Genomic DNA, 71,938 nt, shown 5'->3' with positions numbered 1-71,938 from the left:
AATTTAAGCTGTAAGAACAGTTAGCAAGAAGCCTGCCACGGCCATACAGTTTGTAACCAATATAAGTCTCTGTGTTTACTTGGTTGGGTTTGAGTGCTGTGGGACTGGCAGGTGAGAGAGATTTGCCCTGACCGTGGGCCAGTCAGGAAAACTCGAGCTACAAAGGACCTTTTGAAATCGCAGTGGTGGAGCAAAACAGTAAAAGATTACAAATGCCCATTGACCTCTTACTGAAAATACAGACAAAAGCCAAGACTGCTTTATGTGAATGCCATTGCCTTTTATAAACAAGGGAGGAGGAGGCCTAGGTGATCATGTTGGAGATTGTCCTCTCTGCTGTAGTTTGTATAAATGAGCTTCCTTCAAGATCTGGTTAATGTGGGAGTAAGGACCATGGTCTTGGCCCAATGCATCGTCCTCGTGGGAGAACTCGGGGACATTGGAGTTAAGTTCAGCGGTGTCCTGGTTTAAGCTGCTCTTTGGAACACTTTCTCTCTTGGTGTCATCGATGCTGCTGTGGATCTTTTCATTATCATTGCTTGATGACTGGAAGGAGAAAGACAGAAGGAGGATGGCTATTATGATACTGTCATCATTTCCTGTTCAGCTTGAAGAATACTGGCATCACACTCTACAAAAGGCTTCACAGTCTATAAAGTGCAATCACTTGGGTAGCTCATTCCTTTCTCACAGCAGCACCATCGCTCAAGCTGGGGTTAATGGTACCCATTTGACAGACCAGGAAAGAGATGTCCCACAGGCCCAAAGGCCAGTCTCTGGGAATGTCAGGGAGAGGGTTCAAACACAGGCTTTCTCACTCCAAATGCCTCCACATATCCTCTGGCCCTGTTTGTACCGTGCATCCCAATTACCTGCACCAGGGAAATGTGCTCCCACCCTCCAGGAGAAAGCAGCAATCAATGCTGCAGACTGTGATAGGGATTTGATGAAACAAGTAAGATGGAATGCAGGTCCACGTTCCAATGTGGCAAAGAAATGATGGGGAAAGCTCCATTTACATATATATACATGCACAGGTACACACACAAATAACAGGTTCTTTCCACACCTGTCCCCAAGAGTGGACATAAGTGTTCTTCCTATAGCAATTCAAGGATCCACTCATATCTCCAAATGCCTTTGATAGTTTTAAATGACAGCTGTATGCCAACACTCAGCATTCCTAATATCTGACACCCCTTGGTCTCCTGTTTGTGGTTCAGTGTGCTTTCTGTACTGCGTGTTTGCTCCTAATACTGTCTTTCCTGGATAGAACTTCACTCTTTCTTACTGGTGATACTATGTGGGGTTCCCTTCCCACACAAAAAGTGTGTTATTTTGGAATTCTGTAGACTAGGGATGCAACTCAGTGGTAGAATATTTTCCTCACATGCACAGAACCTTGAATTAGAGCTCCTTGGGTACAGGAACACACACTTGTGCACACACTCATGGACTTGTTGTCTTTAATCTTAATACTTTCAAAGGGGGAGGAGGTGATCACAGTGACCCTTTTCTGAATTGAAATGGTGAACAATATTGCTATTGTATGTCTTTTTTGTTGTTGTTTTTTTTTGACAGGGTTTCTTTGTCTAGCTTTGGAGCCTATCCTGGAACTCTCTTTGTAGGCCAGGCTGTCCTCACAGAGATCTGCCTGCCTCTGCCTCCTGGGTGCTGAGATTAAAGTCGTGATCCACTACCGCCCAGCAGTATTCTATGTCTTATAAGGACATTTTTCATGTTCGTAGCTATAAGAATGACAGAAACCAAGATGTGTCGTCATTCTCAGGTCATGTGGATCGCCTTATCTCACTACATCACCCACAGGTATCATATAGCAGTATATATGCAATGAGATTCATGCATTCAAAGACTGTCCGTGAGAGACACAGAAGGCAAATGAATCTATGTGTAACTGTCAAATAGCTTTCCATGGATCTAAGGGCTATGCTTGTGAAAGAGGTCTCAGAGGAACCCAGACAAACTATACCTCTTCAAGGCCTCCAGTGGAAAAATCTAGATGTAGCAATTTTACTGTATGTTTTGCTTATAAACACTCAAAAGCCAGGTAACCTATCACATTGAATAAAATCACCCAGTACACAATCTGGTTTCCCTTAGGTAGATATACTTTCTTGGTTGGTTTGGTGTGGGTTCTTTCTTTCTTTTCTTTTCTTCTTTCTTTCTTTCTTATTTTTTTCTATCTTTTTTTTCTGCTGGACTATATTCTGAACAATATGGCAAGTAGGGGAACCATCAGAAATGGGAGAATATTAGGTTTACACTCTTGTGTCATGAAGATTATAGTATCATATGAAGAGGGGATATAGTACATTAAGGGGCTGAGGATATGGTGACATGGATAGAGAGCTCACCTAACACACAGAAAATACTGGGTTGAAGCCCAGTTTAACACACCAGGTGCTGAGAAGCACTGGTGTAGAACCAGGTAGAGTTTTGGAGGATCACAATGTGAAGGTTATGATCATCTTGAGCAAAATAGTCATGTTGAGGTGAACATGAGCCACCTGAGATCCTGCCTATGAGAACTTACAGAAAAACTCACAGCCCTGAATGGAATTCTTCAGAGCCATTGTGAAGAAAACAATAGATGACCAGCCTCTCATTTCTAGTTGACATAAAATTTTTACTCACTTATGTAGAGGCATCATTATTACAATAATGTTCATTGATGGTTTTTACAACTTCAGCATCTCAAATATTAACAACCAGAAATCACTAAACAGTTTTTATAAGGGAAGTAACTGCCAGGGCATATTAGCACATACCTGATATACCACCACTTGGGAGGCAGAGGTAGGAGGATCTGGAGGTCAGTCTGGATTACACAGTGAGTTCCAGGCCAGTCCTAGCTGTGTACCAAGTACCTGACAAAACTGAGACCCAGACAGGTAGACAGGCAGGCAGACAAAAAAAAAGATTAAACGACAGAAAGAATGCCAAAGTAAATTCAACTAATCTAAATGAAACTGCTTTTATTAATTAATTAGAGTCTTCAGGCCCATTTCTGGTAACAAGGATGATACAGTCCAGAAGACATGCATAAAAATAAGATTATAGAGACTGAATAGGTTGTGTTTTTAAGTGATTCTCTCTCTCTCTCTCTCTCTCTCTCTCTCTCTCTCTCTCTCTCTCTCTCTTCTCTTTGTGTGTGTGTGTGTGTGTGTGTGTGTGTAAGTGTAATCACATTAAAGAAAAAGAGGCCAAAAATTTGACAGTGAGCAAGAAGGAGGGGCATATGAAAGGGTCTCAAGGGACAAAGGGAAGGGGGAGACGATATAATAATATTATGATCTTGAAGAATAAAATAAATGACTAAAAGAAAGAATGAAAGGCACCTGCACCAGCCAGTGTAGGACAGGCAGAATATTAACAGGCAGAACAAGAGATCAAAAGTGTGAGGAAGATTTTGAGAGGCAGACACATGATCATAAGATGAGGGTTTGTGGCCCCTAGGGAATTTCTCCAGCCATAGAAAGCATAAGAACCGTCATGGCAAGAACATGTGGATGCCTGGGGTTTCATGCTGAGAACTCCATTGAGCTGAGCAGACAGATATTCTAATCGACGGATGGGAAAGGAGGAAAAGAACACAGAGGTCACCCTCACAGTTTTGCAAAGTATCCCCAAACAGGCTGTGCTCATCTTGATGATGTTGGCAGAAACACAAAGGAACATGCAGTGATACCCAGAGAGTGGAGGAGGAAAGAGTCGCTGAGAGCTCTGTACATACACAGGAGAACATCCCAGCCACTGCAGAGGACTCCTGGCAGGGTAAACATACATTCCCGGGATTGAGGTTAGCAGGCTCCCCAGGTTGAGTCCTCCAGTGTAAGCTATGGCCAAGGAAGGGGCAGCTGCAGAAAGTGGGGTGCAGTGAGCAGCTGTAGAAAAGGAACTGCCAGACAGATGGTGGCAGGGATGCAGACAGCAGCTTAGAATCACAGGAGAGAAGGAAGACAGCACCTGGAAGAAGGATGGCTGGTCTCCAGGCTTCACAGGAGGTGGAAAGAGACCTTCAATTGGCTAATGATAGTAATGATGGGAATATGGAAACGGAAGCCATAGGAAACATGTTATCATGGAATAACATCACAAACACTGAATGGAAATTCATGTATATTCATGATATAGAACTGGATAATGCTTCCTAAAGTGAAAAGCGAGTGGATCCACAATTTTTCTACCTTCAACCCCAGCTTTCTGTGCAATTCTATTCCTATATACCTGAGAGACATTTGTTTCTGAACCCCAATAGTGTAACAAAATTCACCCTTAAACCCGCTGTACCCCTGGAATTACATGCTGTTTTTTACTAACTGAAACTGACAAGCCCAAGCATGCCCACTGCAGTCTCTAGACTAAGAACTCCCAAAGGCTCCCCACATTTGCACTGGCGGCCCACCTTCTATGATCTGTCCAGAACGATGCACACTCTCTTGAGTCAGAAGACTGTTGAATCACTACTACTTTGTTAATGAGCAAGGGAATGAAGGACATTCATATCTGAAGTTCTGTGGGCAGGTAGGGGGTCTGATCCAGGCTCTCTGAAGACCAGAAGGTAAAATTGGGCCAGACCTTGAGTTCTAAGCTGTATTTCAACTGAAAAATTCAACCTGTGATACAAGCTATGTCGCCTCATCTGTGTGAAAGAAGGGAATGGATTTCAACAAAGCAAACCAAAGATGACTAGGAAAGCCTCACCTGCAGAATACACGTGGACATGATTATCTTCAATCCACAACTCAGCTTCTAACGTGAACTTGCACATGAGAGTGCTTGCCATACTTGGGCATGCTCCATGGACAAGGGTCCTTAAAGTGTCTACAAGCTATTAGGCCATCAATGGCCAAGCTCCCCCACCCCATGCACACCCATCCAATGAATGTATCTCCCAAGAAGGTCATTTCAGGGATACCCGCTTTGCTTAGGCTTTGACAACACAACTAATGACATCTCTTTGGCTCAATAAGAGACTCAGAGCCCTCTAGTGTTGTCTTCCAGATCATACAAAGAAATCAAGAGTGATGGAAATGGCCCCCTACTCAGTTCATTTCTGTTGCGGTGATAAAACACCCTGACCCAAAGCAACTCAGGGTTGAAAGTTTTTCTTTGGCTTACAGATCCAGGTTTTCATCCCTTACTTCAGGGAAGTCAAAACAGGAATTTAAGAGCAGCATCTCACCTCCAGTCATGAGCAGAGAGAGAAAGCACAGGGATCCTTGCTTGATTGATGGTTTGCTTATAGCTGGCTTTCCTTTTCTCCTATACATTCTGGATGCCTTCCCCAGGAAGTGCCACCACCTACAATGGGCTGGCTCTTTCTACATTCACCAACAATCAACACATACTCCACACACGTACCCAAAACTGATAGAAACAATTCCTCAGAAAGACTATTTGAAAGTCAATGAACTTAACAGGAAAATTACACTGAGTAAGGTCACGAAATCCCCAAAAGGACAAACACCACATCTTTTCACTCCTATGTGGGTCCTACCTTTGATTATTTTGTGTTGTGTGTGATAAATATTTGGACCATGAAGGCCTCTCTGATGTCGCAGCAAACTAAATCAGACCGATTGGAAAAGCCCAGGATTAATGGGTAAAACTTTCCCAGGTGATTCCCGGCCCCTCAGAGAGGGGATGGGGCTGAGAGACTGGAAGAACCACCTGTCTGTTTTCCTGGATGCAGCTTACATACCCTGTGAGAATGGTCTTGAGCCTCTCTGGTGGAGAAGCTTTGTTTGGCTGACTTTGAAGGGGCTGGTTTGGGGAAAGAGATGGGGGAGGGGAGTTGAGGTGGATCTTCCACCAGAACATTCCAGACTCTATGGGTAAAGGGATGCCAGCGTGCCAGGGTTTGAGGTACAGCTCCCACCCAAACAGTGTGCTTATCCTGGAGTCCATTTGGAACCCAAGAAAGTAGAAACAGGCCATTGGGTTGGGGGACGTCAGCTTGAAAAGATGGGAAATAGCAGAATACTGGTAAAATGAATGTAGAGAGCAGAAATCCTGGAGTTTGAAGGGTTCTAGCAGTTTCTGGAGTGATGTGAATGGAAAAAGGAGGGGTTAGGTAAGGGCTAACCAAAATGAAATGTGCAGAAAAAAGCTACATGAGAACCCATGGCCTTAGACCCCAGGTAAAACATATTTAACAAGAGGATGTAGTGGAAGGCATATGATATAAAAAAATGTGAGGGTGTAGAGAGCTGTGCACGGCCGTGCCTCAAAGATGGCGCAGCATCTGGCTTCTGCCTTCCCGATGGCAGATGCTCCTTATTTGGCTAAGGCTAGGATCTGGCTTGCTTCTGCACACCTGGACCTAATCTGGCTTGCTTGCATATGTCTGACCCTAGTGGCATTGTCCACGTGGCACCACGGGGTTGATTGCCCAGTGGCTATAAAGGGCGTGGGCTGACTTTCCCAGGAGAGTGACTGTGAGAGTGAGTGAGAGGGTGACTGTGAGTGAGAATGAGAGAGAGAATGGGAGAGTGAGTATGAGTGAGAGAGTGAGAGTGAGAGCGAGAGAGAAGAAAATGACTTTCCCCGGGGTCAGAAGATTGTTCAAGGTTCCTGAATAAACTGCTTGGAGAAGAGCCTGGGGTCGCGTCGTCCTTGCTGGTCGAGGCGGACGTGACAGGTGGTGGCCCGTATGGGGATCCTTTTAAGGCTCAGAACTTCTCGCAGTCAGGGCAGTGCACTGCTAAGTCCCCAGGTAAGGTGGGGATCCGCGACAAAAGCGGGAAACATAGAGCCGCGACCAAAGCAGACAGGAAAAGGAAACGTAGAGCCGCGACCAAAGCGGACAGGAAAATTAAGTAGAGCTGCGACAAAAGCAGACGGGAAAAATAAGTAGAGCTGCGACCAAAGTGGACGGGAAAATTAAGTAGAGCTGCGACAAAAGCAGACGGGAAAATTAAGTAGAGCTGCGACAAAAGCAGACGGGAAAAATAAGTAGAGCTGCGACCAAAGTGGACGGAAAAATTAAGTAGAGCTGCGACAAAAGCAGACGGGAGAATTAAGTGGAGCTGCGACAAAAGCAGACGGGAGAATTAAGAATAAGGCATAGGGTAGTAATATAGTGTAGGAAAAACTTAGAAGTGTAAGATTGTGTAGGAAAAAAGTAAGGCAACTAGACAGAAAATCTCTTCAATTTTCTAACTTTGGGGGCTCTGAATGCAAACTGGGGAAAAAAATCTTTCTTTGGGCTTTACGGGTAGTAAAAAAGCTCTTTGAGCTTATGGGGAAGAAAAAGTTTCCTATGGAAGCTTTTGGCCTGGGGACAGCTGAAATGCTAAGTCCAAGCGGCAGGAGAAAGTAACTTCTCCCTGAGGCAAAAATGGGGGTGTAAGAAGTCAAAGTTTAAAGTTGCGAAGTTTTGGGAAAAGTTGGTCTTTCTCTCTTGGGGAAAAAAAAATCTTTCTCTTAAACCATAAAGCTTTTCTTGGAAAATTTTTGGGGAAAAAATCTCTCTAAAAAGCCTTCATCTTTCTCAAAAGCTCTCTTAAACTTAAAAACTAAAGCCTTTCAGAACTCATTCTCAGAAGGACAAAAATTAGAATCACCTGAAGATTAGTATGGGGACCACCTGTGATTAGCTCTAAGGGAAAACAACAAACCTCTTAAGATGGCAAAACCTCTCTAAGTTCTCTTTCAAGCTTTAAAAATCCTCCCTGCAATGCAGGAGGCAGGGACAAGTTCCTAAAAACCTCTTGTAAGCTGTGTCTCTTCAAGCTAGTAAAAGACAGTGGGTCAGAATACCCTGAGGGAAACGCTTGGGGAGTGTGGGTAAAGAGCTACAGAGAGCTCAAAAGGGCGGGAAACTTTACCTGAGAAAAGCAAAAAAGCCAAGCTTTTCAGTTACAGCCGAGCTGAGGCATCAAGGGTTTTGTTTCTGAGTGAGCGTTTCAGAATGAAAAGGTGCTCCTAATTGTCCTAATGAAAAGATCTCCTGAAGCAATGCAAACTGTTAGCATTGTATCCTCGCTTCTGACCAAAAATCCAGAGCGTCTCTGAATTTGAGTGTATTTCGGGGATACTAGGGTTCCTGCAGTGGTAAACTTCCTGGAGCACAGAGCTGAGGCAGGAAGGTGCAGGACCCAGGGGAAGATTGCCAATGAACAAAGCTAAAGCAGTGGGAACGGCACGGTTGTCTGTGTTCCTACAAGTCCCGGGTTGATAGGTCCACAGCTGCAAAAAGAAATCTGAGAAAAGCTTTCCTATCAGAGTAAGGACCTTTCTGGGAAAACAGTAAAGCCGAACTGTGTCTGAAGCAGTTGTGCTGCTGAGTCAGAACGCTGTCTGGGGAAAGAGCCCAGCCAGGGCAGAACAGAACTATCCAGGAGTAAAGCTTTCTTTTCTGTCAGAAAGCACCTCTTAGAGAAAAGCTTTGTTTCAACTGACTCCCATGAGATGAGGGAGTGTAGCCCTGAGGGGTGATTGCCTCTGGCATAAGCTCTGTCCTTGAGCACCCAGACAAGCAAATGCAACCCACTGGGGGACTGGGCCAGGTGAAGGTCTGATAAGGCAAAACACCTGTCCTAACGGGAGTTTAGAAATGGCAAAAAAACCTCCCTTGTTAGATTTTCAGTCTGTACGCAAACCACACAGACCCAGAAAACAAATGGACAAAAAGCCCCTACCTTCAGTAGCAGGGAAAGCCACCACTGTAGTGTCGGAAACTGTTTCTGGGGTAGAGGGGATAAACTGAGACCAAACTGGGAAATGTCTGGGAGAAAGACTCTGAAGAAAGAGATGGGACATATTCCTCCCCAGAAAAATATGACCTGAAAAAGCTGCTAGAATTTGAGGCAGATTCGGGGGGAGAAAAAAAAAAAGCTCCTACTTCCAAAGGCAGCTAGCAGAGGTACAGAGCCACAGATACCTGAAGCTCTGCATCTGGGGGAGAAAGAAACAAGCAAAATGAGATAGATCAGTGGGAGAAAATCTCTCCGGAAGAGCTATGGAAAAGCTGTAGTACATGATCTTGTTTTTCACTGACTGGCTAAGACAAACACAAGCCCCGAGGAAAGTTGCTATCAGAAATTGCCCACCTCAATGCGGGCTAACGAGGCAGGTGCAGTTCTGATTTGGGGGCCAGTGTCAAATAAAGGAGAGACACCTGCTAGAGCCAGTTGAGGAGAGAATAGGAATCTCCCAATGTCCCATAATTGAAAATGTAAAATGCTTGTTCAAATCTCCCGTTGCAAAAGCAAAAATCTTTGTTCAAACCTCCCGGGCAAGAATTTGTAAGCAAGTCTGGTAAAAGAGAACCAGTTGACGCTCAGACCCGAAAAGAACTATGGGAAATGACTGATATAAGGGACTGATATTATTATAGACTGATATAAGGGAGATGCATTCTGGGAAAGGTAGTTTTTCCACTAAAGATGGCAACATTGCCCTGAAACACGTTTGTCAGCTCGAAAATACGTTCATGGTAAATTTAAAATACAGCTTTTAAAAGAATAAGGAGGGAAATCATCTAAGAGTTTAAGTGTCAGTTCCAATAAAACATTGAAAGGATACGGAACTAGGCACTTCGCGGTTTGGGGGTTGGTAAAATGCCTTATTTACCCTAATAGCTGTGCAAAGTTTTTACGGTAGTTGGATGACAAAAGCTACCTTTAAGAGCAAACAAGCCACTTTAAAATCCTTAAAGCAAGAGAGCAGTTTATACACTGAACGTTGTCTTAGATATGAAGAAACTTACGTGAAATTAAAAATTATTTACCTCTTGAACAAACAGCCTGCAATGAGTGATTCCTTTGCAAATCACTTAAGGGGATAAGAAACAAGCATTCAAAAAGAAATGACTGCTTTATAGATGGGAAACAAACTTCAGAAAAATTTGTCTTAAAAAAGTTTCACCTGAAAGTTCCTTATAAGAAATCAATGCTAAATATTACAGCCGCTAATAACATCAGGAGTTAAAGCTAATGAAGTGAAAATACTAAATACAGTTCGGAGCTGTGCCACTTGTGGCTTTACTAGCTCCTTTAGAAAAATACTTTATATCACCTTATAGCTGTGCAGTATTTGGCAAAGAGCTTTACAGCAGCTAAATATGGTAATTTCACCCTTAGGGTGAAGTGAAGTTTTTCAGTGATAGAAACGTTTGTCTGAATTGAAGCACTTAGGGGAACTACTATGAATTTGGGTGAAGGGACAGCCTCTAGTTAAAAAACGTCTACCGCTGACAGTGCATCTCTGCCGCTTTCAGAATGGCTGAGAGAACTGGCAACTTTGGAGTGTGGTGTCATCCCAAGAATGTTACAGTCCCCTAGCAACAACTATCACAATTCTATAACAACACTCACTAAATCCCAGTGCTTTATAACAAAGCTGACTATAAACTCCAAACTTTAGAAATGATGTACGTACTTCCTGTCTAGTTAAGAGAATCTAATAGAGATAGTGATAATAATTGAGAAGTAAAAATTCTGTCTTGTTAAATCTGTGTTAAGAAATCTTTAAGTGTTTGCAAAGTTAGATACATGCTAATGGTAGCCCTGTAGAGTTTGCTTAATAGTTATTATGAATATAAGTGTGAAAATAGAGCTGTAAGTAAATAAGTATAAGTAATATAAATGTAATAGATATATAAAAGAACAAGCTTGTAAGAAGTAAAGATGCTAGTTGTAAATGCAAGTTTAAGTAAGAAGATAGAATGAATATAAGATGAATATAAGTGAATAAGAAATATATGCTAATGTAGTTCTACAGTTTAAGCATAGATAAGTAGATGTTAATGTTATATGTGATAGAGTTCCTTTAAGAATATAAGCTTGCAAGAAGTATCTAAGGTAGTCTTAAGACATGTAGTAATAAGCTTGTAAGAAGTAAAGATGTTAGTTGTAAATGTAAGTTTAAATAAGAAATAAGATGGAATGAATAGAAGTATATAAGAAGTAATAAGAAATATATTTGCTAAAGTAGTTCTATAGTTTCAAAAGGTGTAAATGTTGATTGTGAATCTAAGCTTAATGTATGTGGTGAAAGAACCTGAGATATAGAGTTAGTGTCCTAGGAGACTGCAAAGCAGGCAGTCTGAGCGGTTTTCAAAAGCTCCAAAAGCCACTAAGAAACGAAGAATGGTGGATGCCAGAACCAGCACAACAAGGCATCCGCAGCTGAGATCTGTGGAAAATCAATGCAACACAGAAAAACCTGAGCTAACAGCGAAAATGGTGCGGTTTAAAATTACTGACTCCGCAGATGGGAGTACAATTAGTGGAGTCTGATTTTAAAGGCCCTTTGAAGCCAGGCACGGTGGGTTTATTGATAGGAAGATCCTCCACCGCCATAAGAGGTCTTAATCCATACAGCCCTATGAAGGGCATGGTGAAGTGGAAAGATATCCTCACGGGTAGCTGGCATGGGCCCGATCCCGTGCTGACATGGGTGGGAGGTTCTGTTTGTGTTTTCCCACAGGATCGGCTAGACCCTATCTGGGTACCTGAACGATTGGTGCGACAGGCCCATCAGACGGAGAGACGTGATGACACCCCGGAAGCTGATGTGCCTGATCCTGATAGCCCTGATTCTGACAAGCGTGCCAGCGGGAGCAGCTGACTACTCTGGGCTCTTATAAAAGCCTGGCCATACCCTTTACCTATAACATCAATTCTATCACCTTTTTAAAGAAGTGGGCGGGATTAGGTGCCCTGGCAGGCCTACTGGTACTTGTCTCCCTGATGTGCCTGTGGTGCATTGTTCGTTTAAGGGTTTCTCAGCAATGCAATGCAGCCATGATTATCCAAGCCTTTACAGCCATAGAGGCTGGACAGTCTCCCCAGGCCTGGCTGGCTGCATTAAAAACTTGATCGCGCAGGATGCGAGGCTAGTGCACTGCACTTGGGTCTAGCTGTATTGCAAAACCCAAGAAGAGCAAGTCTAATTGCATGTGGGTTGATGCCCTAATTCCCACCTCTGCAAAAAAGGGTATCGGATGGGTCAAGTGTTCTCTGGGTGGATGACACCTGGACTAACACCAGTACAATGTCCAAGTTTATTTTGGCAGAGATTAGACCTCTGCTCTTGCCTGCTGCTTAAAACAATAAAGGGGGAGCTATAGAGAGCCGTGCACGGCCGTGCCTCAAAGATGGCGCAGCATCTGGCTTCTGCCTTCCCGATGGCAGATGCTCCTTATTTGTCTAAGGCTAGGATCTGGCTTGCTTCTGCACACCTGGACCTAATCTGGCTTGCTTGCATATGTCTGGCCCTAGCGGCATTGTCCACGTGGCACCACGGGGTTGATTGCCCAGTGGCTATAAAGGGCGTGGGCTGACTTTCCCAGGAGAGTGACTGTGAGAGTGAGTGAGAGGGTGACTGTGAGTGAGTATGAGTGAGAGAGTGAGAGCGAGAGAGAAGAAAATGACTTTCCCCGGGGTCAGAAGATTATTCAAGGTTCCTGAATAAACTGCTTGGAGAAGAGCCTGGGGTCGCGTCTTCCTTGCTGGTCGAGGCGGACGCGACATGAGGGGAATACTGGGGGTTACAGTATTTATATACAGTTATATAAAGAAATAAATAGTTTTTTCAAAATAAAGTCTTTAAAGAAACAGTAAAGGTAGTATAAAAAATAAGCCACGTAAAAATGGATATTACACAGAGAATCTGGATTGTGTTGTCTTTGGGATTTGTAACTGAAGAAAAACATTTGATCATAAAAGTTGTTGAGTTAAACCAATATGTATATTTTAAAGATACCTTGACTTCAAAATTTGGATGTAAGGATATGTTGCTTTGGAAAGGAGGCTCTGCTTTTATTTCCACAGAAAGCCAGAGGCTATGGACTTGTTCAAGATTAAGATACATCAGGTTTGACCAGCCAAGACCCCCTGAAAGGTCTCCGATGACACCATGGCCCAGATGATCCAACATCCAGAATGGTTTCAAGGCAACTGGCTCAGAAGATACAGCCTCATGGACTATTCCATAATCCTAAAATTTTCTTTGTGTCCCCATAAGATACAGCGCCCCCCTCCAGCAGGAAGTAGTAAGAGAAGCTATGCCCAAATTCTCAAATTATATGTAATTTTACTTTGTTAAGGTTAAAACATTCCTTTTTGAAAAAAAAAAGGGGGGGAAGTGCTGTGGAATGTTCTGTATGGCAAATGTGTTGCTAATTAGTCAATAAATAAAACACTGATTGGCCATTGGCTAGGCAGGAAGTGTAGGCGGGACAAGGAGGAGAATAAAGCTGGGAAGTGGAAGGCTGAGTCAGAGAGACACTGCCAGCCGCCAAGATGAGAAACAGCATGTGAAGATGCCGGTAAGCCACGAGTCACGTGGCAAGGTACAGACTTATAGAAATGGATTAATTTAAGCTGTAAGAACAGTTAGCAAGAAGCCTGCCACGGCCATACAGTTTGTAACCAATATAAGTCTCTGTGTTTACTTGGTTGGGTTTGAGTGCTGTGGGACTGGCAGGTGAGAGAGATTTGCCCTGACCGTGGGCCAGTCAGGAAAACTCGAGCTACAAAGGACCTTTTGAAATCGCAGTGGTGGAGCAAAACAGTAAAAGATTACAAATGCCCATTGACCTCTTACTGAAAATACAGACAAAAGCCAAGACTGCTTTATGTGAATGCCATTGCCTTTTATAAACAAGGGAGGAGGAGGCCTAGGTGATCATGTTGGAGATTGTCCTCTCTGCTGTAGTTTGTATAAATGAGCTTCCTTCAAGATCTGGTTAATGTGGGAGTAAGGACCATGGTCTTGGCCCAATGCATCGTCCTCGTGGGAGAACTCGGGGACATTGGAGTTAAGTTCAGCGGTGTCCTGGTTTAAGCTGCTCTTTGGAACACTTTCTCTCTTGGTGTCATCGATGCTGCTGTGGATCTTTTCATTATCATTGCTTGATGACTGGAAGGAGAAAGACAGAAGGAGGATGGCTATTATGATACTGTCATCATTTCCTGTTCAGCTTGAAGAATACTGGCATCACACTCTACAAAAGGCTTCACAGTCTATAAAGTGCAATCACTTGGGTAGCTCATTCCTTTCTCACAGCAGCACCATCGCTCAAGCTGGGGTTAATGGTACCCATTTGACAGACCAGGAAAGAGATGTCCCACAGGCCCAAAGGCCAGTCTCTGGGAATGTCAGGGAGAGGGTTCAAACACAGGCTTTCTCACTCCAAATGCCTCCACATATCCTCTGGCCCTGTTTGTACCGTGCATCCCAATTACCTGCACCAGGGAAATGTGCTCCCACCCTCCAGGAGAAAGCAGCAATCAATGCTGCAGACTGTGATAGGGATTTGATGAAACAAGTAAGATGGAATGCAGGTCCACGTTCCAATGTGGCAAAGAAATGATGGGGAAAGCTCCATTTACATATATATACATGCACAGGTACACACACAAATAACAGGTTCTTTCCACACCTGTCCCCAAGAGTGGACATAAGTGTTCTTCCTATAGCAATTCAAGGATCCACTCATATCTCCAAATGCCTTTGATAGTTTTAAATGACAGCTGTATGCCAACACTCAGCATTCCTAATATCTGACACCCCTTGGTCTCCTGTTTGTGGTTCAGTGTGCTTTCTGTACTGCGTGTTTGCTCCTAATACTGTCTTTCCTGGATAGAACTTCACTCTTTCTTACTGGTGATACTATGTGGGGTTCCCTTCCCACACAAAAAGTGTGTTATTTTGGAATTCTGTAGACTAGGGATGCAACTCAGTGGTAGAATATTTTCCTCACATGCACAGAACCTTGAATTAGAGCTCCTTGGGTACAGGAACACACACTTGTGCACACACTCATGGACTTGTTGTCTTTAATCTTAATACTTTCAAAGGGGGAGGAGGTGATCACAGTGACCCTTTTCTGAATTGAAATGGTGAACAATATTGCTATTGTATGTCTTTTTTGTTGTTCTTGTTTTTTTTGACAGGGTTTCTTTGTCTAGCTTTGGAGCCTATCCTGGAACTCTCTTTGTAGACCAGGCTGTCCTCACAGAGATCTGCCTGCCTCTGCCTCCTGGGTGCTGAGATTAAAGTCGTGATCCACTACCGCCCAGCAGTATTCTATGTCTTATAAGGACATTTTTCATGTTCGTAGCTATAAGAATGACAGAAACCAAGATGTGTCGTCATTCTCAGGTCATGTGGATCGCCTTATCTCACTACATCACCCACAGGTATCATATGGCAGTATATATGCAATGAGATTCATGCATTCAAAGACTGTCCGTGAGAGACACAGAAGGCAAATGAATCTATGTGTAACTGTCAAATAGCTTTCCATGGATCTAAGGGCTATGCTTGTGAAAGAGGTTTCAGAGGAACCCAGACAAACTATACCTCTTCAAGGCCTCCAGTGGAAAAATCTAGATGTAGCAATTTTACTGTATGTTTTGCTTATAAACACTCAAAAGCCAGGTAACCTATCACATTGAATAAAATCACCCAGTACACAATCTGGTTTCCCTTAGGTAGATATACTTTCTTGGTTGGTTTGGTGTGGGTTCTTTCTTTCTTTTCTTTTCTTTTTTTCTTTTTTTCTTTCTTTCTTTCTTATTTTTTTCTATCTTTTTTTTTTCTGCTGGACTATATTCTGAACAATATGGCAAGTAGGGGAACCATCAGAAATGGGAGAATATTAGGTTTACACTCTTGTGTCATGAAGATTATAGTATCATATGAAGAGGGGATATAGTACGTTAAGGGGCTGAGGATATGGTGACATGGATAGAGAGCTCACCTAACACACAGAAAATACTGGGTTGAAGCCCAGTTTAACACACCAGGTGCTGAGAAGCACTGGTGTAGAACCAGGTAGAGTTTTGGAGGATCACAATGTGAAGGTTATGATCATCTTGAGCAAAATATTCATGTTGAGGTGAACATGAGCCACCTGAGATCCTGCCTATGAGAACTTACAGAAAAACTCACAGCCCTGAATGGAATTATTCAGAGCCATTGTGAAGAAAACAATAGATGACCAGCCTCTCATTTCTAGTTGACATAAAATTTTTACTCACTTATGTAGAGGCATCATTATTACAATAATGTTCATTGATGGTTTTTACAACTTCAGCATCTCAAATATTAACAACCAGAAATCACTAAACAGTTTTTATAAGGGAAGTAACTGCCAGGGCATATTAGCACATACCTGATATACCACCACTTGGGAGGCTGAGGTAGGAGGATCTGGAGGTCAGTCTGGATTACACAGTGAGTTCCAGGCCAGTCCTAGCTGTGTACCAAGTACCTGACAAAACTGAGACCCAGACAGGTAGACAGGCAGGCAGACAAAAAAAAGAATGAACGACAGAAAGAATGCCAAAGTAAATTCAACTAATCTAAATGAAACTGCTTTTATTAATTAATTAGAGTCTTCAGGCCCATTTCTGGTAACAAGGATGATACAGTCCAGAAGACATGCATAAAAATAAGATTATAGAGACTGAATAGGTTGTGTTTTTAAGTGATTCTCTCTCTCTCTCTCTCTCTCTCTCTCTCTCTCTCTCTCTCTCTCTTTCTCTTTCTCTCTCTCTCTCTCTCTCTCTCTGTGTGTGTGTGTGTGTGTGTGTGTGTGTGTGTGTGTGTGTGTGTGTGTGTGTGTGTGTGTAAACTCAATTAAAGAAAAGAGGCCAAAAATTTGACAGTGAGCAAGAAGGAGGGGTATATGAAAGGGTCTCAAGGGACAAAGGGAAGGGGGAGACGATATAATAATATTATGATCTTAAAGAATAAAATAAATGACTAAAAGAAAGAATGAAAGGCACCTGCACCAGCCAGTGTAGGACAGGCAGAATACTAACAGGCAGAACAAGAGATCAAGAGTGTGAGGAAGATTTTGAGAGGCAGACACATGATCATAAGATGAGGGTTTGTGGCCCCTAGGGAATTTCTCCAGCCATAGAAAGCACAAGAACCGTCATGGCAAGAACATGTGGATGCCTGGGGTTTCATGCTGAGAACTCCATTGAGCTGAGCAGACAGATATTCTAATGGACGGATGGGAAAGGAGGACAAAGAACTCAGAAGCCACCCTCACAGTTTTGCAAAGTATCCCCAAACAGGCTGTGCTCATCTTGATGATGTTGGCAGAAACACAAAGGAACATGCAGTGATACCCAGAGAGTGGAGGAGGAAAGAGTCGCTGAGAGCTCTGTACATACACAGGAGAACATCCCAGCCACTGCAGAGGACTCCTGGCAGGGTAAACATACATTCCCGGGATTGAGGTTAGCAGGCTCCCCAGGTTGAGTCCTCCAGTGTAAGCTATGGCCAAGGAAGGGGCAGCTGCAGAAAGTGGGGTGCAGTGAGCAGCTGTAGAAAAGGAACTGCCAGACAGATGGTGGCAGGGATGCAGACAGCAGCTTAGAAACACAGGAGAGAAGGAAGACAGCACCTGGAAGAAGGATGGCCGGTCTCCAGGCTTCACAGGAGGTGGAAAGAGACCTTCAATTGGCTAATGACAGTAATGACGGGAACATGGAAACGGAAGCCATAGGGAACATGTTATCATGGAATAGCATCACAAACACTGAATGGAAATTCATGTATATTCGTGATATAGAACTGGATAATGCTTCCTAAAGTGAAAAGCGAGTGGATCCACGATTTTTCTACCTTCAACCCCAGCTTTCTGTGCAATTCTATTCCTATATACCTGAGAGACATTTGTTTCTGAACCCCAATAGTGTAACAAAATTCACCCTTAAACCCGCTGTACCCCTGGAATTACATGCTGTTTTTTACTAACTGAAACTGACAAGCCCAAGCATGCCCACTGCAGTCTCTAGACTAAGAACTCCCAAAGGCTCCCCACATTTGCACTGGCGGCCCACCTTCTATGATCTGTCCAGAACGATGCACACTCTCTTGAGTCAGAAGACTGTTGAATCACTACTACTTTGTTAATGAGCAAGGGAATGAAGGACATTCATATCTGAAGTTCTGTGGGCAGGTAGGGGGTCTGATCCAGGCTCTCTGAAGACCAGAAGGTAAAATTGGGCCAGACCTTGAGTTCTAAGCTGTATTTCAACTGAAAAATTCAACCTGTGATACAAGCTATGTCGCCTCATCTGTGTGAAAGAAGGGAATGGATTTCAACAAAGCAAAGCAAAAATGTCTAGGAAAGCCTCTCCTGCAGAATACTCGTGGACATGATTATCTTCAATCCACAACTCAGCTTCTAACGTGATCTTGCACATGAGAGTGCTTGCCATACTTGGGCATGCTCCATGGACAAGGGTCCTTAAAGTGTCTACAAGCTATTAGGCCATCTTTGGCCAAGCTCCCCGACCCCATGCACACCCATCCAATGAATGTATCTCCCAAGAAGGTCATTTCAGGGGTACCCGCTTTGCTTAGGCTTTGACAACACAACTAATGACGTCTCTTTGGCTCAGTAAGGAACTCAGAGCCCTCAATTGCTCTGTCTTCCAGATCATACAAAGAAATCAAGAGTGATGGAAATGGCCCCCTACTCAGTTCATTTCTGTTGCGGTGATAAAACACCCTGACCCAAAGCAACTCAGGGTTGAAAGTTTTTCTTTGGCTTACAGATCCAGGTTTTCATCCCTTACTTCAGGGAAGTCAAAGCAGGAATTTAAGAGCAGCATCTCACCTCCAGTCAAGAGCAGAGAGAGAAAGCACAGGGATCCTTGCTTGATTGATGGTTTGCTTATAGCTGGCTTTCCTTTTCTCCTATACATTCTGGATGCCTTGCCCAGGGAGTGGCTCCACCTGCTATAGGTTGGCTCTTTCTACATTCACCAACAATCAACACATACTCCATACACGAACCCAAAACTGATGGAAATAATTCCTCAGAAAGACTATTTGAAAGTCAACGAACTGAACAAGAAAATAACACTGAGTAAGGTCACGAAATCCCCAAAAGGACAAACACCACATCTTTTCACTCCTATGTGGGTCCTACCTTTGATTATTTTGTGTTGTGTGTGATAAATCTTTTGGACCCTGAAGGCCTCTCTGCTGTGCAGCAAACTAAATCAGACCAAATTGGAAAAGCCCAGGATTAATGGGTAAAACTTTCCCAGGTGATTCCCGGCCCCTCAGAGAGGAGATGGGGCTGAGAGATCCAAAAACCACCTGTCTGTTTTCCTGGATGCAGCTTACATACCCTGTGGGAATGGTCTTGAGCCTCTCTGGTGGAGAAGCTTTGTTTGGCTGACTTTGAAGGGGCTGGTTTGGGGAAAGAGATGGGGGAGGGGAGTTGAGGTGGATCTTCCACCAGAACATTCCAGACTCTATGGGTAAAGGGATGCCAGGGTGCCAGGGTTTGAGGTACAGCTCCCACCCAAACAGTGTGCTTATCCTGGAGTCCATTTGGAACCCAAGAAAGTAGAAACAGGCCATTGGGTTGGGGGACGTCAGCTTGAAAAGATGGGAAATAGCAGAATACTGGTAAAACGAATGTAGAGAGCAGAAATCCTGGAGTTTGAAGGGTTCTAGCAGTTTCTGGAGTGATGTGAATGGAAAAAGGAGGGGTTAGGTAAGGGCTAACCAAAATGAAATGTGCAGAAAAAAGCTACATGAGAACCCATGGCCTTAGACCCCAGGAAAAACATATTTAACAAGAGGATGTGGTGGAAGGCATATGATATGAAAAACTGTGAGGGGAATACTGGGGGTTAAAGTTTAAGTGAGAATAGGGGAAAAGGAATGGAGAAAAGAAGGCAGGATGTGGACATTCTAAGGAAAGCTAAGGAATAATGAAGAAGCTTTATATAAATGTACTCTACAGTATAAAAGGTCATACAATGCAATTTATTTAATGATTTGTTTATCCTATGTGCATTGGTGTTTTGCCTGCATGTATGTCTGTGAACGTGTCAGATCCCCTGGAACTTGACTTAAAGACAAATGTGCAATGTGGTTCTGGGAATGTGAACCCAGATCTCCTGGGAGAGCAGACAATACTCCTAATGACTGAGCCATCTCTTCAGCCCCCATACACACTATTCTGAACAAGGATACTGCATGTGGGTGAACAATGTTATTCCCAGAAGCTGTAAGTCATTAAGTAAAATTTCAGCACGGCACATAAATTACCTCCCTATTGTTTGGCCAGCCTCAGAGGTGACCAAAGAATGAAGGCTATTGCCATTGCTCTTGGTTGCCCAATAGAACAAGATGGTAGGACCGTGTAGCTGAGACACTATACACTTCTGTTGCAGGTCACAGGGAAATCAGTCTTGAACTCACCAAGAAAAACTCCCAGCTGGCTAATGTCCACAGTACCAAGAAGGTATATATGCTGGCTGTCGTGAGGGAAAAGACATAAGTGATCTTACCCATTGCTGGACCCTGCATGGTATAATACTAGCCCGCCAGGCATGATGAATCCACTGGTGGAATAGTTGCAGTTCTGTGCCTGGGGCTAACCAATTCTTCTCCTGATTGGGTCTGAGGCCTGCTCCACATGAATGAGTGTATGCCTGGCACTGTAAAGATAGTCAAAACCTATTATTAGTGAGCCCATAGTTCCTCCAAAGTGCTGGGGGTGGACTTACTGTTGTTCTGCTAAATGGTTATGTTGTTAAACTGCCTTCTGAATATTTTTGTTTGCATGCATAGGTCTGCATTGCTCTCAACACTGGTTTCAGAAGCTTCTAGTTGCAATGAGTAGTGGTCAATGTAGAAACACATAACTGTTCAAAGTGCTGACACTAAGCAACTGTGAGTGCTCAGCCACAGAGGGGACATCTACACCACCTGCCCCTGCCCTTGGGCTCAGGGAATATTGTAGATGAGGAGGCAGAAGGAATGTAAGAGCCAGATTACAGGGAGGAGTGCTGTGAAACACTGTCCCCTGGTTATGGTATGGCTCTTGCACACGGGAACTCATGGTAGTTGTGGTTACCTGAACATGATGAAGCCAGGTTAATCCCCTGGGAGGTGCTCTTGTGGCTGAATCTCTAGCTAAGGAGCTATTGGCCACTGATGGCTGCTGGAGAAGGAAGAGTCATTTCTCTCTGGGTAGATGGCCCCTGGTCAGTTACCTGGGACTCAGTGGATGACCCCAAGGCTCTGTGCACTTCAGAAGCACTAGCTGGACAGAGTGAGTTAAACAGGTACATGGATACACAGTGAAAAGGAGGCTCTGACATTTAGACCGATATTGGTTGGAGGAGACCAGAGTAGAGCTGCAGGGAGAGACTGTAGGTGAAGATGATCAAGAAATATCATATCCATGCATGACATTTCAAAGAATACAGAAGAGTATTAAAAAGAGATCCTCCTCTCAGGGGGTTCCATGTCCTGTGAGGCTGGCAGTTAAACTAACCAGCATGGACCACAAACTGCTAACACCAGAAAGAAATGTAAGAGGCTACCAAGCATTCCAGCAGACAGCCTAACTCACCCAGCCTAAAACAGTGGTGTCACAAAGAGCTGTAGCCCCAACAGTTGGGGAAAATCAAGGATGCACAGAAGTCTAACTGGAATAGGTGTGAGGCCCTTAATGTATTTTTCCCATTTGTCTTACTGCTGTTTCCTTGGAACTTAAGCATTAGTTCCCATGTGATCAATAGCAGAGTAGAGGTCTAGGATCAGTACTAGCGACCCACAGCTCACCCCACACTGTCCATTTCTTCTTTTACTCAGCCATCAGGACAACACTGTGAAGCCATTGTTCTTTATCAGGAAGACAGACATGTACCAAGGCTTTTGGTCTTATGTTTGCACTACCATATCTCACACCTTCGTTCCAGGGAGCAGATTTACACGGAGGTCTAAGGATGCTAACCTTGGAAACAAAGGCCAGTATTCATATTTAGGTGACCATATGCAACAGAAAACTCAGTGGGTCAACAACACTCCTTGCTTGACTCGGGTAGGTCTGGGTACATTTTATCCAAAACCTACCTGTGTTTGTGTCCCAGAGGAAGGCACATGTTGATAAGCCTTTTATCTCTTGTTTGGGAAAGGAAACATTGAGCCATACTTACTCATTACCTGATGAGACTTGTCCAGAAACCCTTTACAACGCTCCCTCCTCACTAACTTATGCTTCCATCCAAACCATGCTGCATTACCACTTACTGGTTGTTAAAGTGAAGTCTGTTGAAGTTGAAATGCCAGCTCTTCAGCACAAGCATCCCTAAAGCTTTCCCAAATCCCTTCACACAACCCCCACTTGGCTCTTAGGTTTTCAGGGAGAAAGCCAGAAGAGCACTGTAGCCAGTAGCATGCCTCTCTGTTCTTGCAGATTATTTCTGTCCCAACCGTAGAAGGGGTTCGATTCTCCCTCCCCCTTTGCAAGGTGGAGGAATTTCTGGAACCCCATTCCTCCTGGTTGTGCTTGGGAAAGCCTCTCTGTCAGCCCTGTCTCTGTTCTGATGCACAGTAAAATCACGCTTATGGCAATACTTAAAATCCTGCTCTGCCCCAAAGCCATTGCAGCCAAGGAGAAGACTTTCCCGAGGGCATCTGGGAGAGTTCTCTTGCCTTGTGGAGATGGAAATGAACACCACAGAGCGGGCAATGAGTCAAGTGGAGAAGCTTGGGTGGCCATAGTTCCTACCTCTATAGCCTGCGGGTCCTGGAAGGCCTGGTCCTTCTTATTCCTCTTCGAATGACGGGGAAGGTGGGGGTCTTCCTCATTGACATCTCTTCTCCTTTTCCTGCAAAGAGTTTTAAAGGGAGAGGAGCATCTGTCATCATTCAGCAACTGATCTTTTGGGTGCTTAACTTTCAGCCCTGTGCTAATACCCAAATCCGCAGCCTTGTCTGGGGATGCACCAGTCAGAGCTGCTCTGATGGATTCAGATTCTGCAGGCAGATGGCACTAGGCAGTGGAGGAAACATGTCAAACAGGAATTCTATGTATACCCAAAGCCCAAGTTCAAGTTCCCAATCAGAATCTTAATGTGAACCACTGCTTGGGGCCAAAAACATAAAGATTTTATGATCAGATGTTAAAACTCTACCTGACCAGCCCCATTGTCCACTGAAATAACCGTTCCAGATTGTATGATTTTCGGCTCTGCCGTAGGGCAGCTCTCAAGCTAGGTGCGGCTTCTTTCGTCTGTTTGCTCTTGTGTCTCTTCAGCCAGTGGCTAGGAACAGACACTTCCTGTGTACTGTCAGATTATTCCTGTTGCTATAGCAACAACTATTATGTCACTGTAGCTACTTCACTGCCATCATGACACTGTGGCTGACTACTTCCCTGAAACTGAGTCTAGAAGTGTTTTAATATTTCATTCCCTTACATCTTCCTCCCATGCCCTCTTTCCACATATAATTAGTTTGTTATTTGACAGTATTATTCTTGAATATTCATCTTAAGTTATTATAGGAACATTCTAACATCAGCTATTTCATTAAGATAACTCCTATATGTTTGATTTGTCACACATTTGTCTGAGTTCACTTACTTTCCCTAGTCTTTAATCTTGCTTTAGTGTCTGAGAGAATACTTCATGGACAGGTATCCCATTTAGTTTAAATACTTTTCAATTAAACATTTTTTTTTTTTTAAATTAACCTGAAGCCGAGTGGTGGTTGTGCATGCCTTTAATCCCAGCACTCAGGAGGTAGAGTTAGGTGGATCTCTATGAGTTTGAGGCCAACCTCATCTATAAAGCAAGATCCAGGACAGGCACCAAAACTACACAGACAAATACTGTCTCCACAAAACAAAACAAAAAAATTTTAGCCAGAATATAAATGCAGAAGATATACCTAGACAAAGAAGTGTTTACACACATTTCTGGCAGAAACTATTGCCAGTTACACTTGCAATTTTTTCCTAACTTATCTCTTTATATTGAATGAAATTGAAGTGGACAATAAACTAAATTGTAAAAACACCCACGCTTGTTGCACTTGTGATTTAATGTAAAAATTTCTTTAACAAAAAATATTTCATATGGTGAAAAATAATGAGATATTGCATGTCTAAATCAAATGATATCATCATGATACAGATGCTATATGCATAAAATTATTCAGGAGATTTGTATATATTTTTACTTTGTAAAACAAAATAATGTATCTTGTGTGTGTCTTTCCTGAGGTATTTGTACAAAGCACACTCATTTTACATAGATTTAGCTGCATGTGGAAAATGAAAGACTTGTGCAATCTGTTGAATTCTTCAATCATAAGCTTTCATGCAAAGGGATCATGTCCACAATCGTAAGATATGTTCATAAATTAATGTATTCAATATAGTTAAAAATTAAAGGTACGTTTATATGTTTATATCTCTGTGTGTGTCTGTATGCAGATACATGTTATAGTCTATGTGTGGTAGTTGGTAGACAACTTGTTGTGGCTGGTACTTTCCTACTTTCACATGCAATCTGATCTGAAACAGACTATCAGGCTTGGTCTCAAGGGCCTTTAACCACTTTTATCATTCAATAATTTCATTCATGCACATAATTTTCTCTGATCAGATCTACCGTAAAGTTTGTCTTTTGTTCCTCCTGCCACCTTTCCCTCCCAGCTTCATGTACTTTGGAGCATCCTCCTGAGACCATGGAATGGTGCCTGTGTATGGGCACGGGTTTAAGATCTTCTACTGGAGCAGGGGTCTCCTCTCAGGAACCAAATCCCTAACAAAACTGGATTCCTCCCCAATAATCGTCTACTGCTAATAGCTCCTCAGCTAGGGGTGTAAACTCAGGAACTGCATCCTAATCCACGCTGAGATTTTTCCCGGATTGATCCTGTGAATGTGTTGTGCATGTGGTCACATCTGCCTTTGCATTCATGTGGGCCACAGTTGTGTCATGTTGAGCAAATGAATTTTCCCTGAAAACATCCACCTCTGACTTTTACAATCTTTCTTTCCCTTCTTCTCTGACAGTCCTTGAGACTTGGAAGGGACAGATTCATAGCTTAGATGTCCCATTTGGGGAGAGTATCCCAAGTGTCTTATTCTTTCAAGTTGACTATTGAAGATTTTTGTGTTAATTGCTATCTACTGCAAAAGGAGGCTTTCATATGACTGTTGAGAGATGAAGTAATGTATGGATGCAAAGAAAAGTTAGAGGGATGTTTAATATTATTTCCATTATGCAAAGTAAGAGTACTAAATTCTCTTTAAGGTGAAACAATTTAGAGACCTCTGGCTGCCAGTACTTCGGTTGGAGGATTATTCCTCAAGGATTTCACCCCCAGTGTCAGTAGGAAAATCCAGCCATTACAATCCCTGATTTTCAGCAGCAGCAGCAGAGAGGACCAGAGCTAGGGAGCACTCCACATCCCAAGTTTTACATTTCTTCCTTAGGATGCTCAGTTCCTTGAGGTTAACATCCCGGCTCTAGGGTCCACAGTGTTGAGACACTCGGCCCTTAAGAGGGGCTATTGTCACAGGTCCAAAACCTAGACTCTCAAGACCTCTGGCCCTTCCAGACTCCTGGAACCCTTCCAGGGAGGTGGATCCCACCCTTTCCGTCTCTGGCTCCTCACAGCCTTCTGTCTTTCTTCAGCATCAGTGATCACTCTCTTCTGTCTTTCTGTTGTCCCCTATTGCATCCTCTCCTTCTGCTCCCCATCTTTTCAGCCCCAGCCTGTCTGTCCCAAGAACTCTTCCACTGCCCCCTTGTTGCCACTGGTGCTACAACAAGGGCTGCTGCCTCTGCAGGGACAGCAGATGCTGCTTCTAGGAGTCTGCCGTCTCAGCTGCCATCTCCTCTTCAAGCTACCAGCTCAGCCCAGGGGGTCATGAAAAACAAAACCCCAGAGTCCAAATTGGCAGAAAAGACCACAAGGGAGTTCTTCTAATGGACCTAACATTACAGCAGCAGAGGGCAAGCTGGCACAGAAAGTGAATCATGCTGCCAGCTCATACAGCAAGAATGGGGGTGTGGCAAATGCCTTTGCATCAGTAACTTCATAACCCTTCATGCTGATGGAGTGTTGTGAACTGCACCCATGGCAGCCATCCCACTGGGCCACCAGGGCAAGTGTTGCCCTCTGGCCTGGGTGAAATGGCTGCAGAGCCTGAGGTGTATACCCAGGGCTGTGATGCCAACATGCAAACCCATACAAAAACCTCTTCAAGCTATTTGAGAACACCCTGTCAGGTAGAGCACCTTCTGGAGCTGGAGATGGTATGCACATGCCTTTGCACTGCAGTGTGCTCAAGGCATATGTGCTCTGTTCCAAGACACCAGGATACAACCAGGGCATTTTGGCAGGCTTCCAAATCAGAGCCGCTTAAGGCTGACAGGCACAAGCAGACAGACAGCCTGTGACAAAGTCCAGTGTGAGAGTCTGAGTCACACACAGAGAACATTCAAAGGAGGTTACAGTAGAGTCAAGGGACGCTCCAGATAGCACTAACAGTTCCAGCATTTAACAGCACTGAAAATTATTTAACAATGATAAATGGGGCTTAACGTCCCGGGGCTGGAGTGAGGGGCGGGTCCCTGTGATCTGTCGCAGAAGGACAAGCATTACTTGGCATTTTAACCATAATTGATTAAAAGTAATTGGTGTGGGCTGGTAGCAGTAAAGGACAGACATTTTAACAGAAGACAGTAAGTGGGGTAGAGTAGGTCTAAGAGCAACCTAATGTGTAAAAGGACATCTAAAGAGCAGTGGGAAATGCAGCAACCACTGTGTCTCCGGTTTTCTCTGCTTTGTCCAGTTAGATCACAGATAATACAAGCAAAGAGGTACTGTGGAAATCAGGCAGGGGTGTTTCTGTTCTATGGCTGTGAGCAAGACTTTAGACCACATGACAGAAGTCCCAGGAGACTGGGTGGCAAGGAAGGCTTAGTGCACACATAAAATATTTATACTGAAGCCACAAGTGGTGGTACATGCATTTAATCTCAGCACTCAGGAGGCAGAGACATGTGGATCTCTGAGTTTGAGGCCAGCATGATCTACAGAGTGAATTCCAGGACAGCCAGGACAGAGAAACCCTGTCTTAAAACAACAAACTATCAGTAAGAAAACAAGCTAACAAACATCCCCTCAAACAATTGAACTGAATTCCTTAAGATCCCCCACTTTAACAGTGAGTCTTCTGAGATTCAGATGGCTTTTGGGTGGGTCTGTCAGTAAGTTTCATGGCCACAGAAGAAAGCCCTCAAGGTCATCATGGGTCTCCTCTCAGGCTGAAGTGGGGAGAGTGACAGGGAAGGATTGTGACAAGGTGTCAGGAGTTCCTTCAGAGGCATTCACCAAGTCCTAGAAGTTCCTCAAAGGTCCTAGAGTACAGTGTCCCTAGTGTTCATTGCAAGGGAGGAGGATGTGGGAAGGCCTGACATGGGGCAGTCATGCAGTGAGGAAAAGTGCTATTACTAGGGATCTGGTGGGGTAGGGTAACCTACTGTGGTCCTAAGGGTCTCTCTCTATCTCAGCTTCTTACCTCTGCCTTGGACCATCCAGAAACTGTAACAGAGGGCACCAGAAAATACGGAATTGGGGGTATGGGACTCAACAGACCACTCTTGAAGGCAAATGAATCTAGTTAATGATGGTGGCACAAATAGGCCCAAGTAGAGCTTTCAAACCCTCTGGTGGCATTTTCCTAAGTGACTGCCTGATGTGGAATCTACCTTCCAAAGCAAACCTTATCATTGCACTCAGATGTATTTTCTTTTGGAAGGCCAGACATGAATTCCCACAAATGATGGGTTTTCAGACAAGACTGGATGGTCGGTGATGAGCCTTTTACCATATCCTTAAAGGGCACATTTACTGTGCCCATCTCAACAGGAAGTAAACATGTCTACATGGGCTTTAACTGGGAAGTTTGCATAGTAATAAATTCTCTCTGAAACCTTTTGAGTGTATCCTCACCGTTTATAGACCAAGTGCTAGTAGTTTACACAGATTCGTGCAAAGAAAGCTGTTCTGTCAGGCACATCTTTCTACCAGCAACTTTGTACCATCGGTGTGGAGTATGAATGTTGAGGCAATGACTAACGTCAAGGTCAAGGCCAAAGAGATCATCAAATACTTGTGTGCCAGCTTGTACCAAGACCGAGTGCCTTGCTGTTCACAGTGCTGTGTTTTTAAATGTTGAGCTGTTATGTGCACACTTATAAAGACTTCCTGCACTAGTGATTGTCAGTGGAGTCTAATGAGGAAACACTGATCCTGGAGGGTTCCATTTTGGCATTACCAGAATGTGTGTGTTCATCTGCTTCCCAGACATATGTCCTTACATTAGTTAACAAGTTTGCACGGCTCCCTCTGAGCACAGATGGAAATGGTTTCCAAACTTTGGATAAATGGATAAATGTTTGTAGTAAACTCTCTCTGAAAAGAGCCACAGTAGTAAGAACAAATGTACACAATGGCATTGCACATGCCTTTATAGAAATAGATGATTAGATATAGCCTCTTGTTATTTGTGTGTGTGAACTATATAGGTGTGTGATGTATATAACACACTCTTATGGCACACATATATATCATATATTATTACACGTATCAGTTTTATAAAACCTTTGATTTGCCTCTACATTCCTAGGCCCAGCAGTCCAAGGAGGAGCCACACAGAGTAGAGAAACAATTGACTGGCAAGAAGGATGTTACACCTTAAAGGGATCAGTATCAGCACTGGACCTGCTACAAGCCGCAAAAATATACAAAGCAGGATTTCAGCTGATTATGAGAAAACTAATACCTGGACGAATCCAACGGCCTTCCAGAGGTCAAGCTGAGGCTCAAGGAGTCTTGGTGATATATGGCTTTTTATTATCAGCCGTTTCCTGCTATGAGTTTCTTGTGTGCTATTGTAGCTTCTCCATCATTTATTGAGCACCATTTCCCCTCTACTAAAGGAATATTTAGATAACCTGCACTGACAGCTATGCTCAGCCTGAACCCCAGTTCAAGCCTCCCTGTAATTATCATCATTGGCAGCATCTGGCCAGGTCCATCCCCAGATGGAGGAAAGTACCTTATCAGAGATACCTCTGTACTCTATAAGACCAGACTTAAGTGTCCAGAATACCTGTGTAAGAAGGCCTGGCGGATGTGCCAATTAAGCTTAACTTCCTCCTTTCCCAAATCTTACCTCTAGCTCCAGATCTCCCTTTAACTATCACCAGAGGCATCTAGCTGTACACAGGTTGCCTAATGACAGAGCACACTTTCCCCCACCCTGCAGAAAAACTGCAGATAGCTTGGACAGATTGAAGCCACAGGAAAAAAGAATGCAGTTTTATTTTATCCCATTGACCTAGCAACTTAAAGATTCTTAACATTTTCTATCAATCACATTGAAGACTATAGTGAGCATATAAGATCCCTCTTCTTAGATACTTCCAGAATTTAGCCTTTAGTTAATTCATTTCCCCATTAGTCACTTCCCTTTGGGATTGCAAATGATAATTAATGGCTATTGCCCCTCTATGTGATTCTTATCACCCCTTAGTTTGCCCTGGAAGTCTGGCTTTGCATTGCCAAGGGATTACTGCTTGTAAGTGTATATATACCGGGACTTCCAGGGCCCGGAAAGAGGAAGAAGATTTGGAAAAACAAATGACTGTCCTAAAGCTCTGTGTGCTAAGATTCTATTCCCCAAAAATAGTCCTCGCCATTCAAAGATCTCTGTCCTGAACTTTTGGGATGTATAATATTAAGGCTGGTCCCTCTAATATTATATATGAAGGACCACCGAGACCAAGTTCTCAGCACAAAGGACATTTATTTGCCCCAGGAGGACAAAGGACAGGAAGTAAGAGACAAGGACAGGAGATATTGGATGAGGGAGAAGGGGAAGGGAACAAGGGTGAGGAGTTAGGTGTATTTGTCCCAGAGGGACAAAGAACTGCCTCTGCGTAGAGAGGAGATGGGCATGGTCTACAGGAAAATGGTAGTTTATAAAGGTACAAGGGGAAATCCCATGTTAGGATGAGGTGCTTAATTTTAATTGATCATGTTGAGCCAAATGGGCTTTTGATAGCTGGACTTGAATACTTTGATAGCTAGACCTCGATACTTTGATTGCTGGACCTTGGTAGTCAGCCTCAGGAGGAGGAAATGGCCAAATAAGGGAATGGACGTTGGTGCCTAGCTTTAGGAGTGTAATCTTATGGTTCTTAGCAAGGCAGAGGCAATGGGGGAGGAGGGCAAGGCCTCTCAGAGCCATATTGCCATGGATGGGCTAGCTAGAGTCCCTTCAACACCTGTTCAAAGAAAGATGAGGTACCCCGTGCAGTTCAGGATGAGGTCAGCTGGAAGGAGATGGTCTACACAGAATTCTTTTGCTCTGGCTATTCAGTATCCTTTAATCTGCAGGATTCCTCCATTGCCCTTTGTTTTTTATGACACAGAAGAGTTTTGTTAGAGTAGCTGTTTTGAAGAACACTCATGAATCTCAGCTTGTTTACTATGTTTTACGGCTTTTTTTTTTCTTTCTGAATCAGTTTTTCCTGACTATTGTGCTGATATAAAGGGCAAGGATAGTTCAGTTTGGAGCTCACAGTGCAGCTAGGGATATTGCATTTCTCTGCATTAATGTGTTAATGCATGAGCAATGTGGACAGTTATTGCTCTCACAAGGCAAGGATAACAACAAGTACAATCATACAAAACGGTCAACTCACTTTCCTTGTGGGCACCCTTGGGAAAGGAAGTGGAGGGTGTTGGTTTTATGTCCCCATTTTCCTTTATTAATTATTATCTTTTTGGTTCACATTCATCATCCTACCCTACCTACAGACTTTAAGGGAATAAGCGCTCAGAGAGATAAAGACAGTTGTGGCTTCATTCATGTACCATGTTTCAGGACATCCAATTATACTGGTTTTGTGTGCAGGGGCCTGGACTGGGAGCTGATCACCAGGAAGCAGTTGATTAGAAGACTGATGATGCTGAGACCCAGGATGATGCTCTTGTCATATTTTGGAAGATGACTGTAAAGTGATGCTTCCAAACCTAGGGCCCCTTCTAAAGCCAGAGACAGTTATGTGCATCATCGACAATGCAAGGCATGGCATGTCTACTGTGGGAAATATTACTTCTTTGGATACTGCAAAAGTAACTCACTGCTAGTTTGACATCAGATTTCACTTGCAATTAAAAGAGTCTCTGATATCTAGTGAAGACCCCTAAAGCTTGCCGTCAACTGTTCCAGATAGAAACAATTTGGTAAAATCATGCTATCTTATGAAGAAGGAAAATGTTTTCTTAAGTATACATAGAAGTCTTTGAACCAAAGACAGATCATGTCGGCACATTGTTAGGAAGATCTGTGTTAATAAATCCATAACATATTTCTAAGAAACAATAATGTGCATTTTCACAGCACTATTAGAACCATACAATTTCTTATATCAGTTGGAGTCTCTTGGGCAAATAAGGGGGCATGCATCCTGAGCACACAGGACTTTGGGAGACAATGAGGATGAAGTGCTTTCCTGAGGAAAATATCGCCAGAGGCTAAAACAGTCAAATTAAAATATTTTCCTCTTTATTTTTCAGGACTAGAAACAAAGCAAATACAGCAGTATTCTATTTGTTCCATATAGACAACTTCAAGCATGGCAGTGTTTTCTCTTTTCCATATTTAGGATATCATTGCAAGTTTGAACACACATGTGCTAGTGGGTCATATTTTTCATTGTTTCTGGTCGGTTCGAGTTTGGTTTTTCCTAAAATGTATACACAGTTCTGGCTGGTCAACTGACAGTTTCACCTACATCACTTCAGCTAGTTGGTTCTGAAGTTCAAGAGTCTACCATGTTTTTCTTTCACCACCAGAAAGTGTTTTCTACCGCCATCCTGTATCTCAAAGTCCACTGCAGGAAAATCATATGCAGGACTGAAGGTGCCTGGAGGGTTTGGTGCGGGGCTTTTTATAAAATCCCAAGTATCGTTGTCATTTATACACTATTCAAGGCTTTCCAAACGAAATTCTGTTGAGGAAGTCCGGAACTGCTCTGTTCATGTTGTAGGTGAAGGGAAGCCAAAGGTGTTAGTGAGGACAACATGCAGTCGTATTTATGCTGTCTTCTGTTTGAAATCTCCCCCTGAATCGCTCATGACAAAGTCTTACAATTTCCTGCAAAGAATTCTTGCTCATGGATCAATTGATTCCTAGCAGTTAATGCTACTCAACACTGTGTCACTTGTAATTTTGTGCTTTCTTTGGCGTGGTGTGTAGACCAAACCTTGGGAGGTATTAACTTTTCTTCTTTGCTTGCTATTGTACTTATTAAATTCAAACTCTTATTTCTAGTTATGTTTTTATCAACATAAACCAACAAAGAATTTTCCTCAGCGTCTTCTCGGCTTTGGCATGACTGGGAACCACTGACAGCTTGAAATTTATGTATTTAGAACCAACCCTCCCCATTGGAATCGACTTGATAAAAATGTCTGGCTCAAACAAAAAGTCTGAAAAGAGAAGAGGAGGTGGGAGAAGAGGAGGGGGCGCCATCCGGATCTGGAGAGATGGCTCAGAGGTTAAGAGCTCTTGCTGTTACTGCAGAGGACCAGAGTTTTCCCCCCAGCACCCAAAGCCTATGTCAAGCGACAAATAACTGCTTATAACTACCACTCCAGGGTATCTATGCTCTCCTCTCTTCTGGACTTGGTCACCTGAACTCACATGTGTACACACACACACACACACACACACACACACACACACACACACACACACACTAAAAATATAGGGAACTATTTAAAGTAACATCAAAGTGTAGCGTATTTATTTTCTCCACATAAGCCCCAGGTTAGTAGGCTACAGAATTGCTAGAAGTTGTGTGTTAGTATGTAGATTAAAAGGGAAAGGACCTAGGAATATATGCTGAGGCAAATTTCTTTGGGGCCTGTCTACTCTGCCTCTATAAGCTAAGGCATGAAATGATGAAATGCCAATGGCTTATTTGTAGTTTCTGACCAACACTAGCTGCATGGTGGCAGAAAGTACATTTATATCCTTAGCACTTTATAGTTTTTTTTAAGTTTTTTTTTTATCGATGGTTGTGAGTCACCATGTGGGTGCAAGGAATTGAACTTAGGACCTCTAGAAGAGCAACTAGTGCTCTTAACCTCTGAGCCATCTCTCCAGCCCAGAGATTTGTTTATCTATTCATATGCAGTGTTCTGCCTGCATGTATGCCTGAGGAGGACACCAGATATCATTGTAGATGATTGTGGAGCACCATGTGGTTGCTAGGAATTGAACTCAGAACCTCTAAAAGAGCAGCCATTGCTCTTAACTTCTGTGTCCTCTCACTAGCCCTGCTCTTTATAGCTTTTAAAGAGAAATTACAGTACTTAAACACTGCATTTTAGCTCTGATATCCAGATGTTGGTGTCACAATACAGCGCTCTCTCTCTCTCTCTCTCTCTCTCTCTCTCTCTCTCTCTCTCTCTCTCTCTCTCTCTCTCTTCTTTTAGCTGTATTTCATTTTACTTTTTATATTTCTTTTACTTTTTATATTATATCTCTATTAAGAGATACTGGTACTGAATTCAGATGAGGCCACCAAACTGTCTTTTTGTTTTGGGTTTTTTGTTTTGTTTTGTTTTTAGAGACAGGGTAGTTTTGGTGTGTAGTTTTGGTGCCTGTCCTGGATCTCACTCTGTAGACCAGGCTGGCCTCGAACTCACAGAGATCTGCCTGGCTCTGCCTCCCCAGTGCTGGGATTAAAGGCGTGCACCTCTGGCACCTGGCTCCCAATTGTCTTTTCAATCAACTGGATTAAGCTAATTTCAGTTACTGTGTCCAGCATCTAATACGCCAGTATTGCACATGGCAACAAGACTGAAGCTGTTTGGACCCGGTGTGGCCTCATAAATCTCTATGTTTTAATATCTCGAGTTTGTTAAAAATGTTCCAAAAGTGAATGAAATTTTAGCATGTATGTTCTTCCAGGTCAAATCCCTAGACACAAGTGCAGCTAGTTTTGAACTAGGATTCTTCAGACCCCCATTCACTCCCCATTGTAACTGTGTGTTCGCTCTTAATATTCTCTTCCTACGATTCACATTTATCATGTCTAGCCATGCTCTGCTTGAGCCTTAAGTTCTTTCTTTAATTGGTCTGAATGTCATCTCTGCTGTTTGTTTGAATCAATACATATTTTTAATTTCTGTGTAATAAAAACAAATGAAAAAGAAAGAAATCCCACCTCACCCCCAATTGTAAGTAACTTACTGGTTACAGAATTCTAGGATTTTCAGTACTTTGATGCGTTCTTTGTTTTGTCTACCATTTTTGTCTTGTGTGTGTGCTGTGCATGGTGTATGCGTGTGCGCATTTGTGTGCAGGGATGTACTCCCCCCCCCTGCACACACACGGAGGCCAGAGCTCAGAGTTTAGGCTGAATTGTCTGGTAAGCCATGGGGTCTATCTATCACTTTTCATTTCCCACTCTGAGAGGAGTGTGGAAACAATGTACACTACAGCAGTTCCTCCCTTTACAATGGCTTCAGGTTCCATGGTCAATTGTAGTCTAAAACCGTTAAGTGGACCTCCACATACAGAAAATCCATGTAGTTTAAATGGAATGCTGTTTGGAGTTGTGTGATGAAAGTGTCCCACTCCTTCCCACCTGGAACGTCAATCATCTCTTGGTCTACACTATTCATGACCTGTCAGTCACTTAACAGCTACAATGATTACCAGATAAAGTGTCATACTGCAATATGTATACAGATAAGACTTATTTTACTTTATAGTGGATCTAAAGTACACAAGTAATGACACAAAGGAGACTAAAGCACGCAAGAGCAGATTAACTCTGGTACCTTGAAACAATGCTTCAGAGTATATGGGGAAAACATATGAACAGGGTTTGGTACTAATCCAAGATATCAAGCATTCAGGGGTCATCACAGACAATGAGGACATCTCTCAGACAATGAGGAAACAACTATATGAAAATGATTTCCCTTTATCTTTTGCTCAGTATAGGTAGTTAAATTTACATGAAGTTAACTGTACATATAACACATGTCCACCCTATTATCTGCATACCTACAGATGCATAATGCCTTACAGACCTTTAGAAGAAAATGTTTCTCAAGGTCTTAGTGTGTTAGAAGGTGATTTCATTTTCTTGATGTGATGCCAACACAATGATTAAAGTGTAGTTCTTGTGAGCATGCTACTGTCTAAAAATTTAGTCAGCAATGATACTCAACTTTTAAAAAGTAAAATATAACAAATGGCCTAGGAATTAGAAACAAAGGTTCAAATATTGGCTCTCCAATTTGTTTGTTCTGCAACATCTTTGAATTTACTTCTGAGACTCCATTTCCTTACTTATAGCACAGAGATATATGACCTACCTCATGAGTTTGTTTTGTGATGATAAAGAGAATGTATTGAAAGTGCTCAGGAGTGTCTGACACTTTTGAATGGCACTGTAATTACTACTCTAACTATGGTACCACATAAAGGAAATGTTCATCCTTAGAAGAAATTAGTTTCATACTACCATTTGGCAAAGAGTTACAGTTAGAGAGCATAGATTTTGACCTATTTTAGACAATTGTGATAAGTTTTAGACAGACAGAACGGCAAACATGTATGCAGTTATATTTGACAAGTGTCTCTACCTTCAGAAGAGTATGTCTCACTACTCACATGTCTATGCAGCCCCCAGAACAGTTTCACAGGAATCAGGAAGCATGCTAGAAAAGTTTAGATAACATGCTTGGTCATATGGACTTTCTGTACTTAAACTGTGGAAGATCCCTACTGTCGATTTCATTCAGAAAGCAATTGGCAAGGATTCTACTCCCTTCCTAATATCTACATTGGAAACCACTTCTTGCTTTGGGGGAACACAAGTGCCAGAAGAAAATTTTCTGTCAACAAAATTTATACAGTCTCAAATAGGTAATGGAAACTTCCTCCATGTTTCATAGACTCCATCCATAAGGTATTTTATAATTCATGTGGGGAGCAGAATGAGAGTTTGTCTTTGCCCGTCAACTTTGAAAAGTGGCATCTGACTGGTATCTGCATAGGGTCCCCCTTAGAACTAAGTGGCATTTCCGAAAGGAACCAGCGCATACATGGCTGTGGTATAAAACACATTCAAAGGGGGTTCCTTCTCCATTAAGTCTGCAGCTTTGCTTTTTAGAGAAAAATCCTTCCCCCTTATATATAGAATAGTACAGTCTCTAGGAAAGGAGTTTTCCGGGGATGGAGACGGACGTGCATTTGATGTGTCTGCATGCCCGTTCGGACTCACAGGTATAGGACCTTTCGCCAGTGCCCAACTGTTCATTGTCTCTGATTTCTTCCTAGATTCACGGCTTGGCAGTAGTCTACATTTGTGACTCGTGTTTTATCTTCTATTTCAATGACTGTAGCACATCTTGTGTTTCTCCAAACATGAACCTTGTTTTGCCATCATCTTCTGGCTCCAAACAGAAAGTCTGGACCGACATTTTCTCCCTCCCATCTTTTGGTATAGTCTGTATAAAATTCTTCAAAATTAAGTTTATCAAAAGGCATATTATGAGCCACTTTGATCAGAGAATACAAATGGAGTTCAACTGGAGTCTCTATGAAATCTGCAGTCTTCAAACAGAATGTGTCATTCTGCCATTCTGTGTTTTCAAGTAGACACTGCTTGAAGAAACTTCCAGAAATGATCACTAGTCCAACCTCAAACAGACACAAGCATCTCCATCGCCTATACTGATAGCTATATCAGGATCACTGACAATGTCTTTTTGAAAGTAAAAATGATGCCAGTGTTTTGGTCCACAGATTCGTAAAAATTTCTTTCTATGCTGTATTTACTGATCAGACTGTGGGTAATGAGTTTAGCACTCCTCAGATCTAATTTCAACTCTGATATCTTGGATAAACAATTTCATTTATCCAAGGCACGTGTAATCTTACCTCAGCCCTGGAAAGGAGAGCCTGCTGCAAGCAGAGAACTGGGTTGATGGCAGCGCCCTCCACGTCCTGGCCAGATGCCCATTGGCTGCAGCCACAGAGAATGTGTGCCTCAGATGCATCCCGTAGCCAGGATGTTATTATCCTTTTGTGACAGCTTCTCTCTATGTATCACTAGACTGAAATAGGACAGACTGTAGTGTGCTATGTGGTCCAAACTGACCTTGAACTTCTCCTCCTGCTCCTGCCAAATACCCCAAGTGCTGGAGCTTACAGGTCTGTACCACTTCTCCTGGAGAGGTTTCATTATTCCTACAGTTTAGGTTACACTCCCAAATATTTTCTCTCAGGACCATACCAGTTTGCATTTCTATGGCATGCACTTTTCCTTACATGAACTTTTCTAAGAGCATCCCTCTCACAGCTACGATTTGTTTCATTGAGGGAGAGAGGAGGGGACTCATCATGTGCTGAAGCAGAGCTGTGGTGAAACTTACAGAGGTTCGTGACTTCCTTCTGGCACGTGGAATCAGTCCAGATTCTGGAAAACTGACCTGCAGTACCAGTGGGAATGGGGCTGGGAGATTAAGTCATTGATGTTGTGGGACCAGCACCAGTTTATGTCCCTACTACGTTCCTGCCTGGTATGTGCCCTCTTTGGTATATGACACCAAGTATTCCTCCTAGCTGTTAAGAGAATATTGGAATTAATAAGAACTGCCACTGCTGGGTGTGGTGGCATATACTTTTAATCTCAGCACTGGGAAGGCAGAGGCAGGTGGATCTTTGAGACTAGCCTGGTCTACAGAGTGAGTTTCAGGACAGCCAGGGCTCAAAACCCTGTCTTAAAAACCAAACCAAAAAGAAGCACTCCCTGTGAGATGCACACATAAGAGTAATCTTGATGTCCTCCTATGTAGCTTGCTTGTATCTGATTCTGCATTTCCTCTTATGTAGACAAACCAGGGATGCCTGTCTTTCATTGTGACAGTGAGCACTCTGCCTTAAATGATGCAAGGGATTCTCATGTAAGGAACCCCTTTCTCCAGGACCCTTAGACCCAAGATGACCGAATTAAGCAGACCCCAGAGAGCTCCTTGCTCGGCACATATCTAGGCCTTGAATTGAGTCTTGTTTGTCAGCTTGCTGCTGTCAGCTGGCCTATGTTGGAACCAAGACTGCCTGGCACCTATTTTCCTGCACCCCCTGTGCTGAGCCTTGAGTGCAGCTCTGCACAATCCCCACTGAGGAAAACCACTGATGGACTTGTGATGCTTAGCCATCCATGCCAACTACTCCTTCCGTGCTGGAGACATGGAAGACATCTTCTCCTGCTCTGGGGACTCCACAAGCTGAACCAGGGCTGTGTCAGGAGTAAAAAGGGAAGTGACAACCCCAATGCACTATGGAGCTAGACCTCAAAAATGCTGCCACTGTTGGGAGTGCCTCCAAGGTATCCTGTGTCATAGCACTGAGAAGGATCTCTAGTTAGAATGAGAGAGAGACAGAGACAGAGACAGAGACAGAGAGACAGAGACAGACAGAGACTGAGGACAGAGAGACAAAGAGAATGAGTATAATTTTATGCCATATTAGAAGGGTGAGTGAAACTTGCATACTTACATTTGTGATTTGTATCAGGTAAGTGATCAGTGTGGAGGTGTTAAGTTCCTGAAATGTGTTTGTGTCCTGGCCAGAGACAGTGAAGCCTAGAGGCACAGGCCTGGGGTGAGCTTAGCAGGTAAGGCCTGGGCAGGGCTTCATTATGACAAGGACAACTCAGGACCATGATAGGAGTCACTCAGGTCCTGTACCTTGGGATGTACCATGGAATTGTCTTCTGCTGAAATGACGCCACTGTATCTCTGGAGGGTGCTTCCTCATGCAGCATCTTGGGATGGCAGGTAACGAGAAAGCACCTGAATAGACTTCCCCACTGGACGGGTTCTCTGCGGATTGCTTCCCTGTCCTTCTCTTTTCTTCCTGGTCTTCCTTTGACCTTCACTGCCCGACAAGGCAGCCATCATGATACAGACAAAGGTATATGGCCTGCCTCAAGTCACCCTCTGAGACCCTTCCACAAGTCAGCCTAAAGATGTAGTGACAGAAACAGGACTTAGGGAGCAGAGAGGCCCTGTCCAGCCTTGTGTATAACATGGGTTGTTGGTCTGGTGAACATGAAATCAAAGGTATTACAAGACCCTAGATTCTCAGTTTCTTTTAAAAAACAATGTGATAGTGCCTATCTCAGAGTTTGGAGACTGTTCCAATCTGTCTCCATTTACTGCCCTTTCACTTAGAGAGGCTCTGAAGTCAGGATCAGGGCACACATACTCTTAAGGATCAGTTTGTAGCTACAATAAGTAGCAGGGTTCTGATATTAAAGGCCCAGAATCAGTCAGGTACATCTGGTCTTGTTGGGGATTTGTGATGTCTTACTTAACTCAGGGCCCAGTACCATACATTTCTGCTACTATATCAGTCTACAGTGCAATTGTCCTTTTCCAGATTCTTCCCCAGGGCTTACATTCCACAAAAGATTTCCTTGGCTCAAATTAGTAAATTAGCAGTTTGATGAACAACTGGCCACATTTTGACAAAGTTCAATGTGTGTGAATACTTACATACACATGTGTGCTCGCTCTCTCTCTCTCTCTCTCTCTCTCACACACACACACACACACACACACACACACACACACACACACATGCTCCCACACATCATGGAATGGTAACAAAGGTGTTAAAGAGGCCACAACTTCAAAGAGAAGGCGTACTTGAGGCAAGGAGCTGCTGGTGCTTAAGTAATCCAGTTGGAGAGATGCTGAAGGCACACAGACCCCAGTCCTAGCCCAATATGCAAAGGCTTTGGAGCTCCCAAGAAGACACAGGACAAGGTCAAGATGGGTGGAGGGACACTTTCAAGCATTGGGGACCATGCCCAGCCCAAGCCCTGTGGACAGTTAAGAGTTCCCACCTGTAGGTCCCTTGAGTCACACTGCACACACACTGGGTGGTCAGACAGAGAGGTCAATAGGGCTATTGTCATCTCATAGTGTTAGGTGTCCTCCCACTTATAGGGTATAGATGGGGGCATGGCACCAATTTTTGAGCCAATGTCTTCAATAAGCTCTTCGGCCTGTTTTGCTCCATGTGCCCATTTGTTTCTAATTTGCTTGAGTAAGTTTACAGATGGTGCCTTCTTATTTGCATGAATACATCTCAGCCTACACCTCATGCTTAATGCTGGACAGACGCTGGTATCCATGTGCTCAAAGGAGATGCAGAGTCATCCAACCTCTGCATTGGCACTCAAATTGGTGTCAACTGCTGTTTGTAAGATGGACTCTCCCAGGGCAAGGCACAGTGTGAGAGCCAATATTTCAGATATCTTAAAGTGGGGCAAGAATACCAAAGGCAACAGTCAGATTTCACACTGGGTTTCCTGGGAAAGAATCCAAACACAACGCTCACAGACGCCTGGCATTTGTGGGTCCTCATCAGATAGCCTTGGGCAGGTTAGGCCTACTCAGACTGGCTCTAAGAGAAGACCTGTTTAATGGCTGCCTGTGCTGGCATGTGCTGTCTTTCTTTTCCTGTGTACTATGAGATGGGGATGCACTGTCATGTCAGGAACTGGCTGGATACAGGATAGCATATAGTAAAAAACAATTCCCATACTATCCTCCTCCAGCTATCTCTGCCCCATCATCTTGCCATTATTGGGGCATAGATTTAGGGCTCTGACTCGAACAAGGGCAAGACTCATTAAATGGAATCATGTATCAAAAGAAGCCATTTTTTTCTTTCTATAGTTAGTATAATTCATGTATTTTCTTCTACTAAAGAAGACCACTAGGACAATGGTAAAGTAGAATCTGGGGTCAATGGCTAATGGGATCCGGGATGAAATATCTGGGCTTAGTGAATAACTAGGGTCAGAGTCCAGGAGTGACTATAGGTAGAGTGTGGTTCAGGTCTCAGAACTAGATTTATTTCAAAGATCTTATGATGAGGGTGAAATGACTGACCAACTGTTGACTTAGTGTGTAACCAGATTCAAAGATCTATGGTGCTAATAGATTCAGTTCAAATTTTAAATCTGGCAAATATATATCGTCAGGGGTCTAGCAGAAGTTCAACCATCAAATTAGATGAGATAGGGCCCATTTCTGGGTGGTATGATTATAAATTATGACAAGTATTCAATGGGCAACCTCGTTTTAGTATGCACATGTATTTGGATTACAGCTATTTCTTCTGGGCCTAACCTGACCTTAGACCATCACTTAGAAGAGATTGTTGTGGTGACCTGAAGAATAATCTTAATCCCATAGTCATGGCAATGGAATAAGCAGAACAATAGTGATAGTTAGACTTATAGTAATAATACCACGCTGTTAACATACCCTCATAGTAGATGAGTGGGAGACAAAATCATAGTACCATCACCAGAGATTTCAGCAACTATTCCCTCCTGATTCCCAGCTGCAGGTGACCTGGGCTGAGTGGTGCTAAAGGATGTTGGAAGGAGGTAGAATGTTAACTAAAGGCAAAACACCATCAATGCAGTATTCCTAAGATCATTGATCACTCATGCAGGGATGGGACATTTTGGTGATACAGCTGCTTTGAATCACTCATGCTCCTAGAAGCAACCCCTACTCATGGCCCTATAAGTAAGTCCAATAAACACTCATTTGACAAGCTTGCCTAGAATGGAATCCTTCCTACAGTCCTTCAGTGGCCTCTCTATCTAGGGGGGTAGAAATCTATTCACATGTCCCCAACAGAAGAAATGTCACAGATGGAAGGGGCACAGGTTGGGAGATGACTGAGCATTCATTGTGGACCTACTGTTTGTCAGACACTGTGACAGATGCTGTCACAAGGACCAGAAGGCATTTACCCTCAAGGAGAGGACTATGGTTTCCTTTTCTCCTAGGAATGAAATGGAGCAACAAGTATAGCTTGGGCTGTCACAGAGAGCCAGAAGCATGGCCAGTGACTCTGTTTGCTGCCTCCACACCACTCTGCTGCTGGAGCTAGCAAGCAGATTGCAAAACTCAAGGGGCTGGGATTGAGGATGGGTTTCTTGTTGGAGGCCCCTCAAGGTCATTTTCCCACTGTTAGCCTTCGAGCCCTGGGGCTCACTTACAGCCTGCCCCCAACTGGACTGTCCTATTTGATTTCATCTTCATTAGGGAATATTTTTGATTTAAGTCATTTGAGAGCGACATCCTTAAAGCAATGTAAAGAAAGGAGACACCGTTTGGGTTCTTCACACAATGTTATACAGGTAAAACCTTCCCTTGCTTTGGTTTCTAGTTGATGAGCTAAAACACCGTGACAAAAGTAACCTACGGGAGAAAAGATTTATTTTGCTCACAATCCCAGGTTACAGCCTTCCTTTTAGGGGATGCAAAAGGTGCCAAGAACTTGAAGTAGTGGTCACATGACATCCACTGTCATGAACAGAGAACCACGGATTAATACATATGGGTGCTCATCTTGCTCATGTGTCTCTATTCATTTAGTCCAGCCCATGAAAATATGCTGTTACATTTAGGGAGGGTCTCCCCAACTCATTTAAGCCAAAAGAGGAAATCCCTCACAGGCATGTCCACAGGCTAACCTACTCCAGACAATTCTTCCTTGAGCTCCCTCCTCAGGTGTTTTGTATACTTGACAAGTTCACAGTCACAATGGTTACACCAGTTCCAATTACTCCTGGCCCCTCCTGCTATATGTGCTCCAACTACTCATGGGAATACTCTTTTTAATCTTATCTTTTGTTAGATTTGCTTTTATTTGAAATGTGTTTTTGTGTGTGTGTGTGTGTGTGTGTGTGTGTGTGTGTGTGTGTGTGTGTGTGTGTAATTTCAGGTGCTGATGGTATCCACAGAAGGGCGTGGACCTCGTGGAGTGGGGGCTACAGGCAGCTGTGAGTTCCTGGGCATGCCTGCTGGGAAATGAAATCCAGATCCTCTGCAAGAACAGCAAGATTTCTTGACAAGGGAGCTTCAGACCTCCACCCTGCCTCCACTTCCTCCTGCTCCTCCTCTTCCTTCCTTTTTTGCCCAACTTTTTGAGCCAGACATTTATATCAATTGGTTTTCATGAGAATGGGTAATTTTCAAGCTGACAGTTGTAGCTGAAGTTTTCCTGGTCCTGCCCGGCCCATGTTCAGGACAAATCTCTCCCACTCTCATCCCCCAAGTAAACACACAGAGACTTTTATTACTTATAAACTCTATGGCCATGGCAGGCTCCTTGCTATCTGTTTTTATATCTTAAATTAACCCATTTCTATTAATCTATAATTTGCCATGTGGCTCATGGCTTACTGGTATCTTACATCATGCTTTTCCTCATGGCGGCTGGTAGTGTCTCTTTGACTCCGCTTTTTTGTTCCCCCAATTCTCCTCTCTGCTAGTCCCGCCTATACTTCCTGCCTGGCTACTGGCCAATCAGTGTTTTATTTTCCAATCAATCATAGCAACACATTTATAGCATAGAGAATATCCCACAGCAGACAGTGGTTGCCTGTCATGCCAAAACAGACAAGACTGAGTAGGGTTCATTGTTGGAAAACTGTTTCTTTTTTTTTAAAGTTTATTTATTCATTATGTACACAGTGTACCACCTACATGTCTGTCTGCATGCCAGAAGAGGGCACCAGATCTCATTATCAAAGGCTGTTAGCCACCATGTGGTTGCTTGGGATTGAATCTGGGTCTTCTGAAAGAGCAACCAGTGCTCTTAACCGCTGAGCCATCTCTCCAGCCCCATGGAAAACTGTTTCTTCAGCTTGGCTGAAGGCTCTAAGATGGGAACAAAGAAAGCTACCCCTGCAATTTGTATGTTAGCTGATGACAGGAGGAAATATGTCCTGCACCTTTCTCATTCTCCATGCAGCTCAATGCGCCTTTAAGGCAAGATTCCATGGAAACGGGAAAAATGCAATTTCTTGACTGGTAAGCTACACATCCAACAAACCACAGTAACACCATTACAAAAGGTACATTTTCCCTACAATTATCAGAGATAGGAGAAAGATTTCCAATCTACCTGTTATTTTAAAAACGGTGATGGTAAACGAAGAAAGAGAATAATAGTAATAGTGCCAAAGGGACAGAACAGGTATGTAAGCTTCTTAAAAGACATTATCACAGTATATGCTGATCAATGCCTCCACATTTATATTGAAGCCACTGAAAGGAATAGTCCAACGACCCACTAGACGATGTGGGGCAAAGAAGGATGAAGGTCAGTAAAGAATCTAAAGGCACCAACTCTCCTGGCACAGCTATGCCAAAGGGAGGTGAGAGCATTACCCAGAGCAATAAGGAACCTTTCAACAGTTCAGCAATGGACCAACCATAATCAGCCTCAGGAGGGCGTGGCCATGGGCATCTGCAAGGAGCATAAGGAGGTTCTTTGCAGAACTGATGCTATGCCGGTTCTCCTGATACAAAAAGCATAGAGAGGCTACTGTGAATCTCAGAAGACTCAGTGTTAAAGTGGGGGATCTAAGGAATTCAGTTGGAATGCTTGCGGGGATGTTTGTTTTCTTTCAGCTAGTTTGTTTGTTTGCTTTTTTGAGACAGGGTTTCTCTGCCTAGCCCTGGCTGTCCTGGATCTCACTCTGTAGATCATGCTGGCCTCAAACTCAGAGATCCACATGCTTCTGCCCACTGAGTGCTGGGATTAAATGCATGTACCACCACTTGTGGCTTCAGTATAAATATTTTATGTGTGCACTAAGCCTTCCTTGCCACCCAGTCTCCTGGGACTTCTGTCATGTGGTCTAAAGTCTTGCTCACAGCCATAGAACAGAAACACCCCTGCCTGATTTCTACAGTACCTCTTTGCTTGTATTATCTGTGATCTAACTGGACAAAGCAGAGAAAACAGGAGACACAGTGGTTGCTGCATTTCCCACTGCTCTTTAGATGTCCTTTTACACATTAGGTTGCTCTTAGACCTACTCTACCCCACTTACTGTCTTCTGTTAAAATGTCTGTCCTTTACTGCTACCAGCCCACACCAATTACTTTTAATCAATTATGGTTAAAATGCCAAGTAATGCTTGTCCTTCTGCGACAGATCACAGGGACCTGCCCCTCACTCCAGCCCCGGGATGTTAAGTCCCATTTATCATTGTTAAATAATTTTCAGTGCTGTTAAATGCTGGAACTGTTAGTGCTATCTGGAGCGTCCCTTGACTCTACTGTAACCTCCTTTGAATGTTCTCTGTGTGTGACTCAGACTCTCACACCGGACTTTGTCACAGGCTGTCTGTCTGCTTGTGCCTGTCAGCCTTAAGCGGCTCTGATTTGGAAGCCTGCCAAAATGCCCTGGTTGTATCCTGGTGTCTTGGAACAGTGCACAGATGCCTTGAGCACACTGCAGTGCAAAGGCATGTGCATACCATCTCCAGCTCCAGAAGGTGCTCTACCTGACAGGGTGTTCTCAAATAGCTTGAAGAGGTTTTTGTATGGGTTTGCATGTTGGCATCACAGCCCTGGGTATACACCTCAGAAGGCTCTGCAGCCATTTCACCCAGGCCAGAGGGCAACACTTGCCCTGGTGGCCCAGTGGGATGGCTGCCATGGGTGCAGTTCACAACACTCCATCAGCATGAAGGGTTGTGAAGTTACTGATGCAAAGGCATTTGCCACACCCCCATTCTTGCTGTATGAGCTGGCAGCATGATTCACTTTCTGTGCCAGCTTGCCCTCTGCTGCTGTAATGTTAGGTCCATTAGAAGAACTCCCTTGTGGTCTTTTCTGCCAATTTGGGCTCTGGGGTTTTGTTTTTCATGACCCCCTGGGCTAAGCTGGTAGCTTGAAGAGGAGATGGCAGCTGAGACGGCAGACTCCTAGAAGCAGCATCTGCTGTCCCTGCAGAGGCAGCAGCCCTTGTGGTAGCACCAGTGGCAACAAGGGGGCAGTGGAAGAGTTCTTGGGACAGACAGGCTGGGGCTGAAAAGATGGGGAGCAGAAGGAGAGGATGCAATAGGGGACAACAGAAAGACAGAAGAGAGTGATCACTGATGCTGAAGAAAGACAGAAGGCTGTGAGGAGCCAGAGACGGAAAGGGTGGGATCCACCTCCCTGGAAGGGTTCCAGGAGTCTGGAAGGGCCAGTGGTCTTGAGAGTCTAGGTTTTGGACCTGTGACAATAGCCCCTCTTAGGGGCCGAGTGTCTCAACACTGTGGACCCTAGAGCCGGATGTTAACCTCGAGGAACTGAGCATCCTAAGGAAGAAATGTAAAACTTGGGATGTGGACTGCTCCCTAGCTCTGGTCCTCTCTGCTGCTGCTGCTGCTGCTGAAAATCAGGGATTGTAATGGCTGGATTTTCCTACTGACACTGGGGTGAAATCCTTGAGGAATAATCCTCCAACCGAAGTACTGGCAGCCAGAGGTCTCTAAATTGTTTCACCTTAAAGAGAATTTAGTACTCTTACTTTGCATAATGGAAATAATATTAAACATCCCTCTAACTTTTCTTTGCATCCATACATTACTTCATCTCTCAACAGTCATATGAAAGCCTCCTTTTGCAGTAGATAGCAATTAACACAAAAATCTTCAATGGTCAACTTGAAAGAATAAGAGACTTGGGATGCTCTCCCCAAATGGGACATCTAAGCTATGAATCTGTCCCTTCCAAGTCTCAAGGACTGTCAGAGAAGAAGGGAAAGAAAGATTGTAAAAGTCAGAGGTGGATGTTTTCAGGGAAAATTCATTTGCTCAACATGACACAACTGTGGCCCACATGAATGCAAAGGCAGATGTGACCACATGCACAACACATTCACAGGATCAATCCGGGAAAAATCTCAGCGTGGATTAGGATGCAGTTCCTGAGTTTACACCCCTAGCTGAGGAGCTATTAGCAGTAGACGATTATTGGGGAGGAATCCAGTTTTGTTAGGGATTTGGTTCCTGAGAGGAGACCCCTGCTCCAGTAGAAGATCTTAAACCCGTGCACATACACAGGCACCATTCCATGGTCTCAGGAGGATGCTCCAAAGTACATGAAGCTGGGAGGGAAAGGTGGCAGGAGGAACAAAAGACAAACTTTACGGTAGATCTGATCAGAGAAAATTATGTGCATGAATGAAATTATTGAATGATAAAAGTGGTTAAAGGCCCTTGAGACCAAACCTGATAGTCTGTTTCAGATCAGATTGCATGTGAAAGTAGGAAAGTACCAGCCACAACAAGTTGTCTACCAACTACCACATATAGACTATAACATGTATCTGCATACAGACACACACAGAGATATAAACATGTAAACATAACTTTAATTTTTATCTATATTGAATACATGCATTTATGAACATATCTTATGATTGTGGACATGATCTTTTTGCATGAAAGCTTATGATTGAAGAATTCAACAGATTGCACAAGTCTTTCATTTTCCACATGCAGCTAAATCTATGTAAAATGAGTGTGCTTTGTACAAATACCTCAGGAAAGACACACGCAGGCTACATTATTTTGTTTTACAAAGTAAAAATATATACAAATCTCCTGAATAATTTTATGCATATAGCATCTGTATCATGATGATATCATTTGATTTAGACATGCAATATCTCATTATTTTTCACCATATGAAATATTTTTTGTTAAAGAAATTTTTACATTAAATCACAAGTGCAACAAGCGTGGGTGTTTTTACAATTTAGTTCATTGTCCACTTCAATTTCATTCAATATAAAGAGATAAGTTAGGAAAAAATTGCAAGTGTAACTGGCAATAGTTTCTGCCAGAAATGTGTGTAAACACTTCTTTGTCTAGGTATATCTTCTGCATTTATATTCTGGCTAAAATTTTTTTGTTTTGTTTTGTGGAGACAGTATTTGTCTGTGTAGTTTTGGTGCCTGTCCTGGATCTTGCTTTATAGATGAGGTTGGCCTCAAACTCATAGAGATCCACCTAACTCTACCTCCTGAGTGCTGGGATTAAAGGCATGCACAACCACCACTCGGCTTCAGGTTAATTTTTTTAAAAAAAAATGTTTAATTGAAAAGTATTTAAACTAAATGGGATACCTGTCCATGAAGTATTCTCTCAGACACTAAAGCAAGATTAAAGACTAGGGAAAGTAAGTGAACTCAGACAAATGTGTGACAAATCAAACATATAGGAGTTATCTTAATGAAATAGCTGATGTTAGAATGTTCCTATAATAACTTAAGATGAATATTCAAGAATAATACTGTCAAATAACAAACTAATTATATGTGGAAAGAGGGCATGGGAGGAAGATGTAAGGGAATGAAATATTAAAACACTTCTAGACTCAGTTTCAGGGAAGTAGTCAGCCACAGTGTCATGATGGCAGTGAAGTAGCTACAGTGACATAATAGTTGTTGCTATAGCAACAGGAATAATCTGACAGTACACAGGAAGTGTCTGTTCCTAGCCACTGGCTGAAGAGACACAAGAGCAAACAGACGAAAGAAGCCGCACCTAGCTTGAGAGCTGCCCTACGGCAGAGCCGAAAATCATACAATCTGGAACGGTTATTTCAGTGGACAATGGGGCTGGTCAGGTAGAGTTTTAACATCTGATCATAAAATCTTTATGTTTTTGGCCCCAAGCAGTGGTTCACATTAAGATTCTGATTGGGAACTTGAACTTGGGCTTTGGGTATACATAGAATTCCTGTTTGACATGTTTCCTCCACTGCCTAGTGCCATCTGCCTGCAGAATCTGAATCCATCAGAGCAGCTCTGACTGGTGCATCCCCAGACAAGGCTGCGGATTTGGGTATTAGCACAGGGCTGAAAGTTAAGCACCCAAAAGATCAGTTGCTGAATGATGACAGATGCTCCTCTCCCTTTAAAACTCTTTGCAGGAAAAGGAGAAGAGATGACAATAAGGAAGACCCCCACCTTCCCCGTCATTCGAAGAGGAATAAGAAGGACCAGGCCTTCCAGGACCCGCAGGCTATAGAGGTAGGAACTATGGCCACCCAAGCTTCTCCACTTGACTCATTGCCCGCTCTGTGGTGTTCATTTCCATCTCCACAAGGCAAGAGAACTCTCCCAGATGCCCTCGGGAAAGTCTTCTCCTTGGCTGCAATGGCTTTGGGGCAGAGCAGGATTTTAAGTATTGCCATAAGCGTGATTTTACTGTGCATCAGAACAGAGACAGGGCTGACAGAGAGGCTTTCCCAAGCACAACCAGGAGGAATGGGGTTCCAGAAATTCCTCCACCTTGCAAAGGGGGAGGGAGAATCGAACCCCTTCTACGGTTGGGACAGAAATAATCTGCAAGAACAGAGAGGCATGCTACTGGCTACAGTGCTCTTCTGGCTTTCTCCCTGAAAACCTAAGAGCCAAGTGGGGTTATGTGAAGGGATTTGGGAAAGCTTTAGGGATGCTTGTGCTGAAGAGCTGGCATTTCAACTTCAACAGACTTCACTTTAACAACCAGTAAGTGGTAATGCACATGGTTTGGATGGAAGCATAACTTAGTGAGGAGGGAGCATTGTAAAGAGTTTCCGGACAAGTCTCATCAGGTAATGAGTAAGTATGGCTCAATGTTTCCTTTCCCAACAAGAGATAAAAGGCTTATCAACATGTGCCTTCTCTGGGACACAAACACAGGTAGGTTTTGGATAAAATGTACCCAGACCTACCCGAGTCAAGCAAGGAGTGTTCTTGACCCACAGAGTTTTCTGTTGCATATGGTCACCTAAATATGAATACTGGCCTTTGTTTCCAAGGTTAGCATCCTTAGACCTCCGTGTAAATCTGCTCCCTGGAACAAAGGTGTGAGATATGGTAGTGCAAACATAAGACCAAAAGCCTTGGTACATGTCTGTCTTCCTGATAAAGAACAATGGCTTCACAGTGTTGTCCTGATGGCTGAGTAAAAGAAGAAATGGACAGTGTGGGATGACTGTGGGTCGCTAGTACAGATCCCAGACCTCTACTCTGCTATTGATCACATGGGAACTAATGCTCAAGTTCCAAGGAAACAGCAGTAAGACAAATGGGAAAAATACATTAAGGGCCTCACACCTATTCCAGTTAGACTTCTGTGCATCCTTGATTTTCCCCAACTGTTGGGGCTACAGCTCTTTGTGACACCACTGTTTTAGGCTGGGTGAGTTAGGCTGTCTGCTGGAATGCTTGGTAGCCTCTTACATTTCTTTCTGGTGTTAGCAGTTTGTGGTCCATGCTGGTTAGTTTAACTGCCAGCCTCACAGGACATGGAACCCCCTGAGAGGAGGATCTCTTTTTAATACTCTTCTGTATTCTTTGAAATGTCATGCATGGATATGATATTTCTTGATCATCTTCACCTACAGTCTCTCCCTGCAGCTCTACTCTGGATTCCCCCAACCAATAGCAGTGGAAATGTCAGAACCTCCTTCTCACTGTGTATTCATGTTCCTGTTACACAATTGGGTTTGAGAAACGAATGTCTGTCAGGTATATACGAATGGAATTGGATGGAAAGCTGGGGTTGAAGGTAGAAAAATCGTGGATCCACTCGTGTTTCACTTTAGGAAGCATTATCCAGTTCTATATCACGAATATACATGAATTTCCATTCAGTGTTTGTGATGCTATTCCACGATAGCATGTTCCCTATGGCTTCCGTTTCCATATTTCCGTCATTACTGTCATTAGCCAATTGAAGGTCTCTTTCCACCTCCTGTGAAGCCTGGAGACCGGCCATCCTTCTTCCAGGTGCTGTCTTCCTTCTCTCCTGTGATTCTAAGCTGCTGTCTGCATCCCTGCCACCATCTGTCTGGCAGTTCCTTTTCTACAGCTGCTCACTGCACCCCACTTTCTGCAGCTGCCCCTTCCTTGGCCATAGCTTACACTGGAGAACTCAACCTGGGGAGCCTGCTAACCTCAATCCCGGGAATGTATGTTTACCCTGCCAGGAGTCCTCTGCAGAGGCTGGGATGTTCTCGTGTGTATGTACAGAGCTCTCAGCGACTCTTTCCTCCTCCACTCTCTGGGTATCACTGCATGTTCCTTTGTGTTTCTGCCAACATCATCAAGATGAGCACAGCCTGTTTGGAGATACTTTGCAAAACTGTGAGGGTAGCCTCTGTGTTCTTTGTCCTCCTTTCCCATCCGTCCATTAGAATATCTGTCTGCTCAGCTCAATGGAGTTCTCAGCATGAAACCCCAGGCATCCACATGTTCTTGCCATGACGGTTCTTGTGCTTTCTATGGCTGGAGAAATCCCCTAGGGACCACAAACCCTCATCTTATGATCATGTGTCTGCCTCTCAAAATCTTCCTCACACTCTTGATCTCTTGTTCTGCCTGTTAATATTCTGCCTGTCCTACACTGGCTGGTGCAGGTGCCTTTCATTCTTTCTTTTAGTCATTTATTTTATTCTTTAAGATCATAATATTATTATATCGTCTCCCCCTTCCCTTTGTCCCTTGAGACCCTTTCATATACCCCTCCTTCTTGCTCACTGTCAAATTTTTGGCCTCTTTTTCTTTAATGTGATCACACTTATACACACACACACACACACACACACACACACACAGTGACTCAAAAATACAACCTGCCGAGTCTGCATGATCTTATTTTATGCATGTGTTCTGGACTGAGCATTTGGTATTGGATAACCAGCTGGTGTGCTCTTTTCTCCCACTATCCCTTTAGTTGGCTATTGGTGTTATTTTTGTTTTCTTTTGTTTTGTTTTTGTAGCATTGAGTGACTCAGGCCTTCCCTGTCCACTTTGGCATGTCTGTTATGGTTGTTCTTCTGTTCATGCTTAGGCCCTCTTGGTGGTGAGACTTTATGGGTGCAGTTTCTCTCATTCCCAGAAGACAGTCTCACTGCAGACTCCATGATCCTCTGGTTCTAACAATCTTTCTGCCCCCCCTCTTCCACTGTTTTCCTTGTGTCTGTTGTGACGGGGCTCCACAATTCTGCATTTTCATTAGTTGTGCTTTTCTTTATTGGTTCTGTCTGTTGCATAAGGAAGTTTCCATGATGATGCATGGAGACCACACTTCTCTGTGGGTATAAGGTAAATATTTAGAATGTACTTAGGGAATATGCTGTCTTGGTAAAGTGGCAGTTACTGGTTCTCCAGATTCCATTACTACATCTACCCTTGGGTAGTTGGCTAAGTTTCCTGTACCAGGTGTGATTTCCCTCCTACTGATCAGGGCTTAAGGCTGATTAAGGGTCTGCAGGTTACTATTGATGTTTGTGCCACTATCGCACCCTTAGGGTTTTCTAACCGTGTTGGTCGTTGTAGTCCACGGGCATCATTGCTGGGTAGGACTGCTGGTTGCATCCCTCTTTTGCAAGCTTTTACTCATGAAAGGTAGTCAGCCATGATAGCTAGTCCTCAGGGAGGAGGCTTTCAGGTCAGTTCCAGCTCAGGGGCCTCTGGGGACAGGATGAGATTCCTTCTCCATTAGTAAATAAACAAGCATGTGTTTGGGTAGATTGGGCATCGAAAGGGCATGTGCCTACCCAGGCATTCTCTCACAAGTGCAGCCCAAGTGAGTATGGCTCTGAGCCTACTGAGACAAAAGCACCACAGGTGGTTCTCTGTCCTGTCCTCAAATAGAACTACACCTGTTCTCTGCTGGCCACACAGCTTCTCTGGCTCTGAGGAAAACATGCAGACTTTATTAAGACCTTGAACAACGTATAACCTTGCCAATGCACATGCAGCTGGGCCACATCATCATTGTTTAGCACACCTCGAATTTTTAAATGGTGAGGTGTTCTTCCCCAGATTCTTCTTAAATATGCTTTTATTTTATAGAGTGTGTGGATCTGCAAGGGTGTGCCCAAAACAAGTGCTAACTATGTTGAGAGTGCAGATAAACAAGAGTGGGCTTTGTGTGAATGAAGAGATGGCTGAGCAGTTGGTACATCCATTCTGAGGGGTTTCCATCCACTTGTAACTCCACTTGGAGAGCATGCATCCCCATGTTCTGACCTGCACAGGCACCTAAGTACTCATGGTGCACATAGCATATACTCAAGAACACATAAATCAATCAATCTTTTTGTTTGTTTGTTTTCAGACAGGGTTTTTCTGTATAGGCCTGGATGTCCTGAAACTCATTCTGTAGACCAGTCTTGCCTGGAACTCAAAGAAATCCAACTTCCTCACTCTCCAGGTGCTGGAATTAAAGGCATGTGCCACTACCACCCAGCCAATAAGTCTTCTTTTTTTTTTCCTAAAGGATTGGGTTTCCTACTTGAGTGGGCATTCTGAACAGATGTTTCTAGGACCAGTCAGGACATGCTAAGAAGCATTTATGTGTCAATAAAATGTTGGACAGTCTTGAAGCATATCAGGTCTTTTATGTTCTGGGAAAAAAACTCACGTCTGAAACTGAGGTGTAGGAAGATGAAAATATTTCTCTTATGAAGAGCAGTTTGGGCTATCAAAAGGGCAAGCCGATCAAGCAGTAAACCAATTCACAGTTGGTCCTGCATCATAAATATTTCTTTAATTCAAAGATTCCTGCTCAAGGTCATTCTCACAGCAGGAATGTTACATTGTCCAGGCTTTGTAAGTGGGAGGACTGTTGATTAGATGAATAGCCACTGTGGATGGAGAAAGCACTGCTGGGGAGTAGAAGGTTAGTCTGTCTTCGCCACAATGGAGCATATTAAAGGCAAACACACAGTATAGAAAGCACACTGAAGCACAAATAGGAGACCAAGGGGTGTCAGATATTAGAAATGCTGAGTGTTGACATACAGCTGTCATTTAAAATAACAAAGGCATTTGGAGATATGAGTGGAGCCTTGAATTGGTATAGGAAGAACACTTATGTCCACTCTTGGGGACAGGTTTGGAAAGATCCTGTTATTTGTGTGTGTACCTGTGCATGTATATATATGTAAATGGGGCTTTCCCCATCATTTCTTTGCCACATTGGAACGTGGACCTGCATTCCATCTTACTTGTTTCATCAAATCCCTATCACAGTCTGCAGCATTGATTGCTGCTTTCTCCTGGAGGTTGGGAGCACATTTCCCTGGTGCAGGTAATTGGGATGCACGGTACAAACAGGGCCAGAGGATATGTGGAGGCATTTGGAGTGAGAAAGCCTGTGTTTGAACCCTCTCCCTGACATTCCCAGAGACTGGCCTTTGGGCCTGTGGGACATCTCTTTCCTGGTCTGTCAAATGGGTACCATTAACCCCAGCTTGAGCGATGGTGCTGCTGTGAGAAAGGAATGAGCTACCCAAGTGATTGCACTTTATAGACTGTGAAGCCTTTTGTAGAGTGTGATGCCAGTATTCTTCAAGCTGAACAGGAAATTATGACAGTATCATAATAGCCATCCTCCTTCTGTCTTTCTCCTTCCAGTCATCAAGCACTGATAATGAAAAGATCCACAGCAGCATCGATGACACCAAGAGAGAAAGTGTTCCAAAGAGCAGCTTAAACCAGGACATCGCTGAACTTAACTCCGATGTCCCCGAGTTCTCCCACGAGGACGATGCATTGGGCCAAGACCATGGTCCTTACTCCCACATTAACCAGATCTTGAAGGAAGCTCATTTATACAAACTACAGCAGAGAGGACAATCTTCAACATGATCACCTAGGCCTCCTCTTCCCTTGTTTATAAAAGGCAATGGCATTCACATAAAGCAGTCTTGGCTTTTGTCTGTATTTTCAGTAAGAGGTCAATGGGCATTTGTAATCTTTTACTGTTTTGCTCCACCACTGCGATTTCAAAAGGTCCTTTGTAGCTTGAGTTTTCCTGACTGGCCCACGGTCAGGGCAAAACTCTCTCACCTGCCAGTCCCATAGCACTCAAACCCAACCAAGTAAACACAGAGACTTATATTGGTTACAAACTCTATGGCCGTGGCAGGCTTCTTGCTATCTGTTCTTACAGCTTAAATTAATCCATTTCTATAAGTCTGCACCTTGCCACGTGACTCGTGGCTTACCGGCATCTTCACATGCTGTTTCTCATCTTGGCGGCTGGCAGTGTCTCTGACTCAGCCTTCCACTTCCCAGCTTTATTCTCCTCCTTGTCCCGCCTACACTTCCTGCCTAGCCAATGGCCAATCAGTGTTTTATTTATTAACTAATTAGCAACACATTTGCCATACAGAACATTCCACAGCAGTCCTTCATGATAGTTTTATATGTTTTCTGTCAAGTCTGGTGTCCAGTTCATGTTAAAATAGCAACATGAGGACTTCTCCTGATACTGAATGACTTATATGTTCAATTCGGGTTGGGTTCCAAGTCACTCATCTAGGGTCTCTGTGTTAAATGTCATTTTAAAATGTGACTCCTGAAAAGCTAAGTGGCCCAAAAAAGAATGTGTGGTTTTCATTAAAACTTGAAAGAAGAAACAACAAGAAGAAACGAGCCAACACCAACCGGTAATGAGCATTGGGTAGGAGGGAGAATGTGACTGGTTCTCATTCTGCAATGAATGACAGGGCCGCTCCTCAGAAGGGAGATGTTCTACAGAAATCAATCTCTACTTACAATGGTGCCAATGTCAGCCCATGCAGTTGTAAATGTGAAGCCTGTGTCTAGTAACTGCACTCTTTGTATTCCAAGGGAGAAGCCTTCTTCCTTGAATGCTCCCGTGTGTGCCCTTCAGACCTTGTGCAAAGCACTTGTAATTCTGTCAGAGAAGTGCATAGCAATGCCGTGGCTTAAGTGCAAACCCTACTTGTGAACTCTTATGTATTGTTCCTTACAGTTCCATCTATTATGTCTAATGTTGATAAAGTCTAAGCTACTGGACGTGATATCTGACTCAAGAGGTCTTGTAAAGCTGGGTGGGATGACTGTCCGTTGTATAACAAGTCTTTCTTGGCAAGAGGGCATCTCACATCATCAAAATCCATACAGTTGTTTGGGGCAGGGTGGGCTAGTGGAACACAAGGAGCTCAGCCTGCCTCTGCTTCCAGTGCGCTAGGATTCACTGCTTGTGCCATCATATCTGATCTTTCTAAGACGTTTATTTGGGTTGTGTTTAAAGTCAGGCTCTGACCATGTGACCAAGCTGGAACTGGAATGACTGTGTACCTCCAGCTGGACTCAAACTCCTGGAAATCTGCCTGCTTCATCTCTTGTCCTGTGTCAACACCTTACTGTCTTTTGCAAGTTATTTAACTGGTTATCACCAGCCTATGTCCTAACAGATCCCAAGTCCTTATTGGAATGGTGGAATCTCACCCTCCACAAATGTCCCTCGTGTAAAGTACAAGTATTTTGTAAGAACCAGCAGGCAAGAGAAGGGATCCTTTTCCACTGAAGAATCAAGTAGCTGAACAAGGAAAGAAGCTTTCGCCAAGGGTGATACAAGGCTTGTTTTTAGGGAGTAAGAACCTAACTGGCCTCTAGGAACAATCTAGTATGGGCTACACCCCAGTGAGTTCCTCCCAACACCCCTTGAGACAGAAGTAGGGTGAGCTTTAGAAGTCAGAGGCAGGGAGGGAACCTTGACACAAGTCGTCCACCTGTCCATCAGATCCTGAAGAAAGTGACAGGAGTCCATGAGCAGCTTAAGGCACACAACTGCAGAGAAAGAACACCAGAGTTGAAAAGCGGGTCTTTTTAACTTAGTACAAGCTCCCTTTCCTCTAACGTGGGTGGGCTGTTTTAGGCAAGGCCTGTTGATTCTAGACACTTCAGCAGGAGATGTCCACTCATTGCCTTGTGCAACTAGACAGTATTTAAACCTAGTGATGCCGTCCATGATGCTTACAGTGGACCAGAGAATGACAACAGTCTCTCCTTCCTCTCTTCTGCTCTGTGCTTCTCTGTCTGCCCCACCTGCCTCTCTCTCACACTCTCTGTCTCCCTCCATCTCTGACATTCACTCTCTCTCTAGCTCTCCCTCCCTCTCTCCCTGACTTTACTCCCTCCATCTCCAAATCAAGACCTTTGACCTGATACCCACATCCTCCTGGTGGTTTTTCATACACAACTACTACTTGATGCATGGAGCAATTCAATGTCTTTAGTCAGGATGGGCTTGTCTACTCATGGCCACAGACAAGAGGGATATCTTGACTCAAGTTACACAAGAAGGAATTCGAGGGACAAACTTTATGGTAGACTTGTTTGTACCCATTGAATGACTCCTAGACAAGTCCTAATGAGCAGAGAAGGTTCTTATGTATTCCTTCCTGTATGTCTTATCACCAGCATTATTGTGAAGTTCCTCAGTTGGGCCACGGGCAGATGGCACTGGTTTCACTTTGTGATTTTTCACTTGAGAGACATGACAGTCACCTGCATGATATCACAATCCTCATGCTATCCTTTCTACTTACTCGCACATGGTCCCTGCTGCAGATTAACATGATCATTAGATCATTTCCTCTGGGGAATCCTTTTCTGTCTACTTGACCACAACACAGAACAGACTGAGACAAAGGTCACTTCCAGCTCTCCATCAAACCCTAACTGTTAAAGGATTTTCTGAAGTCTTGTGCCATTCTCTACATCATCATTATTTTCCCACATCATGTGAGGTCTGTGTATTAAGATCACTTGTATCCTCACCAGTTGAGGCAGATTTCGGAGCTGACTCTAATTAACACCTGTTATCTCATCCTGTAATACTTGGTATCAGATGTGAGTGATTGTGGTCAGGATCAATTCTGAAAAAAAGAAATGGTTAACGGTATGAACCATGACAAGAGGAGGGAGATGCAGAATTCTTCACAAGGTGGTCCTCTCAGTCTGTGTGTGTGTGTGTGTGTGTGTGTGTGTGTGTGTGTGTGTGTGTTTCTTTAAAGTAAAAGAGTTTGATAGGGACCACATGCATAAACATGGCACACTTTCTTGATCTTTGTGAGAGAGGTCCAATACTGTTACAATCCTAATTGACTGGCCTTTGCGACACTTTTGGCCACTGTATTTTTATATGCTGAGATTTCCTGTTGAGCAACTAAATTTAGTTGTCAGTTTTCAAAACACCATAACACATACAGGATAAATGAAGCTAAAAAGGAAGAGCTGATAATTGACGGCCCTCTGGGGATAAACTGTACTGGTCATTTCTTCTCGTGGAAGAGGAAAGTTGTCCAAGGACTTGCCTTCAAATAGAAATGAAAACACAAGCCTGCTGGTGGAAGCCTGTAATCCCTGCTAGCTGGGAGGCTGAGGCAGGAGGATGACAGGCTCTAAGGCAGAGCTACAGATTGAGTTCAAGGATAGTCTGTGTAGAGGATGTGAGAGTTTGTGTCAAAAGAAAATTTCAAAAGAAAAGGCTGCTGTAAATATAGTCCAGAGGTAGATTATGCTTACTCTGTATCAGGCCCTAGGTTCAATCCCATGTACAGACAAAAGTAAACATACACAAATAAATAAAAACCCAGTAAAGTGTCCACAAGTTTTATGGAATGTATTTCCCATGTAGGCATCTCTCAGGAGTCAATGTAAGTATGAGATCAGACTGGATCTTCTTTCTTGCTAGTAGAAAGTCGTAAAGAGGTGATGTAGCACACAGGGACAACATGCTGGTAAGTTACTCAACCAATAGGACTGGACGGATGCAATCATAACCTTCATTACCACTCTCTTTTACAATGCTTGATCTGGTGGTATCCCTGTGACCCAGGACTGGACATTGACTTCCTACTGCTCATCTTAAGCATGGTCAGTTAAGTCTCCTTTATGTTCTGAGGGCCTTCATTGTTGAAGTTGACTTGACACATGCTTGGTGATTTCTCAACTCTCTGAGTGGCCTCATTTACTCAAATGCTAACAGTTTCGATTTGACTGGCAGCATCCAGTCATGAACAGGACTGTGTTTTCTTTGATACTCTTGTGGTCATGTGATGATCGTTGGGTATGCTCCACAGCATGCTGCAGTTAGGCCCATGATCATTATGTGATATGCTTACCTAATACCTCAGACTGATTACATGGCATTTTATACAGAGTCCATGCCTCTAGGCATGTCAAAGTCAGAGACTGAATCTCCACAGTGAGAACCTACTTAAGTCTGTGGGCCTCTCATCAAAGGAAAGATAAATCAGAAAGGCATTAGTCCAGTTTAACCTACAATTTAAACCCTAATTTCCAAAGGCAGTTGACCCACAAGGTCTGAAGCTGAAACACTGCCTGGGGAGCCACTATTGGCAAATGGACCGTGGCACATCCCATTGATGAAGGCAGTAATAGGAGGCAAGTGGTGAAGGTTCTCAATCTGGATGGAGAGTGACATGCTTGATCTGTTTGCTAGGATCTGGTCATCTGGAGGGGACCGGCTGCTGCTGAGAACCTACAAGGGTAAAACTCGGGAGCACATTGTGTGGAACTACTGGAGGTCAACTTTTGGAATCTTTTATCAGAGTTTAAAGAAGAATGCTCAAGTCAAGTGTAGTAAGGGCAGGCTTTTCCCCATCAGTCAGAATGCCCCCATCCCCACTGAGAAACGTGTAATTTAGGCAGAGAACTAAGAATCCAGTAGTGAGCAATGGGATTTATTTCCCTACACTGGGGAGCCATGTTCTCCATTTTCAGCTTAAGAACCTAGATGCCTTGATATGTGTTAGAGATAGGCAGATGGGTGTCAGCAAGTCTCTCAGGCAGGATCTTGGGAGGCAGAGGCAAAAGCATCAGGAGTTGGAGGCAAGCCTTGGCTACCTAATGAGATCCAGGCCAAGTGGCAAACATTGCACACATGTAGCTTGCACACATGTGAGAGCGGGTTTATAAGTGTGGAAGACACAGACACATCCACACACATTCAGTAAGCGTAGTGGCCAATTCCTATAATCCCAAAGAGGGCAGAGCAGGAAGATGGCCAGAAATTTCAGATCATTCTGTGCCACATAGTGAGTTTCTGGCCAAACTACACTACAAGTGAGACCAGAAATAAAAAATTAAAAATAAAGAATAAATTCATAAAAGGAATTAAATGAATGCCTAAATCTGTATGTTCTAAACACGGAACTTTAGTAAGTTAATAAGGACATATTAGGCTTTCGAGATGGATCAGCTGCAGTGGGTGGTAGAGCAGTTGTCCTAGTCTCATTGCTTTCAGGTAAAGGACGCCCGCATACACCCCAGGGCCACCGAAATCCTGTTATCTGACTTGACGATTGTCTGTGCCTGGATCTCATGAGGAGCCACATATGTCAATTGGGACCCTGGCTGCTATAGGGCCTGGGACCCAGACATGGCCCTTTGTAGCAGCCTGGGTGCAGATGTTCTCATAGCCCCAGGTTGCAATGCAGTCTACCCATATCTATAAGACCCCTGCTATGGCATGGCCCTCAAACTCCAACCAAGTCACAGGCTCTGGCCCAGATCCCGGGCCTCTGTATTGGCCCTAGTGGCAACCTGGGCCACAGACTTCAACATAGACCCCAGCTGCAGCTGGGCCACTGGCCTAGACATGAGCTTCAGGTAGCAGTTCGGCCTGGTCGACATCCTATCTCCAAGTGGTAACCCTGGCAACTCGGATCAGGATATCTCCAGTGTAGCCCTGGACACCAACAAGCCACAGGCCATGGCCCAGACCCCAGGCTTCATGTGGACTTTGGTCGCACTATGGGACATTGGCATCAACATAGACTTCGGCTGTGTTAGGACCATGGTTCCACACATGGTTCTCGGCACCAGCCTATGCCTGGATGTCACGATGGTCCCAGGTAGCAGCAAAGGCCGCCCCATTGGTACAATGGCAGCCTAGATCATGGACCCAAACACAGACCCAGGAGCCACCCCAGGCCACTGGAATTGGCATAGCATTCGACAGAAACAGGAGCCATGGACATCAACACAGACCCTGGCTACTGTAGGGCCAAGGACCCTGATATGGCTCTTGGCAGCAACCTGCCCAGACATCCTGGCACCGGGTAACAGGCAGACCAGCCCCTCAGTGTACTCCTCACCACTGTCACCATGGATCCGGGTGGCAAGCAGGCCTCCAACCTCGGCCACTCCTCAGCATCTTCATTTCTCACTTTCTGTGTCTTTCCAAGCACTGAACCATTCCATTTTTTATCTCTTCCATTTCCCCAAACATATTTCCTTATATGAAATGTTATAGGAATAAGGCACACATGACTGACACCAAAAAGGTACAAGGTAGGTCCATGGCTGTCTTGCCACCAGGCAGGGACTTGGGGGTCCTGGGCAGCTAGACTCCATCTGAGCAGTTAAGCATCAAGTGGGGGTGGCTATCTTCCTGCCAGCCTGAGCCTTGAGGACACTGGTAGCTTCTTCCCATCAGCCTGGGCCTTGAAAACACTGGGTGGCTGTCATCACACCAGCCTGGGCCTTGGGGTTCCCTACTGGTTGGCACCCATCTGAGAAGTAAACATTAGACTGTGAATGCTATCCTTCCACTAGCCAGAACCTTGTAGACCCGGATGGATTCTTCCTGCCTGCCGAGGCCTTGGGGGTCACAGCTAGCTAGTACCATTCTGAGCATTTAAGCATCCTGCTGAGGTGGCTGTCTTCCCACAAGACTGGGACTTGGGAATCCCAGCTGGCTGGCTACCCGTCTGAACACTTAAGTATCAGACATGGGTGACTTTCTTACCACAATCCAGGAAACTGGGGGGCCCTGATGGCTACCCCTGGCTAAGCAGGTAAGCATCATACCAGGGTGGCTGCCTGCCAGCCATCTGGAGCCTTGAGGATTCTGGGTGGCTCTAATCCAGCCAGCAAGTTCCCTGAGGACCCCAGGTGGCCCTTTTCCTACGTGCTGGGGCCATGGATGTCCCAGACGGCTTGCCCCATCTAAGTAGTTAAGCATTAGGTAGGGGTGGCTGTCTACGGGCAGCCGGAGTCTGGATGACCCAGGGTGTCTCTCTTCCTGCCAGCCAAAGCATAGGTGGGCCGTCAGTTAGCTCCCCTTTGAGCAATCAATCATTAGGCAGTTTTGGCTGTCTTCCTACAAGCCTGGAGCCGTGAGGACCTCGGGTGGCTGTATTCCTGACAGCTGGAACCCTGGGTGTCTCTGCAGGCTGGCCTGTCTGAGCAGTTAAGGGTCAGGCTGGGGTGGCTGTCTTCCTGCCTGCCCGCATCTTGGGAGTCCCAGCCAGCTAGCATTCTTCTGAGCAGTTAAGCATCAGGCAGGGCTGGCTCACTTCCCATCAAGTGACGCCTTGAGGACACTGGGTGGCTGTCTACCCATCAGCAGGGTCATAGGAATCGCAGTCTTCCTGCTGATGGGGCCTTGGGGGTCTGCTGGCTGGCAGAATTTGAGAGGTTAAGCCTCTTATGGGGGTGGCTGTGTTTCAGCCAGCCTGAGCCTTGAAGGTTCCAGCCAGCTAGCACCCATCTTAGCAGTTAAGCATCAGGCAGTGGTGACTGTCTTCTCAAAAACGGGGAGGCTTGAGTTCCTCGGGTGGCTGTCATCTCACCAGCCAGGGCCTTGGAGGTCATGGTCAGCTGGCCCATGTATGAACAATTAACCATCAGCCAGGGGAGGCTGTATTCTTGCCAACAAGAGCCTTGAGGACCACAGGTGGCCCACTTCCTGCCTGCCAGAGCCTTGGGGGTCCCAAAGGCTAGCCAGTGACTGAGCAGTGAAGCATCATGCATGGATGGCTGAAATTGCACCAGCCGGGTCTTCAGGGTTCCAGCAAGGTAGCCTCTGTCTGAGCATGGCTGTGGTGGAAGAGAGGGGTGTTGCTGTATTCCCCCTACCCAGAGCCTCCAGCAACATGATTGGCTGTCTTCCTGCCTCCCAGAGATATGGGGTTCCAGGCAACTGTCTGAACAGTATAGCATCCGGCATGATATTTGTCTTCCTGCGAACAGGAGCCTTGATGTCCCCAGGAGACTCTCATCCTACCAGCCAGGGCCTTGAAGACCCCAGTGGCTGACATCTGGCCAGACAGGGCCTTGAGGAGCCCAGGTGGCTTTCTCCTAAGAGCCGGAGAAATGGGGGTCCCGGCACCGGTCTCCACAGTAAGCATCAGGTACAGTAGCTGTCGTCCTGCCTGTCTTCCCACCAACCTGAGGATAGAGGACTGGGTGGCTGTCTTCCCGCCAGGCAAGGACCTGTTGGTCCAGGCCAGCTAGCACCATTCTGGGCACATAGGCATCAGGTCGGCATGGCTGTCTTCAGGCATCTGGACCCTCGAGGATCATGAGAGGCTGTCATCCTATAAGGCAGGGCCTCTAGGACCTTAGGTGGCTCTCTTCCCAACAGCAGGGGCCTTGAGGTTCCTGGCCAGCTTGCCTGCATCTGAATAGTTAAGTTTCAGGAAGGGTTGGCTGTCTTCCATCCAGCTGGAGCCTTGAGGAACCCTGGTGGCTGTCGTCCTGACAGCTGGAACCCTGGTGGTCTCAGCGGGCTGGCCTGTCTGAGAGGTTAAGTCTCAGGGTGGGGCGGCTGTCTTCCTGCCTTCCTGGGCCTTTGGAGTCTAGGCCGGCTAGCACCAGTCTCAGAAGTTAAGCATCACGCAGGGCTGGCTCTCTTCCAGTCTGGTGGAGCCTTGAGGACCCTGGTTGGGCATCATTCCACCAGCCAGGGCCTTCAGGACCCTGGGTGGGTGATATGGGTAACCTGACCCCTGTCTGGACAGTTAAGCATCAGGCATGGTACTTGTCTTCCGGCCAGCAGGAGCCTTGAGGACCCCGGGATTATCTCATCCTCCCAGCCAGGGCCTTGAAGACCCCGACTGGCTGAAATGCTGCTAGACAGGGCCTTTAGGACCCCGGGTGGCTGTGTTCCAGCCAGATGGGGCCTTGGGTTCCCAGAGGGTGGCCAAATTTGAGAGTTTAAGTCACAGGGGCAGGAGGCTGTATTACAGTCAGCCTTTGCTTGGCAAGACGTGGCCAGTAGCACCCCTCTGAGCAGTTAAGCACCAGGCAGTAGTGGCTGTTTTCTCAAAAACTGGGTCCTTGAGGACCTCGGGTGGCTGTCATCCTGCCAGCCAGGACCTTGGGGGTCGTGGTCAGCTGACCCCTGTTTGAACAGTTACCCATCCTGCAAGGGAGGCTGTCTTCTTGCCACCAAGAGCCTTGAGAACCACGAGTGGCCTCTTCCTGCCAGTCAGATCCTTGGGAATCCCAAAGGCTAGCCAATGACTGAGCAGTGAAGCATCATGTATGGATGGCTGGAATTCCACCAGCAGGGGTCCTCAGAGTTCAGGAAAGCTAGCCTCTGTCTGAGGGTGGGGAGGAGGGCTGGTGGCTATCTTCCTGACAGCTGGAACCCTAGGAGTCTAGGGGGGTGGCCTGTCTGAGTAGTTAAGGATCAGGCTGGGGTGGCTGTCGTCCTGCCTGCCTGGACCTTAGGAGTCTCTGCAGGCTAGCACCTGTATGATCTGTTAAGCATCAGGCAGGGCTGGTTCTCTTCCCATCAGGTGCAGCCTTGAGGACCCTGGTTGGGCTTCATCCCACCAGCCAGGGCCTTGAGGACCCCGGGTGGCTGTCTTACTGACAGCCGGGAGAATGGGGGTATCAGACCCTGTCTGAACAGTGAAGCATCAGGCAGGGTCGCTGTAGTCCTGCCAGCAAGAGCCTTGGGGACCCTGGGTGACTCTGTTCCCACTAAGCAGGGCCTTGAGGACCCCGGGTGGCACTGTTCCCACCAGCTGGGGACTTTTTGGTCCCAGCTGACTTGCCCCCTTCTGAGTAGTTAAGCACCAGGCAGGGGTGGCTTTCTTCCTTCCAACTGGGGTCTTCAGGGTTCCTGACTGCTATCCCCAGTGTGAGCAGTTCAACATCATTCCTGGATCGCTGTCTTCCTGCCAGCTGGTGCCTTGTGACATGGGGTGGGGTGGAAGGCTCTCATCCAATCAGCCAGGGCCTTCAGAAAGCACAGTGGCTCTCTTCCCACCAGTCAGGACCTTGGTGTACCCAGCTGGCTTGTCCCCATCTGAGGAGTTAACGATCGGGTGGGGGTGGCTATGTCCTTGCAGCAGCAGCCTTGAGGACACCAAGTGACTCTCATGTCACCAGCCAGGACCTTGAGGACCCTGGGTGGCTGTCATCTCGCCAGAAGTGCCATGGAGATCCTTGTCGGCTGGCCCCAGTCGGAGCATTTAAACATCATGCAGGGCTGGCTGTCTTCTGACCATCCAGAGCCTTGAGGACCCTAAGTGGCTGTCTTAGGGACAGGTACCGACATGTTTGACCAGGCCAGCTAGCACCCTTCTGAGCTCAGAGGCATGAGGTGGGCATGACTGTCTTCAGGCAACTGGACCCTCGAGGATCAGGGGAGGCTGTCATCCTACAAGGCAGGGCCTCAAGGACCTTAGGTGGCTCTCTTCCCAACAGCAGGGGCCTTGGGTTACCTGGCCAGCTTGCCTGCTTCTGAATAGTTAATATTCTGAAAGGGTTGGCTCTCTTCCAGCCAGCTGGAGCCTTGAGGAACCCTGGTGGCTGTCATCCCACACACTGGGTCCTTGAACACCCTGGGTGGCTGCCCCCCCACCAACCAGGGCCTTTAGGACCCTAAGTTGCTGTCATCCAGACAGCAGGGCGATGGGGATCCCAGTCAACTGGCCCCAGTCTGAGCACTGAAACATCATTCAGGGCTGGGTGTCTTCACATCAGCCAGAGCCTTGAGGACCCTGGGTGGCTGTCTTCCCAGCAGGAGGGACCTGTGAGTCCAGGCCGGCTAGCACCCTTCTGACCTCATAGTCATCAGGTGGGTGGTTTTGTCTTCCAGCCAACTGGAGCCTTGAGGACCTCTGGTGGCTGTCATTCCACCTGCTGGGGCCCTGAAGACCCTGGGTGGCTCTCATCCCATCATTGAAAGCCTTGGGGATGCCAGCCAGCTGACCCTTGTCTGAGCAGTTAATCTTGAGGAGGAGGTGGCTGTCTTCCTACCGATCAGGTCCTAGAGGACCCTTGGTGGCTGTCATCTCACCACTCAGGGCCTTAAGAACCCCAGGTGGCTCTCTTCCCACCAACCACAGCCTTAGGTTTCGTGAACCTCTAACACCTGTTTAAGTAGTTAAGCATCAGGCAGTGGTGGCTGTCTTTCACAAACTGGGAGCCTTGAGTACCTCGGGTGGCTGTCATCTCACAAGCCAGGGACTTGGGGGTCGTGGTCAGCTGGCCCATATCTGAGCAGTTAACCATCAGGCAGTGGTGGCAGTCTTTCACAAATGGGAAGCCTTGAGGACCTCGGGTGGCTGTCATCTCACCAGCCAGGGCCTTAGGGGTCGTTGTCAGCTGGCCCATGTCTGAGCAGTTAACCATCAGGCAGTGGTGGCTGTCTTCTCACAAACGGGGAGCATTGAGGACCTCGGGTGGCTGTCATCTTACCAGCAAGGGCCTTTGGGGTCGTGGCTGGCCCATGTCTGAGCAGTTAACCATCAGGCAGGGGAGGCTGTCTTCTTGCCACCAAGAGCCTTGAGGACCACACGTGGTCCACTTCCTGCCAGCCAGAGCTTCTGGGGTCCCAAAGGCTAGCCAGGGACTTAGTAGATAAGCATTATGCCTGGATGGCTCAAATTCCACCAGCCTGAAACTTAGGGGTTCAAAGAAGCTAGCCTCTGTCTGAGTGGCTGGGTTGGGGGAGTCATGGCTGTATTCCCACCACCCAGGGCCTCAAGGACCCCGTTTGGCTATCTTCACGCCACCTGGAGATATGGGTTCCCAGTCTCTGTCTGACAGTTAAGCATCAGGCATGGTATTTGTCTTCCCACCAGCAGTAGCCTTGAGCACCCAGGGAGACTCTCATCCTACCAGCCAGGGCCTTGAAGACCCCGAGTGGCTGACGTCCCTCCCCCCAGATATGGCCTTGAGGATCCCGGGTGGCTTTTTCCCCAACAGCCAGAGATATGATGCTTAACTAGGCACAGTTAAGCATCAGGTACAGTAGCTGTCCTCCTGTTAGCCAGTGCCTAGGGGGGCAGTCACCTAGCTCTCCTATGAGCAGTCAAGCATCAGGCAGAGGTAGCTCTCTCTCCACAAGCTGGTAGCCATGAGGACCTCCATTGGCTGTCTTCCTAACAGCTGGAACCCTGGGCATCTCAGCTGGCTGGCCTGTCTGAGCAGTTAAGGGTCAGGCTGGGGTGGCTGTCTTCCTTCCTGCTTGGCCTTTCTGAGTCCCAGCTAGCTAGCACCCGGCTGATCTGTTAAGAATCAGGCAGGGCTGGCTGGCTTCCTATCAGGTGGAGCCTTGAGCACCCTTTTTGGGCGATATCCCATCAGCCAGGGCCTTGAAGACCCCAGTTGACTGTCTTCCCATCAGTCAGAGATATGGGGATCCCAGCCCCTTTCTGAACAGTGAAGTATCAGGCAGAGTAGATGTCTTCATGCCTTCCAGAGCCTTGGGGACCCCAGGTGGCTGTCTTCCCACCAAGCAGGAACCTTGGGGACTCTAGGGGGCTCTCTTCCCACCAAGCAGGGCATGAGGACACCGGGGGGCGGGGCTCTGTTCCTACCAGCTGGAGCCTTGGTGGTCCCACCGGCTTGGCCCCTTCCGAGCAGTTAAGGATCAGGTTGGGCTGGCTGTGCTCAGCCATCGGGAGCCTTATGGATTCTAGGTGACTCTCATGTCATCAGCTAGGACCTTGAGAATCCTGAGTGGCTGTCATGCTGCCAGCAGGGCCATGGGGATTCCAGTCAGCTGGCCCAAGTCTGAGCATTTAAACATCATGCAGGGCTGTCTGTCTTCCAACAGCCAGAACCTTGAGGACCGTGAATGGTTGTCTTCCCGCCTGGTATGAACCTGTGGGTGCAAGCCGGCTAGCACCTTCTGAGCACTTAGGCTTCAGGTGGGTGTGGCTGTCTTCAGGCAAGCTGGACCCTCGAAAATCCCAGGTGGCTGTCATCCCACCAGCCAGGGGATTCAGGGCCCTAGGTGGCTTTCAGCCCCACCTGCAGGAATCTTGGTTTAACTGGCCAGCTTGCCCACATCTGAATAGTTAAGGTTAAGGCTGGGTTGGCTGTCTTCCTGAGAGCTGGAGACTTAAGGACCCCTGGTGGCTTTCAACCCACCAGCTGAGGCTTTGAAGACACTGGGTGGCTGTCATTCCACCAGCCAGGGCTTTGAGGACCCTAAGTGTCTGTCATCCCATCAGTGAGGGCCTTGGTGTTCCCAGCCAGCTGGCCGTTGTCTGAGCAGTTAAGCATCAGGTGGAGGTGGCAGTCATCCTACCGGCCAGGTCCTCGAGGACCCTGGGTGGCTGTCATCTCACCACCCAGGTTGGCTCTCTTTCCACCAGCCAGGTCCCTGTGGTTCCTTGTGGGCTAGCACAATTCAGTTAAGCATCAGGTAGTGTTGGCTGTCTTCCCATCAGGTGGAACCTTGAGAACCCTGGGTAGCTGTCATCCGGGCAGCAAAGGCATAGGGATCGTGGTCAGCTGGCCCACATCTGAGCATTTGAACATCATGCAGGGCTGCCTGTCTTCCCACCAGCAAGAGGCTTGAGGACCCTGGGTGTCTGTCATCCCACCAGCAGGGGCATGGGGATGCTGGTCGCCTGGCCTCCATCTGAGCATTTAAACATTATACAGGGCTGGTTGTCTTCCCACCAGCCAAAGCCTCGAGGACCTGGGTGGCTGTCTACTCATCAGGAGGGTTGTAGGGATCCTGGTCACCTGGCTCCCATCTCAGCATTTAGACATCATACACAGTTGCCTATCTTCCCACAAGTCAGAGTCTTGAGGACCCTGGGTGGCTGTCTTCCCGACTGGCAGGGACCTGGGGGTCCAGGCTTTCTAGTACTCTTCTCAGCAAGTAAGCATTAGGTTGGCGTGACTGTCTTCATGTAAGCTGGATGCTTGAGGATACCGGGTGGCTGACATCCCACAAGCCAGGGCCATGAGGACCCTAAGTGGCTCTCATCCCAACAGCAGAGACCTTTGGTGTTCCCAGCCAGCTGGCCCTTGTCTGAGCAGTTAAGCATCAGGTGGAGGTGGCTGTCATCCTACTGGCCAGGTCCTTGAGGACCCTGGTTGGCAGGCATCTCACCACCCAGGGCCTTAATGACCCCGGGTGGCTCTCTTCCCACCAGCCAGGGCCTTGCGGTTTTCAAACAGCTAGAATCCTTCTGAGCAGTTAAACATCAGGCAGGGGTGACTATCTTCCCACTAGCCGGAGCCTTGAGGACCCTGAGTGTCTCTCTTTATGCCTGATGGGGCCTGGGAGGTCCCGGAGGGTGGCCAAGTCTGAGAGGTTAAGCCTCAGGTTGGGGGTGGCAGTCTTTCAGCAAGACTGGGCCGTGCAAGTTCCTGCTGCCTAGCAACTGTCTGAGCATTTATTCATCAAGCAGGTGTGGCTGTCTTTCCACTAGCAATAGCCATGAGGACCCCTTTTGGGCGTCTGCGACCCTTTCTGAAGAGTTCAGCATAGGGCAGGGTAGCTGTTTTCCCACCAGCCAGAGACTTTCAGGCCCCGGGCTACTGTCATTCTCCAGCCAGGGCCTTGAAGACCCTGGGTGGCTGACGCACCCCAGACAGGGCCTTGAGGAACCAGAGTAGGCTGTCTTCCCACCACCTGGAGACATGGGGGTTCCGACACCTGTCTGAGCAGTTAAGCATGAGGCAGGGTAGCTGTTTCCCTGCCAGGCAGAGCCTTGAGGAACCCTGGATATTCTCATCCTCCAGCCTTGAAGACCACAGGTGGCTGACATCCCCCCAGACAGGGCCTTGAGGAACCCGAGTAGGCTGTCTTCCAGTCACCTGGAGATATGGGGGTTCCGGCACCTGTCTGAGCAGTTAAGCATGAGGCAGGGTAGCCGTTTTCCTGCCAGCCCTAGTGTTGAGGATCCCAGGTGTCATTCATTCCACCAGCCAGGGCCTTGTGGGTCACAGTCAGCTCGCCCATGTCTGAGCAATTAACCATCAGGCAGGGGAGGCTGTCTTCTAACCACCAAGAGCCTTGAGAACCACGGGTGGCCTCTTCCTGCCTCCCAGAGCCTCTGGTGTTCCAAAGACTAGCCAGCAACTCAGCAGTTACTCATGACACATGGATGGCTGGAATCCCACCAGCCGGGTTCTTCTGGGTTCAGGCCAGCTAGCATCTGTCTGAGCAGTGGCTGGGGGTTAAGCACCAGGTGGCGGGGTGCCTGTCTTCCCACCAGCCAGAGCCCTGAGGACACCGAGTGGCAGTCATTCCACCAGCTGTGCCACTGACGAACCTGGGTGTCTGTCATCCCAACAGCCCGGGCCATGAGAACCTTAAGTGGCTGTCATCCCATCAGGAGGATCTTGGGGTTCCCACACAACTCGCCCTTTTTGAGCAGTTAAGCATCAGGTGGAGGCGGCTGTCATCCTACTGCCCAGGTCCTTAAGGAAACTGGGTGGCTCTTTTCCCACCAGCAAGGGCCTTGGGGTTCCCAAACGGCCAGCACCCGTCTGAGCAGTAAAGCATCAGGCAGGTCTAGCTGTCTTCCGACTAGCCAGAACCTTGAGGAACCGGGTTGGCTGTCTTCCCACCACACGCACATATGTGGTTCCCTGCTCCTGTCTGAACATTAAGCATCAGGCAGGGTGGCTGTTTCCCTGCTGTCTCTGACTCTGGTGTCTGATTTTCCGACCCTTTCTTCCTACTGGGTTGCTCTGTCCAGCCTTAATAGGAGAGGAGGTGCCTAGGTGACATGCAACTTGATATGCCATTGTTGGCTGATATCCTTGGGAGGCCCACCCATTTCTTAAGAGAAATGGAGGAGGAGTAGATGGGGGAGGAATGAGGAAGAGACAAGACAAACAAACAGAAGGAAAAGAGCCCAAGAGGAGGCACAAGACTCAGAGACCAACTCCTTCACACACTCAAGAGTCCCATAAAAATACTGAAAACCAGAGGCTACAATGTAGACAGAGGACTTGGTGCAGAGCAGTGTAGGCCCCATGCATGCTGCTTCAGTCTATGTAGTTCATATGAGCAACTACAGTCCTGGTACTTGAAGTTTCATTTGGTGACATGTCATAGTCTACTGGGACACTGTCTCCCTCATTATTTGGACTCTTCAATAGGATCACCTTCATATATTTTTAGAAGTTTCCCCTGAACTAGGTTTCCATACCATCCCTCAAATGTCCTCAATTCTACTTAACTGCAAACTTGAACAGCCATTGTGCAAATCAGTGTGGTGGTCCCTCAGGAAGATGGGAATAGATCAATCTCAAAATCCAGCTATACCACTACCACGCTTGGGCATATACCCAAAGGATGTTTCATTCTACCACAGAGACACTTGCTCAACATATTCACTGCTTGCTCTATTCATAATAGCCAGAAATTGGAAACAACCTAGACATTCCTCAACAGAGGAATGAATAAAGAAAATATGGTGCATTTGTACAATGGAACATTTATCTGCCATAAAAAATGACATCATGAAATCTGTAGACAAAAGGTGGAACTATGAATGAATCATCCTAAGGGAGGTAACCCAGACTCAGAAATACAAATATGGTATGTATTTGCTTATATGTAGATACTTCCCATTAAATAAATGATAACCAAGTTACAATCCATACAACCACAGAGGTTAGGTACAGATTAAGGGACAGCGGGTACATATATATCTCATTAGGAAAGGGAAATGGAATAGATATTTATGAATGGATGGTGGGGGACTGGATCGGGAGGATCAAATGAGGAGGAGGAGGAAATTGAGATGAGGGAGGAATAAAGTGAGAGACAGCTAAAATTAAGGGCCAGTTGAGGGGAAGTATGGAAACCTAATACAGTAGAAGTTTCCTAAAATATTTACATATATGAAGGAAATCTAAATGAAATCTCAAAGTAATGGGGGAAACAGAGTCTCTCCTGGTCATCTCTTGTCACCAAATGAAGCTCCCACTACTGGGATTTGGTTACATCTACTTGAGTTGTTTTCCAAGCGTCCCAGGGGAATCTCCAAACAATCTGGGCTGTTGCCAAGGCTATTGTTTGCTCTCCACCAACTGACAGCAAGGTCCCTGAAGCACAATCCTAGTTAGTCTTAATTATAAAAACCCAGAGTCATATATCAGAGTAAAGCTGAAAGATCAGAGAAGCAAAGGAGTAGCCATAGTCACTACTTACCTCTCCAGCTCCTCAGAACAAAAAGTTCTGAGCTCCTGTCTCTGTCTCACCTTATCACTTCCTCTCTCTACCCAGCCATATCACTTCCTGTTTCCTGTGTACAGACCTCCAGACTATTGGTGGAAGTATTAAGGCAACTCCACATAGTTTACAGGGAGGTTTATTTTGTGGGG

General features: G+C 45.4%; 2 protein-coding genes across 2 annotated transcripts; one reads left to right on the top strand and one right to left on the bottom strand.

Moving 5' to 3' along the window:
* Positions 1-13,575: 13,575 nt before the first annotated feature.
* LOC131899912 (protein FAM104A-like) lies at positions 13,576-23,090 on the bottom strand. Its single transcript, XM_059251380.1, has 3 exons — positions 22,950-23,090; positions 22,544-22,643; positions 13,576-13,893 (listed from the first exon to the last, which is right to left on the bottom strand). Exons 1-3 carry the CDS (start codon positions 22,961-22,963, stop codon positions 13,660-13,662), a joined length of 348 nt encoding a protein of 115 aa, XP_059107363.1. The 5' UTR covers positions 22,964-23,090; the 3' UTR covers positions 13,576-13,659.
* Positions 23,091-48,292: 25,202 nt separating this feature from the next.
* LOC131899846 (protein FAM104A-like) lies at positions 48,293-54,449 on the top strand. The gene is made up of 3 exons (XM_059251315.1): positions 48,293-48,393; positions 48,700-48,799; positions 54,182-54,449. The coding sequence occupies exons 1-3, from the start codon at positions 48,380-48,382 to the stop codon at positions 54,413-54,415; spliced, it is 348 nt and encodes a 115-aa protein (XP_059107298.1). The 5' UTR covers positions 48,293-48,379; the 3' UTR covers positions 54,416-54,449.
* Positions 54,450-71,938: the final 17,489 nt, after the last annotated feature.

Source organism: Peromyscus eremicus, chromosome X, assembly GCF_949786415.1.
Source record: "Peromyscus eremicus chromosome X, PerEre_H2_v1, whole genome shotgun sequence".
Lineage (NCBI taxonomy): Eukaryota > Metazoa > Chordata > Mammalia > Rodentia > Cricetidae > Peromyscus > Peromyscus eremicus.
This window is presented reverse-complemented; position numbering and strand designations above follow the sequence as displayed.

Coding starts and splice junctions, on each gene's coding strand:
- LOC131899912 (XM_059251380.1), bottom strand. Junction 13,894..22,543: donor AGGACCCGCAGGCTATAGAG/GTAGGAACTATG, acceptor TTCTCCTTCCAG/TCATCAAGCAATGATAATGA.
- LOC131899846 (XM_059251315.1), top strand. Junction 48,800..54,181: donor AGGACCCGCAGGCTATAGAG/GTAGGAACTATG, acceptor TTCTCCTTCCAG/TCATCAAGCACTGATAATGA.